Source organism: Schistocerca piceifrons, chromosome 3 (genome assembly GCF_021461385.2).
Source record: "Schistocerca piceifrons isolate TAMUIC-IGC-003096 chromosome 3, iqSchPice1.1, whole genome shotgun sequence".
Lineage (NCBI taxonomy): Eukaryota > Metazoa > Arthropoda > Insecta > Orthoptera > Acrididae > Schistocerca > Schistocerca piceifrons.
The window spans coordinates 220,918,679-220,990,767 of NC_060140.1; the positions used below are offsets into that span (position 1 = coordinate 220,918,679).

The 72,089-nt window shown below is 38.5% G+C and overlaps 1 protein-coding gene across 1 annotated transcript; it reads left to right on the plus strand.

Moving 5' to 3' along the window:
• Window positions 1-22,347: 22,347 nt before the first annotated feature.
• Window positions 22,348-50,946, plus strand: LOC124788128 (RING-box protein 1A). The gene is made up of 5 exons (XM_047255267.1): window positions 22,348-22,556; window positions 22,645-22,672; window positions 22,752-22,873; window positions 36,286-36,371; window positions 50,246-50,946. Exons 1-5 carry the CDS (start codon window positions 22,464-22,466, stop codon window positions 50,256-50,258), a joined length of 342 nt encoding a protein of 113 aa, XP_047111223.1. The 5' UTR covers window positions 22,348-22,463; the 3' UTR covers window positions 50,259-50,946.
• Window positions 50,947-72,089: the final 21,143 nt, after the last annotated feature.

Below are 72,089 nucleotides of genomic sequence, written 5' to 3' on the forward strand. Positions count from 1 at the left end.
ATTGCAAATTTAGGTGTTTCAGGAGGATCTGCATCTCATTGGTGGCGTATGTTAAAAAGAATCAAAATAATGTCTAGTATTTTGACTCACTGAGAGACCTACACCTGCCTGAAGAATTACACCACTAATTCAGTAGCAAACATGTACTCTATAGTGTTTGAGGTTATCATAATTTCAGCACTCACCTGTGTAAACATTTATACCTTACGTTTCTTCCAATAGCTGCAAAGAAGAAGAACGGTATATAACAACAATCATCACACATCAGTTCACCAATTGAGTTTCAGGTGTGATGTCATACATTCTGACTTTGAAAGAATGATTGTCAGTTCTACACATGAATTAATTTCCGCCAATTTATTTAAGGAAAGGAGATTGGAGTATTGAATTGACTGGATTGAAGATGTATAACAGCTTCCTAATAACACCCCATGCTGCAAACTGCCTCTAGGAAGTGGTAGAGTTGTGGAAATACTGTATAGTGCATACGATATTGTTGATTTGAAAAGATATTTACAAGAGTCTGTGCAAGGGTTCCACTTGTGTTCGAATGTCAATACACTTAAAAAAGAAATAATAAGAACCAAAAGGCAACAGACTTTAAACTGGAAAGTTCTACAGTACTTCTATCAGGTTTCCAAAAGGAACAAAGTTTGCAGTCAAGTCCTGATATCGTTGTAAATTACAATATTGCAACAAATATGTATCTCAGATACAAATTAATTCACACATTCTACAGATCAATCCCTGCAGTTGATCCAACATAAAATTGCTGACATCAGTTAACACCATATTGCCTCAAGTGACTTCCAAGACTTTAGGCCATCTCGAGTTGGGTATTGTAGTGTGAGATAGATATCTTATCCACTTTCATGATGAAGAAATCATATTACACTTACATTTTAAACAAGAGCAATATTGGCATGTTATATCAAAGCAATACATACAGTTATCAGTGTATCACCTCACAGAGGAAACACAACATACTAACATGGAAGAACGCCATTTCTTAAATCACTAGTCTTGGAACCATGCAATGATATCATTTGATATAACCACTTCATTCAAGTATGATGAACGAATTATATATTGGGAATACTTCAACAAGCCTTATGGGTCAGCAACATTTAACAACAAAGTATAGGACTGTGATTCAAGAACATGAAGCTTCAACAATTCCAGGCAACAATCTCCTATGTTTGGAGGGAAAATCTTGGGGAAAATGGAGCTGCTGCAACAACATCACATCTTAAACATAATGCCCCCACTTTCCTGTCTCAGCAAATAACATACGAACAGAATGGCTCTGGAACTGTTTGCACAAAGAATTTGGAGATTACGTTCACCCTTAGAAATATGTTACTGAATTGAAATTCGAGTTGAACGGATTTGAAAATGCAGGATGGTTTGTGGAAAAAAAAACAGCATCAACAGTCGAATACAAGCGATTTAGTGTGCATATACCTCTGAGTATGTTAATGGGGAATTTTTCTAGAAATACTAGATAATGGTGATGTCATGAGTACGTTCTCATCCAAGAACTCACCAAACTAGCATCTGACTGTGGAAAATGTCTGCATAAGCGACAAGTTACACATGTTCCTCTACAAATTTACGCTTCTACTAAATGCTTACCTGCTGATTTTTCTTTTTTCCATTAATGTTGGATGATGACCTGCTGCTGGAACTGGCACCCAACCCAGCACTGTTGCCACATCCTTTACATTACACTTCATCAGTTTCATATCCACCTAGGGACTCATGGCTTGTTATAGATGAGTATTTAGGTAAGTAGCATACCTTTATTATATGTACATGTACATACTTTAGAAATTACTCTTACGTGATACTTATCTGTTGCAATTCTTTGTCTGTGTTAGAAACATTTGATAATGAGATGATACTGGTCAGCCACACATGTTTCTTCCATTCCAACTCATAGATATGTTGGCCTGGTGTCCCACAGCTAGTCAGTGTTTGTGTAAGTGGCAGTTCATGTACATCACTCTAAAACATCTTTTATGCATAAACAATATGATTATCTGTTATGTTTTATTTTTTATTAGGAATTTTAAACGATAAGCCCAAGCTTGGACGGTCTTCTGAAGAGTTATTAAGATTCAAGCACCTACACCAGGACCATTGTCATGAACACCCATCCCAGGTCCATTATCACAAGCTCCCAGACTGTCATTGCAAGCATCTACATTGACCTCTAATAATCTGTTAGCCAGCAACTGTTTCTTAGCCTATCCTATTAATCCTATCCAGCTGGATATCAAGATCCTATCCTGTTCCTGAATGCATGCCAAGGTTCATGGTAACTGGAAATTTCCAACATACTCTACGATTCACGACATCCTGATGTAAAACGTAGTTCACTGCTATGCTGAAATTTTAACATAGTTAGAAACTGTGTTGTTGCTACAGTTCTCGTACATTTATGGACGGAAAATTGGCGTGATAAGGTGAGGCACCCCGTTTGCTGAGTGAGAAACAACCATCAAGACGAGAACACAGAACTTACTCTCTGAATTTCAAGAACGTAAACCTGGGGAAGTCTTAATCAGGATTCTGTGACTTTCTTGTGAATGTAATACAAATATACGCTGCAATATTCGATTATTGAGTGTGTGGTTTGGAAAGAACCTAAGACGACAAATTAAAGTACTGTGGATGAAATGAGCAACAAAAAATTCGCATTCGTCTGTGTCAGAAATATTTTACTGTTTATTTCCTAGCCAACAGCACTTCCGGTTGACATATTCCGCCGTTAATAACATGTGGTATCTACTGAACAAGACCAATTTTTGTAAGAAACTTGTTCATGGTATCAGGAGCAGAGAACTTGGCATTTCCATCTTCACTGCTAAACAGCAACAAGAATACGCCATATGTGTTTTTAAGGACAGTGCATTTGTACTAAACTGACTTGTAATGAAACAATTATCACTGAAAACTATTACAAACGTGAAAGAATTCTCAATTACAGGCCATCTCAAGTGAGGAAACTTGTGAAAATGCTTATGGTGTCATTCTCACATCGAAATTGTATGTGTTATGTAAACAATGACTGTGAATCTAGAATCTCTGGACAAGCATCTGTCATGTGTGCCTTGTATTACACAATGTTTTTTAAAAAGAAAAACAAGACACATATAACAGAGTCTTCTTTTGCCCATCAGGATATCAGGAATTTCACATTCTTGTCAGGTAATTGTCATCGGTTACAGTCCCTTATGTCTATGCTTCAAACAAGGACAGAAGAGCAAAATTAAGAAAGAAAAATATCTGGGCAGTATTTGTGGATTAATGAAACAATGAGAGACAAGCACCACTTCAGAAAACAATGCTGAGAAATGTCTACTATCTAACAAAAAACTGAAGAAGCATCCAGCAGACATAGTTGGGTGTCAGTGTCACTTTATGCATACATGTAGACACCACTAGCGAGTATATAAAAGATTAGAGCTGTAATTGATTCTCTTTGAAAAGTGGAACAGGCACCAGATTGTATTAGTGTCACTCATGTTTAGTGGATGAAGATTGTCAGATGTTGAGTTATCATTGTGAAAGACAAGGAGATACCATTTACTCACATGAGACACAGTTTTATCAGTACCTGACTGAGTTTGAAAGAGGCCTCATTGTGGGCTCCTTTTGGCCACCTGGTCAGATCGTGTAGTATTCAAATTTGTGGGGCATTCGGACGTGAATGTGACCCAACGTTGGACTGCTTGGAAGCATAAGGCAGGCATAATGGTCACCAAGGTTCCGGTCGACCACATTTGAATACAAAAATAAAGGTCACTGTATTGTGAACAGGTCTGTTGCACCCCCTCACAACTGCACCAGCAGTCGCGAATTGGGGAGACGAGAGCAGTCTGCATTGTTACAGATTTCTGATATTGTCATCCAACAAAGCCAGTTCCCTCCCCCCCCCCGACCCACTACCCTACAATTCCTCTGATGTCACAACCCAAGATGGCTTCCTTATGCCAATTGTTCTACATTTAAAATGACAGAAATTCAAAATATTGTAGAAAATTCAAAATATTGTAGAAAATTCAAAATATTGTAGAAAATTCAAAATACCCCACAAGTCCAGTTACCTTAATATTAAAACAGAGGGAGGTTCAAAAAAACCCATGTTGCAATCTAGGTCACTTGTCCTACGTGTAAAACATAGGAAAATTAGAAAAAAAAATCACTTGTCCTAAAAATGGCTTACGTCCTTTTGTGATATGCTCATATTTAATATTTGAATAATTAGCCCCTAACAAGTTGCCAGCCTGCTTGCACTGTTTAAACAGTTGTCATCATGGGATAGGATAGGAACTGTTGGATCAGCACTTCATTTGTTTAAACAATCGCGCTAGAATGGCCTTCACAGCACCACCCTCTGTGTAACTGCAGACCATGAACCAAGCTTTAAACAATTCTTCCACCCCATAATTCCATCGCTGCTGTGTGTATGTAGTAGGACAGGACAGGAACATTTATTTGTTCAAGCAAAAATGTTGGCATTCTATGTTCAAGTAGTAGTAAACTGACGAGATGCCACAGTGTCCATAACTGGCTGCACTGCTCTGTGTCCAATCCAGTGACCTACTCCTTGCCACACCTCAAACTGACATGAAGTCCAGTTATGTCAGATGATACTGTGACTGCTGGCTGGCCCTGCCTACTCCTCTGGAAGACACTAAGCAATCTGCGATGACACTTCTACAGCGCTCACTCATGTAATTTGGAATGTTAACACCTAACAGCTATCTCATATCCTAAATATCAGTAGTTTAAACCTCAGAGATTTCACAAACTCACAGATGTGTATAACAACAAGGTGCCTGAGTCAGTCGCACAGTCTCTATGCCACTGAACAAAATATTGACCAACTCTTCAATATTTTGTGCAATGTAATACTTATAGTTCTGGTCTTCTCTTCAGTACTGCTCTGTGTACATTTAGTATTCATATGTTTGCTTCTAAGAGTTGTGTGTCGTATATTGATAATAGTGACATGCTCTACACATTATTTAAGTAACAACAAATGTAATGTGATGGCTTAAACCATTTTAACCCTTATCTGTGAAGATCGTTCAAGACTGAAACTGATTGATACTTGGGTTTAAGATAAAAGCAGCTGATGATCAAACACACATTTTATAAAAAATTCAATACTCCTACAAATATACCACATAGTAAACGCTATACAATGAGTCAGTAACTTTTTACGTGAAATCTGTCTGTGTACCTTGCAAAGTCTCCTTGGGAAACTTTACCTGTAGCAGTATTTCATGATAACATCAGTAGAGCAGTTAAAAAATGCTACTCATGTTCTGTATAATACCCTATATCGCAATTATATACAGAGTGAACTAATAATATCAGTGGCAGTGAAGTACATAGTTTAACTGTAAGTAAATGAAATTGTGACTCTGTGTCGATCAACTACCCTCTAGATATAGGCTTATGCTTTTTCACCTATTATACAGTAGTCGCTATTTCTTTTTGACATTCTTTACCACGTACTGTTCTAATAGATTCATATGCATCCTTTGCACAGTCAACCATCCATTTAAACTTGAGCCATAGTACTTCTACATGTTCACGCCAATAGGTAAATGTTTCTAGCCCCTTCTTGAGGTATGAGTCGACTGCCCCTTTATCTAGATTACTGGGCATGTAAATAATTCAAGATGTTTTAGTAATCGTGGCTGGATATTTTATTCAACATGTTGGAGACTGGATGCAAGGAAGCACAGGTTGCAGAGAGATGGTACTTTACTTTTATTTTTAATTTGAATTAATATAGTGGAATGAATTCTTCCAAAATGGACTGTTGGGAAAACTATATAAAGCTTCACAAAAAATTTCAATAATACACATAAGGTTGTTACTCAGTACAAGCGTCTACACCACACTGGACAGCAGTGCTAGCATATGTTAAATTTCTGAATGTAGATTACTAACAGTTTATGCATTGCATGGTATTCTCTGTATTGTACATTTTCACTGATCTTGGGCAGTCACTGACATATTGTATACTTCTCCAATTGCAATAACACCAGTGATGTTTCAGTGTTGATCATTGCTGTTATTTGTGTTGAATTATTGCATAATTGGTACCATTCACAATTTGATTGCGCTATTTTCACGTCTCTAAATGGCAGATTTTCAAAAATCACCAGTATAATTATATAATGCAGCTGCAATGAATGAGTTCTTGAAGCCTTCAGCTGCAATTTTCTTTATTTCCTGTACTATTTTACAATTTCAGCCTTAGGCCATTTTCAAGTATCTAAAACAGAAGTTTCATACATGGGACACATTAGTGATGTTTGTGATTTTATGTAGGAACAAGTCATATCTGTAGATATACTAGGCGCATTATAACTTACCTCATGCATAATGTTTTGGTAACAGATTATATCATATACACTGTTTCTCCTATGACATCATATCATGCTTCTAAATTAGTTCGAGGTGTTAAAGCTATTTTAGGAGCATGTTACTTCTGAGAAGTTGTTGAAAAGCTCTTATATATAATGTACTTAACACTAGGAAGATTATCATTATTTTACAGAATTTTGCTACTTAACCTGCAATTGCTTTTATTCTCAGTTATATTTAATTATCATTCATCATTGGTGTAAATATGACTGTAAGTCATTTCTTTAAAATAACTTGTAAATATTTGTTCTGTTATTGTAGGAGTACATAATTTTTGAACAAAGATATAACATATCACAGTATTCTAATGAGATAGTACTGAGAACCACGAGAATCTATTAAAAATTGCTTTATGGTTGCTTGATGTTTTGCATTACAGTCATATTTATTGGAGGGTAGCAACCTTTTGCTCATTTAAAACTTTGTCTGACTAATCTTTTAGATGATGTATGTAGATTTCAGTGCCTTCCATTACATGCATGACTTTTCCTTTCTGTATCTTATGTAATATTTGAAGTGATCCATCTGTAACACAAGCGTTCAAGGAGAAATTTGTGAAATAATAGAACTTCTACAATTGAGATCCACGGACGATTCGAGTCTTGAGGCGTGGCAGATTCGTCATTGACTCATCATCCAGTCGTCTTCTCCATATCACCGCCGAGCTCCGCAGCATCGTCAAGGCACAGGGACTGCGCCATGCCAAAGGACAATGGAGCATCGCCAGCAGCAGCCATGGGTTTGACTCTGAGCTGCACTCGCCACCTTCAGCGGTAATTTCCTTGTGGTGGACAGTGCCCCCAGGGCTGCCAGCCAGCTGCTGTCACCTGCTAACACCAGCAGTGAGTTCCAAGGAGGGCTCAATGCCACAACGTCAGCTGCCGTCTGACCCTTGCCATGGTGAACATGCGCAGGACAGACGGGGACCATCCAGGGAGCCACCTTGATCGCGAAAAGAAGCAGTACGTCTCTAACATCACAGCCATGATATAGTAGGCTGCCAGCTGTCCACGGGCCTTGCATCATCACCAATCGCCACTACAGCATTCCGATCACATGCTGCCGCCCATACATCACTGCCAGCCAGTGTCAATGCAGAGAGATGTGTTTGTCTCACTAAGCCACAAAGCAATATGCAGCGAAGCTAATAAATATGTTGTTTGTTGTCAACAGCGTTTGGCAAAGCCAATCACTATTCCACACCCTTCAGTGCCAAGGGTTGGCTTTCTGCAATTACAAACCAAAATATAATGCATTGAAATTTGCATACTATGCCAATTTCAATATTAACAAAAAACTTTTCCGTTGATTTACATCTATAGTGGTACTGTTATATTGTCCACAGAAACCAACAGGATCCAGAAGAAATAGTTGTTGTAATAAAGCAAGCAACCTCATAAAGTTTTTTGACATTCATGTAGACAGCAGGAACATCATGTTCTCCAGATGCTAAAGCGGTTATCATCATCAACAACTGTACAAAGGGTGACTTCCTGTTTTGGTGACTGCAGTATATCAAGATCAGCATATTTCGGATATTTCCATTCGACAGTATATTATAATATAATTCATACACAAAAAGAAACGACGCGCCACAAAGGAATTATCCGAATGGAATGGAAGTTGGTAGATGTGACATACATTTACTGACAAGCAAATGAGTACAGCTTCAGAAAAATTGGATGATTCCTACAACAGAAACGGCTTCACAAACTCAACAAGTCAATGATGTGTTGGTCAACAGCAGGTTCTTATCCATGTAGTTACTTAACTTGGCATTGATTGATTTTGTTGTTCATGTAGACAGTAGGCTGAACTAAGAACATCATGTTCTCCAGATATCGAAATGGCTATCACCACAAACAATTGTACAAAGGGCGACTTACTATTTTAGTGACTGCAGTACATCAAGATCAGTAAATTTTGGATATTTTCATTCGACAGTGTGTTATGATATAACGCACTCTGGGATAAATAGAAATGACGCACCACAAAGGATTTATTTGAATGGGATAGAAGTTGGGAGGTGTGGTGTATATGTACTGACGAACAAATAATTATAATTTCAGAAAAATTGAATGATTTCTTCAAGAGAAACAGCTTGACAATTTTGAGCCAGTCAATAATGTGTTGGTGCACTTCAGGTCCTTATTCAAGCCGTTATTCGGCTTGGCATTGATTGATAGACTTGTTGGCTGCTCTCCAGAGGGATATGGTGCCAAATCCTGCCTAATTGGTGTGATAGATCGTCAAAATCCCGAGCTGGTTGAAGGGCCCTCGCATAATGCTCCAAATGTTCTCAGTTGGGGAGAGATCTGGCGACCTTGATGGCCAAGGCAGGGTCCAGCAAGCACGAAGATGAGCAGCAGAAACTCTAGGCATGTGCGACTAGGAGCTATCTTGCTGAAGTGTAAGACCAGTATGACTTGCCATGAAGTGCAACAAAACAAAGAATAGTATATTGTTGGTGTATTGCTGTGTTGCAAGGGTGCTGTTGATAACAACCAAGCGATCCTTCTATGAAAAGAAATGGCACCCCAGACCATCACTTCTGGTTGTTGGCCCAAATGACAAGTGATAGTGAGAATGGTATCCTACCAATGTCTGGAGCATCTCCAGATACCTCTTTGCTGATCACTGGGACACAGTCAAAAGCGGAACTCATTACTGAACGCATTTATACGCCAGTCAGTCAGATCCCAGCTCCCGATGACAAGTGAAGACATGACTGAAGACGCTCTGGTAAGTGGTGGGATATCAACCTGATATTAACTTGACAATCAGATATGATGATCTGGGGTGCCTTTTCTTTTCATAGCATGACCCCTCTGGTTGTCACTCATGGCACCCTTACCATCATGGAAAGTCATCCTAGGTTTATATTTCAGCAGGGTAGTGCCCTCCCACACACGGCGAGGGTTTTTACTGCATGTCTTTGTGCTTGCCAAATCCTGTCTTGCCCAGTAAGGTCGCTAGATCCCTCCCCAATAGAGAACTTTTGGAGCATAATGGACAGGATGCTCCTACCAGCGCGCGGTTTTGAGTATGTAACATGGCAATTGGGCAGAATTTGGCACAATATCCCCCAGGGAAACCTCCAACAACGCTGTGAATCAATGTCAAGCCGAACAACTGCTTGCATAAGAGCGAGAGGTGGACCAACACTTTACTGACTTGCTCAATTTGTTGCATACTTTCTCTTCGAGAAGTCAATCAGTTTTCCTGAAATTGTAAGCATTTGTTTGTCTGTACATGTAAATAACAACTATCGGTTTCAGTGGTATTCACATAATTTCTTTTTGGTGCGTGTTTTTTTTTGGCTTAGAAGGTACTCTGGGGCAACATGGCAGCATCATAAATCCTCACAATAGAGGAAAGAACAGTTCAGGTCAAATGTGCAGTACCTCTCTAAACTTCATGCCATAATTTTTCAGACAATTCAATATATTGGATTCTCTAAACACACCCTTCTATATATTTATAATCTCTGTATTGACTCCTGTCCCTACAGATCGATATTTGCTTAAGTCTGTGGAGTCTTTGCCAATTAAACTAAGTTATAAGCCACTCTTTGTACATTTCTCTGGTTTTTAACATTTTTGACTAAATTTACATAAGTATTATTTTGAATTGATGGGTATTTTGGTGGAATATATTGTACTAGTGCTAAGTGTTTCAGCACCAGACAGAAAGTTCTGTATATTAAGAGCTGTGTTATCAGTTTACATTTATTATAATGTGTCTGTCTTCCACATATGTATTTATGAGTATATTGTAATAGTTGCAGTTCTTGGTTATAGTATACTTCACAGAAGTATCCATCACTGGCTACTCCTGCAAGTAAATCTATTACATGACTTGTTCCACATCCCTGAAGGCTCTCCTCTATGATGGAATTTATGGAAATCATTGTATGAATGATTGAATAAAATCTAGTGGCCCTCAAAACCCAACAAAGATGCAAAGTCATGAAAAGTACATGACTAGTCGTCTCCTTCTTGTGATGCCCATCATATTACATTTCTGGCAAAATTCAGAAACCTACCTTCTTGCATTTCATACTAGACCTCAGTAAGTTAGACATATTTTTAAAAAATCATTACAATGACTATGGATTCTACATATTTCATTAAAGCTGTGTAAAGTTACTTATATTTTCTCTCTAAGCTCTTGCACAGTGATTTTACATTCGCACCTGGGAAAAAATTTTCCAACACCTTTTTATAGGCATGATGTTGTACCTCTTCTTTCTTGACCATATCACCTAGATTTTAAAATAATGAACTTTTATACATTACAGTTGATGCATTTATCACTTCGTTGATAAAATAACTTTTGTTTATTATTCATAAATAACTTTTGTGTAGTAGCTTCACTAGCAAACACGGAAAAACTCATATAACAAAATACAGAGTTCATAAAACTTCATGTAATAACATGTCTTTAATGTGCAATCACCTACAGCATAATGCATTGTTTCACAACATTTATTCTTTGACATGGAACGTTTATACGCAAGGCACAGCAAATTTTATATTTTATAAAAGCAAAAGTTAAAATTCTTATTTAGTGTTCTTTCTCATTTGGGATACTTTAGAATTCATTAGGATGAAAAGCATCATATACTTAAATGATACATTATAATTTCCTACATCTGGCATAGGGTTATATTTTTTTCTCTTTTCTGTCTCATTCACAGAATTAAAATTAAGGTATTGTCACATGGGACTAATGTTGATGTGGTAATCTACAATTTTTAAGACATCTCTTCCTACCATTTTGTGACATGAAACACAAAATAAATTCTGCGACATTTTGACAATGTACCGCATAAAATGGAAGCAATTAGAACCAAGGACAGTCCCTACATCACAAGCAGAACTTTTGAGACCCCATATTGTATTCGTCATATTCAGCAGAAATGCATTGTAGTGTTCATGATAAATCTTGCCAAGTAGTGATAGGTTTTGCTGAGCTACGCTAGACACATACAAATAGATGTTATAATTTTGTATTATAGATTTTATATGAATTGATGTACTAAAAATGTTTTCATTTGTTTCATGATCCACTACAGAGTTCAGCAGAGTGTTCCAGCGTTGTTCTGATGGCATGGAAGGTGGTGTACAGGGTGGTACTGAAGTCCAACCAATGCCTAGCAGGCAGCAGACGACCTGGAAGATATCTTTGACTCTGAATTTTAATTATCAAAATGTCTTGCTGATGAATGTAATGATGAATACTATTTACTATTGTATCTGACGTCTGTGCACATTAAAAGTTGTGTTCTAGGAGGTATGTGTCTGTTATTGATTAACTGTACGTAAGAAATGCTCAGAAGATATGTTAAGACATCTAATTTGTGAGAATTATTGAGTACAATGTTTTAATTTTGATACTTCCGAGTTCAAGAAAGATTAGCCAAGCAACATTAAGTGGAGATTCTTATAGGTCATAGGAAGTAAACAGAAGTTGAAATTGAAGTTTAAATGGCAGTAAATGTTCTTAATCATTTCATAAGTTTGAAAGTGTAGTAATGTCTTTGACAGTTAATAATGAGAAGACTTTGATTGATTAATCTGCAGCTTGGTAATCAGTGCATATGGAATTATGAGGACACTTTGTAAACTGATAATGATCATTTAATTAGCATAATAGTGATTTGATAGTTAAATGGGAATCAATGAGCTACATTTGTGAATTCAAAACAAATGAATTATGCCGAGTGAACTGAAAAGTACGATTAATGGCTCTGTTAAAGATCTCATATGATCTAATTGTGAGTAAAATTTTACTTTCGGAAGTGGTGGCATATTGTAGTGGTGTAGTGATGAAGCAAATAATTAATGTTGTTCCTGCTCTATGGCTGATACAGTGTTGTTTGTACCTTTGTCAACTTAGTAAATTAATGATGTTCATAAGGCTTGCATTTCATAACATGTTTGCTTAAAATGAACTTCACATAATTCCCAGCATTCATCAGTTGTTGCCAACATAAGCACACTACGTTGCCACTGCTGTAAGTGTAATTTAACTCTTGTTGTGGTGTTCATAGGTTCCTGGTGTCTTGCAGGCCAGTTATAATTAGTATCACAGAGATAGATTGTCATTCATTATTCTGCTTGTCAGTAAGGCTGTTGTCTCTGACTGCAGTTTATAGAAGATGTGAACACTGACATTTAAATTCTGATAACGAAGTGCGGCTAATGATATGACTTGAAGTGAGTTATGCAAAGGCTTACATACTACAAAAAGGATTATGGATAAATATTTTATTATAAAAGTATGTCAAAGAGGACATTGACAACAGAGATTATCGTGTTGTTTGAACGTCGATATATGGAGTCTTCTTTTCTTTCACAATATCACAAAATTTTCTCAACATTATACATTCAAACAATGCAAGTGTCTACTCCTTGATAACGAATATGGTCTGCTGTTGAAGAACTGCATTGAAATAGAAGAACATTTCATTTATATGAATATTACTTCAGATTTGCCTCAGTCCTAGTTACAATTCGATTTGCACCTACAGTGTGGCATCATGCAGTCACACCAGTAACTGTACAAAAGTCCTTATCCATTGACCAGTTTGTTGCAGGCAGTTGTAGTTGGCATCAGGACAGGTGGGACACTGCACCATATTCGTTGGGTTTTATGTTATACTTAACACCCCACAGATATATGCTGTTTCTAAGAACCAGTAAATAGAATATCTAGAAAAAGTGTAGTTATTGGTACGATTTGTTGAAATGAAACAATAGGAAACGTCATATTTTTGCGTTGTAACAGACATGTTACGAAAGTAAGGAGACAAGTTGAAGATTCATGGAAAACGTGTACTTCTTGTTAGAATTTGTTATAATTAAATGTCAGTTAATAACATATCAACGATTAAATCTTTTAGAAGACCATAACATAAAATACTGGAGCTTCAGCATAGTGTAGTTAGTAGGAGTGCCACGTTATGGAAGAGTGGGTAGAAGGTTTGTGTTCTGCTATATGCATTTTTTTTCATCTTCACACTTCCTAAAAGCTTGTGGGAATTTCTTAAGAAATTAACAGAAATAATTTCTGTAATATTTGATGATGTAAATGCAAGTTCATTCTGTCAGGAGTGAGTTTGTACGATTTTATGCACTTTTATAAGCTGTTGTTTTTACTGACTGCACATGTATCTTCCCTTTTCGTCTGGATACATGTTCATGAATATTGAAGTTTCTATTATGTATACCACACACAGAACAACATTACTAGCATATGGACAAGGGATGAAATGTACATATTGTTAGAGCTAATATTCGACTTTTATGAGCATCCATTTCCATGAACAAACTGTATGGTTTGTGAGCCAAATAAAGACAACACCTGCTGCTTTAGAGTGCCGAGAACGCAAAATCACGTTAACCAACTTCTCCTGAGTGCTGACGATTCTGAACCTCGTGATGTTGGCTATCACATCCCAGAGCATGTCAACATTAGTTGCCTTGTCCAACATAGTGATGTAGCAGACAGAAACCTAAAACAGCTGTTTTGAGTCCCACTTTTTAAAAATTTGAAGTTCACCATCATATTTCTAAAACGTTCTGAGACATTCTTATTAATTTTGTAGAAATATGTTCAGTAGTATTCGATGTTATGAACATAAAAGAGAAATCTCTGCCAGGAACATAACAAAACATATAAATGTATGTAAATACCAGTATTCAAAACATGTCAGTCATCTGGCAAAACAAGCTACCACTCTGAATACAATGCAGAGAATAAGCTCACACATTAAAAAAAATAAAATTTAGAAGCTAGCAAATTTAGGAGACGTCTCTTCCAAGGTAGAATGTCTTCAATTAAAGTACATATATAGATGAAATGTGTTCTGTTACTAGTGCATGAATATTCCTGCTTCTGTTTTTCCTTGATGTTCAGCTACTTTCAAGTGCAAAAGAAGTAGGTTGTTTTCCTTGCAATGAATTGTAATTTTCTGCAGAAAGTAGACCATACGTCACACAACCAGCACACTTATACACCACTGGTTGAGCTTATAGTACAGTACTTTTCGTAATGCACTTGTAAATAATGAGCATTAAGGTGGATGAGTCTCACTTTCAAAGAAAGAAAAGGCAGCAGTAGTTTCCAGAATTGCAGTGACTGTATCAACTAAAGACATACTGAACTACTGCTTTAATTTATCTGCTAGAATGGCTACTCATCCTTTCTGATTATAGACTAACCCCTGAAACTAATTTTCAGAGAAAAGAAATGTATGTTGCTTGACACTCCCTGTTGAGCGTGTACACTACTGGATTCGAAACAGTGTGTTTACTTCCAAATCAGCCAAATGTCTCACCTTCAGGACTGGTGAAAGCTTGTTAGGAAAAACAGATCATTCAACATTTTCAGTAAGTTTGTGGATTATTCTTGCAACAGTGTTAATTATCAGTTATCCCCAGTACTGTTTACATGAAGCAGAACTTTAAAAAGTAGTTATGAGGTAGCCTGCATAACCTCCAGTTCACCCAGACAGGGGAACATCAGGTTCACCCCATGTGTTGTGAGCCAAACAACCATGAAAATCGATAGGCAGCTCTTACTGTCTTTTATACAGCTCGTGACGTCAAAATGACTTCACATTTGCCTCAAGTGTTGTGAACTTAGTGTTAAATCATCTTCACTTGGGAGAAGAAAGCTGAAATTGACGTGTACAAGTGCAGGAAATCCAACCACACGAGAGAGAGCGCCAGTGTTACATGGAATGTGCTCATTTAAGTGATTTTCGACTGCAGCATTCTCCAGTGAAGTTGTCAGCTATATTTGGCTCACAAACTACACAGTTTGCTTATGAATATGGACGGACATAGAATTCCTATGTTAGCTTTAATAAAACGCACATTTTCTCCCTTGCTCGTATGCCAGTAGTGTTGTTGTACCTGTAGCATACACAAATAAAAACTTTGAGTATCCATGAATACGTTATAAGATAGATATGAAAGTTTCAGTCTAGTCAGTAAGGATATTATCTTATAAAAGATCACAAAATAGTACGAACTCACTTCTGCTACAGGGCAAACGTGTATTGATGCAACACTAAATACAGCAGAAGATATTTCTATCAAACTAGTAATAAAGTCCCACAGCCTTATAGAAAACGCGAAAGTGAGTAAAAAATATTGGGCACAGCAAAACACAAGTTCAACTACCAGCTATACATTAATTCATAACTAAGTGCTTCTATCCACTACGCTATGTTAGACTTACATTGTTAACTGACATTTATTTATAGCAAATCCTACCAAGAACGTCCTTTTGCTGAATTCAGTCGTTGCCTTAAAATGGCAAACAATATGTAAGCAGCTAAATAAAAAAATTCTTTTAGCACCAATACGGTATTTCCCATCATCTTATTACAACAAATTATACCAATAACAGCACTTTTTCGATAAATCATCAATGTTATGTTACTTAGAAACAATGTATATTTATAGGATGTGAGCTATAATATGAAACACATTGGCTTCAGTGACGAAATCCAGTGTGACATCTCCGAAGATCTGCATGTGATGTAATGAGTTTCCTTCCCTCTTATTGTTTCAACGTATCGCAGCACATTGCCGAAATATTGCAGAACTTATTTTCTGTTCCTTGCACAGCATTGCCTCCTTAATATGAAACAGCAGGAAGCAATGTCACAGAATTCGCATAGCTCCATTTAAACATCAGCTAACTCGTCCTGTATGAGACCAACTTCCCATGGCAATTCTTCCTATACGTGAAATAACAGGAATTTACATAAAGAAACTCATACGGCTTAAAGTCCATATCATTTTTTACGTCCTCCACAAGGAAGACTTTCGTTCAGTACCACATGGTGAAAGTGAGGCTATGAGATAACAAGGAATAAGATAAACAGATTTTATGTATTCCATTATAAATATTGTTTTGATGTATTTGTATGAATATATTTTCGTTAGAAAATAAGAGTGTATGTATTGAAATGTTATTTCACTTCTGGGCAGTTGTAGTGTAACATGACGTTGTGGGTCGAGTCCTATTCCACTATACAAAGAATTGTCGCGTCAGCTAAAGATGTTTGCGATGCTTAAGTATAGTAAGGGGTCAAATATCGATGGACATACTGTGCTTACCTTATCTGTTCCTACAGAGAGGGCATATGAGGAAGATGCAGCCACAGTGCCTGCAAGCTAGGAGATGCTGACCACTTGCTGGGCGCCTGGTATGCAGTCCATGGACCTAGAAGACATGCACAGAATAAACGGAATTATGAAATCTCTTAGGAGAAAAACGAATGGTGTTTTTTGACAGTAATGTCAGAAAGACTTTCATAATACTGATAGATCGGCGGCACCCTTGTTTGAGTTCTCCTAGAGAAAGAATGTATTACCATCATATTAATGGACTGCAGTTATGCAATAAATATCTGGAAATGGATGGTTGAAAATGAAAATACGTGTTCAGTCATCAATTTATAATTTGGTAAAGTCGTTAGACAGAAACTTTCAGCAATTTCCTGCAGCAGAGGAGACGCTTTGCAGAAGTCCACTCATACATGGCATAGCATAGGTGGTCCACAAAATTCTACACTGCGACCTGAATTACATACAAGCCAGATTTGTCAAGAAAAGAAGTAATCCTTTAACAGAAAATTATGGCACATGGTACAGGATACAATTGAAATTGTACAGGGGGATACCGAACTAAGGTGAATCAACTAACATGACCAAAACCCAAATTGATATTTTAATTATTTCGCCCTACAGCTACCCAAACAGATAAAGTATTGTAGAGACGCAACATCACGACCCGAGTGGGGCAAACTGAACCAACATTCGCCAAGTTGCCGGAATTCAAAAGAAAGGGGTGTGGTGTATGATGTGCATTAAGAATTATGAAATTGCAACTATTAGCGTTTAGCAATTGTCTCCAGAAACAATATTACCTCTGAGTATAACGCACTAAGACTTTACATGAATTATCACTTGACAATGACAGTAATTTTCATTTAAATACTGTAACTTCAGGTGGTCAGTGGCAGAACATTTACACATAAAACATATGGTCTGTAAAATTTAGTTTAGTATCCATCGTCATATGTCTTGGAACACCCTTCTCTACAGAAAACATTTCGAAGAGTGGAAAAGATCTCAGAGACTAATGTTCTTAAGAGAAATTACCTCAATTACAGTTGTGTGTACCAGTTAATTCACATTGAAAACAAAAACTCTCTTGCAAGCTACACACAAGTATATTACAATCCAATACACCCAGTAATCGAATCTGCAATAAAGTTTTTGGTTGATCGTAAGTTTATTAAAATAATAACCAATAAACTATCTTGCTTTTTTCATGAATTGGATTACTCTGGTTACAAATAAAGCCAAATTTTGCAAAGTTATCTAGTGGAAAATAGTAAAAGTCGGATTATAGAAGCCTCATACTGAGGAGTTTACAACGATAAAGTTTATTAATGGACAATGCAAGTATTGTACCGTATCTTCCTGATCAGTTTTGTGTTTTAAAGCGCCCAGAAGTGAAGCAACATTTCAAAACATGGATATTTATTTGCTAGCAAAAATATATACCTACAAATGCATCAAACAACATTAGCAATAAATAGATCCTGTTTACTTTACCCATTATATTTTTCATTGCATAACTAATAACGTCATAAACAGCTATATTTTTCTCCTTCATTAGAGCTGACTTTTTCACTTATAATGTTAGTTAATGCAAAGTATTTCATTAGTTTAACTTATTTTCTATGCAGGGTGAAGAAAAAATGCTGCACTTGGGGGGCGGCATGTGATTCCTCCTCTCAGTTTAAAACAAAAGTGCATGTATCAAAACCTAGTCCCACCAATAGGTTTAATAGAAATGCGATTTAAAAAACGAGGCTCTCGCAACGCTGTAACTGCACGCAGCGTGGCAAAGAACAAGTACCATGAACACTGTGCTGAAGCTGTCCCACGTCTGCCCCAAACAAATGCAATGAACAATAACGAAATGGTTCAAATGGCTCTGAGCACTATGCGACTTAACTTTTGAGGTCATCAGTCACCTAGAACTCAGAACTAATTAAACCTAACTAACCAAAGGACATCACACACATCCATGCCCGAGGCAGGATTCGAATCTGCGACCGTAGCGGTCGCTCGGCTCCAGACTGTAGCACCCAGAACCGCACGGCCACTCCGTCCAGCACAATAACGAATAAAATAAGATAAAAAAGTGACACCAGGCAATGTTGTGAGGAATGTTCGACTCACATTCACATCAAACTTTTTTGTAAGTTAAAGCGTCAAATTGTATCCAATTAATGCCTCCACAATGTTGCATCTTATGTATTTCCTTCTCTTACTGTTATCTCCATTTAAACATTAAGACATAACATGAACTTCTCACAGATGTAAACGCTCACTTTGTTTCATCCACGTAGCAAATGAGGCCAATAAAATATGATGGTGGATACAGTAACATCATCTGTATCCAATGAGGTACAAAAAGCACAACAGGTAGGCTACACTAGATTGTACATCATGCTATGCACAATAATTCCATTATGCACGTTTGACATCCAGGCTTATCTTCATAGAGCTGGTATGTACACTTACAAGAAATGTTCACTTTAGAGATCTTCAAAGCGACCATCCAGCATTTGCAGAGACTTCGCCAATCACTGTATCGTACTTTGCTTGACCCTATGCAACACAACTGCATCCACCATTGTTGATACAGCATGCACTTCAGCCACTGTGATGTGTACATGCATGGGTGGAGTACTATATACTTGTTCCTTTATGCGTCCCCACAAATAAAAATCTAGTGGATTAAGGTCTGTGGAATGTGGAGACCAAAATATTGGATCTTCATGATCAGTTAATTTCCCTGGAAATTCTTCATTTAAATAATTCATTCCAAAGTATGACTGTGTACCATCATGCTGAAACCATAACTGTTGCCAGATACCAAGTGGAACGTTTTATAATGAGTCAGGCAAGTATTGCAAAGACACGTATAGGACAGGGACACATTCTGCTTATTCAGCAATAGGTAAGGGTCCATAAGCCCTCCTCTCACGATTCCAGAACACTGGTTTATGCCAAAGTGTTCCTGGAAGCCATATTAAGGGGTAACTTGTGGATTGAATTCAAACCAATAGTGGCTATTGTGGAGGTTGACAATAACTTCACGAATGAAGCTAGATTCATCAGCCCATGCCACGTTATATGTAAAATGTTCATTGTCTTCCAATAGGTGCAAAAACCATTCACAAAACTGTACTCATCGAATTTGGTATTCTGACTGCTGGTGTTAAGTTAATGTGAAATGATGTGGATGCTAATCTTCGTCGTGCAACACTTGAAACTTCTGTTTAATGATTTTACGTGGACTGAAATAACTGAGACGATAAAATTTCTGAGTAAAGATTTTATTTAAACTGGTGAGTGCTTAATACTATTAAACTGCTGAGAGAAATTGACTATACTGTCTGTTTGCTATTTTATCATTTCAACACTGACCTACAGAATTTTCCCTGAGGAACAGAACTCAAACTTTTCCTTTTCATTAATTACCCACAATATTCAAGGATAATGCGACCTGACTGCTTTAAATTTGATAACCTGACTTCCAATAATTAATACGAAAGAATGGCCCTGAAATAGAAGAAATCCTAACAATAACCCATACATATAATAAGTCTCTTACCTCACAAAAATCTTCATCACAAGAACTACAGCAATGGCGCAAGCACAAACACTGCCAGCTAAATAAAAGATTCTAACTACTGAAGGCTCTAACTACTAATAGGCATGTGGTTAGCAAAGGAAAGATTTTGTTGCATAGCAAACAATGTATTTACCTTAATAATGTGACAACCAGTTCAAAAATTATATAATTGTGTGTGACATCCAGTTTTAAAAATTATATAGTTATCGACAAATTACATTTCCATGAAGGACACACGTCCAGATCATCCACTCGCGCTAACACTTCAAACCTCTAACCTCCATCACCGCTTACTATTCACTCCCAACTTCCATCACTGCTGCCTGTTCACCTCCAACTGCTAGTCTGACCAGCCACAGAGTCTGTTACAGAGTGCGCACAGCGCTGTCAGAGTTATTAATACAGAGCGCAACATAGCGCTGCCAACATACAAACGCATAAACAGCCTACTTACACACTTCAACAGGCAGTCTTTGAGATATCTTGAACTGCCTTTCAATCTCATGGGTACTTCACTGAGATGACTGGTGATTGGGTGCAGGCATTACTTCCTCTGTGGAGTATGTCTAGTCCTTGGATGACATTTGTCCTTATGTGTAGACGAAAATTACCTATTTCCCAAAGACATTGTCTCAGGCGACAAAAACATTTTTATTTGGACAGCGCCTTTTACAGTAAACCACAGAATATACATCAGTGGCAGCAGTAGCTTGGTTGTTCCATAAAAACACGGGATAACTGCCGGATGGAACAATCAGTACGCCGGGAAAGCTTTAAACACCACAGTAGCTTGGTTATCAGACACACCCAGCACCAAAAGCACCGCATATCGAGGTATTCATCGTTTGTGTTCTCTGACAGAAAGTCGTTATACATTAACTTGACAGGACCGGTTATGGTTGTGCACTGCACGATTAGTATGCGCTTGTATGCAGTTTAATGGCTCCCACTGCCATGTGATTAGCTATTGTCATGTGACAACATGTTTTCCCACTTATAAATGACGAGACCTATGGAACACACATCTAAAAAATTAATATGGAACCTGATGAGGATTCGAATCATAGCCCCATGGTGAACGTGAGTCTGATGTCTGAGCAGTCAACTGAGTGAACTACAATAGCTGGTATGGTCGTGTGGGATGACACACCTTACTCTGCAGTTCTGATGTGCTGTACAACGTGATAGTGTTTCCAGCTCCTTGTTTTCATATCTGCGTTTTCGAAATGTATCTGATCTGATTTTGCTATATTAATGTTTGTCTTGAATCTGGCTAAGGAGTCGCATGCCAGCCTCCAAGTACGGCATTTTTTTCTTCACTCTGTATACAGTGTGCACATCAACTCTGTCCTATTATTGTAAAACCCAAATAATTTCTCGCTTACAGACATCTTACTTTACTTTCGGAAGAACACTCAATAGAAAAAAGACATCTTACTTTACTTTCGGAAGAACACTCAATAGAAAAAATATCCATGTCGTCACGGAACATTTGCAGTTTGCCACGAAAAGAAAGCGCAATAACAAAAATGAAATCAAGAAGATGCAAAAACAGAAATCCATTACTATCATACATGTGAGGCAAGGAAAATAAGTTAACTTCTATTGTTAGCAGATGACAAGATTGTCAAAACTTTCTGCCAGAGAACTATTGATGCGACATGAGTCGTCGACTATCTATGTGAATCCCACCACTTGAAATGCTTTGTGAAATGTTTAGACTTTGCGTGACTTGACGCAACCCAACGGAACGGTCAGTGTTCCTATTTTCGCAGACTACAACAGCGTTCTGCCCACCAAGTCAGAGCTTTCTAACCGAGAAAGCTGACCTTGTCTTCCTGTCCCATCCCGTTCCGTTCCTTCGATGGCTTGTGTGAATGACGCCATTTACAATACATCGTGGAATATTTTGACGTTTCGTCAATAGTGACTGAATCTTAATACCGACTGCTTGCGAATCAGTACAAAAGGGAAGGGAAAAAAATTATAGAGTGAAAACAAACATTGTGAAAATAATATTCTTGTTATGGGGAATTTGCAATTCATAACATTCAGCAACAAATTAGAACCTGTTTCTGAAAACTGATATGCAATGAAAATCCTTAGCACTCTTTGGGAATCAGAGATACAAACACATGAAGTAATTCACAAAATCATCACCATTAACGTAAGGTCTTTGGCGAAATTCAGTAGAAGGAAAATTTGCTTGCAGGAGTGAATGTTTGTTGCGTATTTGTAAAGCAGCATTTACACGGGTTTTTAAAGTTGGAATGGCTTCAGCTATGGATGTTGACGATGAGGAGGTAGATTTCGCCGCATCCAGCAGCACAAAGGGAGAAAAGAAACGTTTTGAAGTAAAGAAGGTATTTAATTTAGGAATCATTCTAGATCCTATTTTGTCTGGTGTGTGGAATCAATTCCGTATTTTAAAATGCCGTAACTATTTTTCAGTGGAATGCTGTCGCGCTCTGGGCATGGGGTATGTGTAAACGGTGACAATAAAGGTTATAATTGTTTTACACGAAATGGCCTCCTACTAACTGTTACTTTCCTTATAGATATCGTCGTCGATAACTGTGCAATTTGCCGGAACCATATAATGGATTTGTGTATCGAGTGCCAGGCTAATCAGGCGTCAGCCACCAGCGAAGAGTGCACAGTAGCATGGGGAGTCTGTAATGTGAGTACAGGTGTAAACATCGCCCTGTCCATTTGTTGTGGTTTGTGTATCATAATAAATCGCTTGTTGCAGAGTAAACATTATCCTTGTTTATATGGCAAAGAAGCTACCGGCAAGTGCAAATTTAGAAAAGTTTTATTTTTTGCGTTGTTCTTCTAGACTTCTAATGTATGGTGCAGCAATTAGGAAATGAGCATTGATCAGATTCTGCCTCGTGCCGTTGGTTGACAATCATTGTGATTTTTAAGATGATAGAAAAGTTGTGCCCAAATTATGAGCTCTGCTCCCTTTCTATTGTCGTTGTGATGTTGATTTTGAATTTTGTTAGTTATCAGAAATTTAAATATTTGGTGAAGACAGTAAGCTGTATTCGATTTAATACATTCTGTAAGCATCATTGTTTTCGTATAGACAAATACCAGTATTTGTATAGATTGTGGTCACTGTGAATATTTGTTATGAAATATCGTGATGTATGTAGAACGAATTAGATGACAAATAGTTTGATAGAGCTGACCCTCAAAAAATGGGAGTCGTCGCGACATTAAGGTGTAAATAGCTTGAGGTCAAGGTTATACATTACCATTATGCACTCAGCATTTCATATATGGGTAAAATTTTGCCAACAGCAGCGGCTGCATCATGTGATGTTGACAGTGGTTGTGCTTGAAGTAAATAATTAATGCTGTTCCTGCTGTATGTTTGAAGGTTCTTGTATGTATCCTTGTTTACTCTGTACATTAATTATCCTCTTAAAATGAACGTTTCATATCAGAATGTTTCCTTCAGTATGAACGTCACGTAACTCTGAGCATTCAACAGTCGTTTGCAACATCGGCAGACCATGCTGCCACAAGTGAACCAATATAGGCCCCTATGTAATTATGACCACATGTGAGACTTCAATCATTGGTCCAATTATAACTTAGGTATTTAAGTTCAGTCTGTCCTCTTCATTATACACTTCTCTTCATAAAGTCTGAAATTGCTAGGTAAATTCAGAAAAATGATAAATATTACTGCATGATGTGTACACATGCTGTAGGCTACATAATTTTTGAAAATACCAGAAGAGAACCGTACGTACTGCAACTTATGAGAAATGACTTTTTGCCAGTGTTAAATATTAGATAATCATTTCTTTCATTGGATTGAAGGACAATATACCGAGTTGTCAACTCAAGCAAAGTATCATCTTTTAGGCTTACCTAGATTTGGGTGCACTGTAGGTCAGACTGTCACCACAACTTAACATTTCAGAAACTAATTAGAAGTCAGAAGAAATACTTCCTTCTGGCTGCATGTGTATGGCATCAAATGCCACATCATTATTGTTACAGGACTAAGTGAACATCTGGTGTTCGTAGGTTCAGTTGACATGTTGTATTTACAGATCGTAGTCATTAAAAATGGGTTCTGCCATGTGTTGGATTTCCTTTGTGTGATATGCTTTGGTAATGTGATACCTTCTATTTGGGACTGGACATTTGATAGCTTCCTATATAGCGAAGAGCTTTTTTGTAGGGATGACATGGTTTCCACCACACCCTCTCAGATAACAATTAAAAAATGATTGGTTGAATTATTCATTGCACTAAAGTACTGAATTCTTTCTATTTGTACCTGGGGCATTTACCATAATTCAACACACACTGATTCATGTCACCATCATATCCCCATTTAACTGTTGATTTCAAATACGTTTTCTGTATCTCTTAACATTTAGGGAACCAACAAAGTATTTAGGCAGCCTACCCACCAGAAACAGCAACTGCAGCTTTCTGTCGGATAGGCTTAATATCACTCCATAAGACACTGAATAGTGACATTTAGGATTGAGCTTCTCCATGTTCTACCCTTCAGTCACTGGCTCACTAGAGACCTGGTGCTTAAGTGTTACGTCAGTTCATTTATAGTAGAAAGTTACAATGAAGCTTCAGATTCAGATAAAATATAGAAAACTTGTTGAGCCTTTGCGAACTTTTAATTTGGCCACCACAGCAATTTATTAGCTATGTTTGCCGCATTCCTTTGTGTTCTTCAAAACAGAAAATAATGGAGTTGTACCTACAATTCAGTGTGGAGCATAAATGATATTTGTATCTTCAATTCTTCAGAAAACCCGAAACACTGTCTACAGTAAGTTGTATTAACTGCTGTCCTAAGAATATACTTTGGCCAGAATAGCAAAGGTCTTGATGTGTGAGCATAGTTGAGTATGGAAGGGAATGGTTTTACTTGTTATCAATATTCATGTGTAATATGGCTGTGGTAACAAGAGCTGTTTAGTTCCATTAAACACTCATGCCCCTTCTTAACATTTGTTATTGAACACTTTTGCAGGATCAAAGTAGATTTTATTATTTAGCTTTTACACTTTTCTTTCTAGCTTCTGACACTTTGTCAGGAGAGTGATAAGACACAGTTACGTAGGAAAAATGGTATATCCAAGCTCATTGCCTGAACAGTTATGGTAGGACTACTGGTAACTGTCTTGGAAACAGCTAGTGGTAATATTCATCTCTGATTCTTCTTATAAATATTTTGGGTCTAGTGTAGCAGGGGATACAAGCCGTCGGCTTTGGACAATGACGTCACAAGTCGCCAGAGAGCAGTTTACCATTTTCGCTTTTGCTGTTATGTTTCAGTTTCGTTTTTTTACTGATTGCTTAATAAAGTGGATCTGTTTATTCTATCTCGTGAGATTTTTTTTTTAAAAGCCAAAAAACACTTATCAGCCACTGAAGGGGGCTACAACACTAAGAAGAACCGCTTCTCGATTGGCGACTTGTGACGTCATTGTCCAAAGCCGATGGGTTGTATCCCCTGCTACACTAGTCCCAATATTTTATACTCCTAAAGGTATTGTAATTTAAGAACAACATAATTCATGTATACTGGCATTTGCATACTTACAGGCCCAGTTTAACAATGATGGGAGAGGCTGTCCCTAGCTGCCAAAAAGTTTCCCTTTTACGAAGTATAACAGATAATTGCTCTTTGGATCTTTAGATTTATTGCATCTACCGTATGTGTACTGAGACTAACCCAGTAGGTTACTAAGAAATCATTATCCCATAAATAATTTAATATTACTAGAACTTAAGTGTATCCAACACCAATAATTATTAAAGATGTCTTCTATATGCCATGAGCAGCTCTAAAAATGTTTTATTTGCCAAAACTGACTTTCAGATTTACAACTCATTGTCTGTGGCATCTGATACAAAGGAACAAACACTCGTATGTACATATATTGTGTATTTTTATTGCAATGACATATGAGTGAGTTAATGTGATAGGATCTGAAATCTGTTTTTACCAAGAATGGTCACGGACTAAGATTTGACAGCAGTAACATACATGGCAAACCGTGTACAATGTTACAGGTTAGATTTCAGATCTTATTGCATTAACTCGCTTAAATGTCATTGCTATGGAAGTATGTAATGTAAATAGATGTGTATTACTGCTACTATATGTACAGTTACCATTTTTGTATAAATCTGTGTTTATAGTTGTTTGTTCCTTTGTATGGTATGGTATGCTATTGACGATGGGGTATCATCCTGAAAACCGGTTTTGGCAAACAATACATTTCTAGTGCAACTCATGGTGTACAGAAGGTACTGTTTTTTAAATATCTTAAAACTGCAGAACAAGCATTCTTGATTTTTACACCAGTAATCTGTAAAGCTTTCATGTCAAACATTCACCACTCAATTTCCTGCAGGGCATGAAGTTGCAAACACTCGGCAAGAAATAGTGTTGAGTTCTAGCAGGTGGAATTAAAATACTAGTGTAAATTCTTGCAAATCAGAAGGTAGAGTGTATGCATTTTTCCCAGACCCACACTTTTTGTGAGTGCCAATAATGTATCACGATTAGCAATATGTCAAAAAAAATAATGCTACATTTTTATGGTATATTGATGTGACCTAGTATAGCAAATTGGTTGTTTAGAAATTGTTGCTATGATGTTTATTGTGTTTGACTTGCCTGAGGAGTCTTCCCCCACTGAGCTATCATGACACTAGTGTTTTGTGTGTACAGAAATCGTGCAAGTACAGAGTGGTTATAATTCTTTATTTTTAGCTGAGTGCATACAGGCTAACATAGTTTGTTGATACAGTTTCATCATAGTGGCTACCACAGCCATTAGTTTATTAAAAGAAGGTGGCATTTTCCACTTTTGCTGTGATAATTCCATTGCATATAAGTGGAAATGGCACCTTCTTTTAATAGGTGTTGCAGAATAGGGTTGACTCACTTTTCTGGAAAACAAGCACCTTTATTGCTAATTTTCCCTGTTTATCAATTTACACACACACATGAAGAGGGATGGTTCTCTAAATGTCAAGATAATATAATTCCTATGCCTCTTGGCTTACTCAGTCGTCATACTTTAAGGACTCTGAAAGATGAAATCTTCAAATGAACCAAATATTTTGAAGTGTTTTTGTCGTGTTACATGAAGAACTGAATGACTCTTTTATGGAATATTGGAAGTATGTAAAGGGTCACAGATACTTTCAGTATAGGCTGTTAACTAAATGTGGGTAAAACAGCAATTTAAGTGGACTCTGACATGATATATTAAATTTCTACCTTAGCACCTGATTTCTGATAACTTTAACAGGTTGCTAAACAACAATCTTCCTTCCTTTGTTGTTGTACTAGAGTAATCTAAAAGGAGACATCTCTTTTCTTAATTATTGCAAGTGAGATCTGAAGATGTGCCTGTTGCAGTGAGATAAGCACATCTGATTCTGTTGATGCATTCTTTGCCCCCTCTTCTTTTCTGTTGACCAGTTAATCAACAGAGATGATCTTGGTACATTTTGTTAGCAGTTTAGATGAATTCAATCTGTAGGAGGAACTATTTACTGACATCGTTGAGTTTCATTCTTGGTATCTTCATGGTATGGAACCTAGGCTAAGACATTCTGCACTAAATCCTCCAGTCGTTTAACTACTACTTGTGTACATGTTTCACTTAGTCCTCTTTCATCAATCAAAAAAAGTATAACCTCTTCCACAGCACCCATTCTTTCTATACTAAAATACTTATTGTATATATTCTAGCCACTTGAGACTATGCATCTGTAATGTTGTTGTTGTTGTGGTCTTCAGTCCTGAGACTGGTTTGATGCAGCTCTCCATGCTACTCTATCCTGTGCAAGCTTTTTCATCTCCCAGTACCTACTGCAACCTACATCCTTCTGAATCTGCTTAGTGTATTCATCTCTTGGTCTCCCTCTACGATTTTTACCCTCCACGCTGCCCTCCAATACTAAATTGGTGATCCCTTGATGCCTCAGAACATGTCCTACCAACCGATCCCTTCTTCTGGTCAAGTTGTGCCACAAACTTCTCTTCTCCCCAATCCTATTCAATACTTCCTCATTAGTTATGTGATCTACCCATCTAATCTTCAGCATTCTTCTGTAGCACCACATTTCGAAAGCTTCTATTCTCTTCTTGTCCAAACTATTTATCGTCCATGTTTCACTTCCATACATGGCTACACTCCATACGAATACTTTCAGAAATGACTTCCTGACACTTAAATCAATACTGGATGTTAACAAATTTCTCTTCTTCAGAAACGCTTTCCTTGCCATTGCCAGCCTACATTTTATATCCTCTCTACTTCGACCATCATCAGTTATTTTGCTCCCCAAATAGCAAAACTCCTTTACTACTTTAAGTGCCTCATTTCCTAATCTAATTCCCTCAGCATCACCCGACTTAATTAGACTACATTCCATTATCCTTGTTTTGCTTTTGTTGATGTTCATCTTATATCCTCCTTTCAAGACACTGTCCATTCCATTCAACTGCTCTTCCAAGTCCTTTGCTGTCTCTGACAGAATTACAATGTCATCGGCGAACCTCAAAGTTTTTATTTCTTCTCCATGAATTTTAATACCTACTCCGAATATTTCTTTTGTTTCCTTTACTGCTTGCTCAATATACAGATTGAACAACATCGGGGAGAGGCTACAACCCTGTCTTACTCCCTTCCCAACCACTGCTTCCCTTTCATGTCCCTCGACTCTTATAACTGCCATCTGGTTTCTGTACAAATTGTAAATAGCTTTTCGCTCCCTGTATTTTACCCCTGCCACCTTTAGAATTTGAAAGAGAGTATTCCAGTCAACATTGTCAAAAGCTTTCTCTAAGTCTACAAATGCTAGAAACGTAGGTTTGCCTTTCCTTAATCTTTCTTCTAAGATAAGTCGTAATACTAAGAAAAAAATTCAGACTGGCATTACTTCCCTCAGAACCTAGTTCACAAATAGACCTCTTACGCCATGTCCACCTGTGTCCCTCATTCATACCCATATGAATTAGTGCTGCAAAGGAGCATCTCACGTGAAAACATTTGAAATGAAATTTTGTCCCATTCCACAATATTGGCAGCTTTGAGACCAGCCAAAGGGGTTTATGGCTTGGCGGCACCTTTGCGTTTACTTGATCTAGTGCACCACTGTGGCATTCGTCTAGCAATTGGAGCTTTTAGAACAAGTCCGGTGACTCATGTCCTGGAGGAGGCCGAAGTCCCTCCATTGTGGATCCGATGTGCACAGCTGCTTGCCAGTTATGTTGCACATACTCATAGTTCTCCCGAGCATCCAAATTACCGCTCCTTTTTCCCGCCTGCGGCAGTGTATCTCCCACAGGTCTGGGCTAACGATTGCGGTTCGCATGCGTTCCCTTCTCTCCGAACGGGAGTCGTTCACTTCTCTCCGAACGGGAGTCGTTCCCTTTACCATCTCTGCTTGAGGTCCATTCATGTACATCTCCATGATGTACACCTCGGATGAAGCTTTGTCTGAACTTTTTGCGTGGCCCAAAGGACTCCGTTAACCCTGCTCCACTCTGCTGTCACTTCCTGTAGATTGTTGACGTGTTCCAGGGCTCTGAAGTTGTTTACACCGACGGCTCGACGGCTAATGGTAAATGTTGGCTTTGCCTTTGTCCACAGAGGCCACATTGAACAGCATTCCTTGCTCGCTGGCTGCAGTTTATTCACTGCAGAGCTTGTGGCTATATCTCATGCACTTCATTACATCCGTTCCTGTTCAGGTGAGTCGTTTTTTTCTCTGTTCTGACTCCCTGAGCAGCTTACAAGCTATCGACCAGTGCTACCCTTGCCATCCCTTGGTAGCGAACATCCAGGAGTCCATCTCTGCCCTATAACGGTCCAGTCATTCAGTGGCGTTTGTGTAAACCGCAGGACACATTGGACTCTCAGGCAAGGAACTTGCTAAGAGGCTGTGCGGAAATCACTCCTGGAGATGGGCATCTCGGAAACTGACCTGCATTCCGTCTTACGCCGCAAAGTTTTTCGGATTTGGGAGACGGATTGGCATAACAGTATGCACAACAAACTGTGTGTGATTAAGGAGACTGCGAATGTGTGGAAGTCTTCCTTCTAGGCTTCTCGCAGGGAATCAGTTGTCCTTTGTCGACTCCACATGGCTAACACATGGTTGCCTCCTCTGTCGCTAGGACCCACCTCAGTGTCACTGTGGCTCCCAAATGATAATCATCCACCTCTGGCTGGACTGCCCACTTTTAGCTTACTGCAGCAGGCTTTTAACTTTCCCAGCCCCCCACCACTGGTGTTGGGGGACAATGCCTCAACAGTAGTTGACCTATGACAGTGTGTTTTACGTTTTGTGTGTGAGGGTGAGTTTTGTAATTTGATCTGAGTTTAAGAGCATGTCCTGTGTCCCTTTGTGTCCTCCACCCTAGGGCTTTTAGGGCGAAGGTTTCAATGTGTTGCAGAGTGGCTGGCTTCTACCTTTTCATTCTCATGGCAGCCAGCCATGGTAATCTGCTTTCTTGTTTTTAACCTCCTCTACCTGTTTCTTACATCTCTCTGTGGTTTTCTTGTCCTGTTTTGTCCATTGTAGTGTTTGTTGTCTTTATGTTGTTCTTCTTGTTCTTCCTTTCTCCTCTTGTTGTGCTGTACGTCTTCTTTGTTTCCTTCTTTCCCTTGGGTAATTGTTCTAATGGGAACAAGGGACCAATGACCTTCCAGTTTGGTCCCTCCCCCCCTCCATTTAGAACCGAGCGAGGTGGCGCAGTGGCTAGCACACTGGACTCGCATTCGGGAGGACGACGGTTCAATCCCGTCTCCGGCCATCCTGATTTAGGTTTTCCGTGATTTCTCTAAATCGCTTCAGGCAAATGCCGGGATGGTTCCTTTGAAAGGGCACGGCCGATTTCCTTCCCCATCCTTCCCTCACCCGAGCTTGCGCTCCGTCTCTAATGACCTCGTTGTCAACGGGGCGTTAAACACTAATATCCTCCTCCTCTCCCCCCCCCCCCCCCCCCCTCCATTTAAACCAACCAGCCAACCAACCAACCAAAGGCGTGCCTGAGATTAACAGACTAAACTGTGAATCTTCTAACAGGAGACTTTTCCTGGGTCCACTAAGAATAGACAAAGTATTAAATTTGCCTTGATACATGGTCCATTTCTGTGGAATGTTTGCATCTGGCAGGTGGCAGAGCATCTAGAACAACCTCTTAAACTTCAGATTTCATGATCTGAAGGTAGGTATGGGGAAGAGACTGCAATGTGAGGGCTCTAGCTAGAGTCCTATACTGACTGAATGTTTTTCAGTGCCTGAGGCAAAATAATAATACTGATGGCGAGTTGCAGCATGTGTTGTTGTTGGCTGTACTGCTGTCAAATGTTTCCTCCCATCTAAAGTCTTCTCCACAGCTTTTTTTTTCTTTTTCTTTTTTTGGGGGACTTGAAATTTGCTTTAATGTTCAGAGGGGTCTTTCCCAGTTTTGAATATATGTATCTGAATGTTGATAATCATTGAATAGATGAGATGTGGGATCAGGGCAGATACACAGAGAAAGATAAGCAGTTGAGCTTTGTACTGTCTGATCAGTAGCAAAGTATTCATCAGTAGGAGAGAGCATCCTGTGTTAGTCCACATAGACCGAACATTACATAAAGTTTTTCCAAATTCAATCTAGCTTTAACTAAGCTTATTAATGGCCACAGGCCTCACTGTTTGCCTACATTTACAATGAATGGTCACATAAACACTGTTTGCTTTGGCAGTGTCCAGTAAGTAGTTCTGGTTCTTAGTTAATGGGTCTACAATATTTCCTGGTCCCCACTGTTAATTTGGTTCTTAAACCCTCACAAATGTAATTGGCCCCCCTATCACTTACTACTCGCCCCATTTTCCTCCTTACTCGCATCAAAGATTTATTTTCCTCCTCTCTTGTATATGTTTTTATCACCAGCTGCATCCTCTTCTCTTTTTCTGTTAAACAATTTCTTGTGATGTTCACTCTCATTTAACCTAACTTTAGTTTCTGCTCCACTAAAAGCTTTACTTTGATGTTATTCCATACGGAATAATGTTCAGTCTGTATTTGACCTGATTCTCTAAAATGTCATTGAGGTGTACTCAATACTCACACATCAGCCAGATAAATTGTTTGAGGTGATGTAATAGCTTTTCCAGTATTGACTATAAAGAATGTTTCTCAGAATGGGACTGCTATTGTACTTTGTGACTGCAGCAATGCCTGGTCATGTGTGTTCTGCAATTACAGTAGATTTGCATTGAGTGAACAGAGCAGCATCAGTGCTGCTACATGTGGGTGATTCTAGGGGTACAAAGAACTGTGTGATGTGGAAGAAAGTAATTCCAAGCAGTAATTAAGGGATCAAAATTGTCCATGTAATAGTGACAATAGCATTCGGAATTAGGTATTGTGAAGCTGCAGGTGAAGCACTGCTGTGGTGGTGGGTTCCCACTTTTCAATTTCTTTTTGCCTCTGCACACTATGCGACTAAAAAATGTGGCTGAAGTGTGCATGGGTGAAGGATGACAATAATAATAATAATAATAATAATAATAATATAAATAATAATAGAGAATAGGGTTGTAATGAAAATAATAATTCCTAATCACCAGAAGTCTACTGATACCTCTGTGTGAATTTACAATTTATGAGATACGTATTTTCCCAGAATAAGTCTAGGTTAATACAGGGGTACTTCATTTAGCAAAGCTGTGATGATTAAATCCCCCACATCCTTGTTAAGACTGAGCTTTTGATCTGTCTCAAATGACTTCCTTACAGGATTTTGAGTGCTGGCAATAAATAAGTTCAGATGCTGACTGTGACTTCATGGTGTAACACAAAAACACCCATAGTCAAATGACACTTTATCCTGGGGGAGCTGCCGCCTTGTCTGATGACCAGTAGGACTGCCAATGTAGTTCGACATGCTAGTAACTTTGACACACACACACACACACACACACACACACACACACACACACACAGAACTGGGATAGGTCATTTTCTTGAGCATTTGTGAGGTTAAATGTACACTGCTCCAAGGATATTTTTTAAAATTTTTTAAAATATCCTTTAAATATGTAACCTCCTAAATTAATGTTGCCATACTTTCAGAAATATATATGTGGGCTAGCAAGTGATCAGGTTGTCTGAGAATACAGACTGGGAAAACAAATTTTTGTGAAAGGGAGTATATTTATTAGAGAACAATCAACCCCCCTCCCCACCCACCCTCCAAAACCCCCAAAAAGAAAGATAAATAAATCAGGTGATTGGGTAATCATCTTGTGAGTGTTGCAGTTCTTACTTCTGTGCTTGATAAGAAAAATTTGAGAGGAATTCTGCCTTATGCAAGACACTGTTTTGAAGTTTTGTTTTTGCTGAGACAGGATTAAGCACTTTTGTGGTATCCTCAGTGGGTTTATTTGTGGAAATTGTTACATGTCAATGTCTCATGTGGATTGTATGAACGTTTGGCACAAAGTACTTACATTTGTATACAACTGCAATAACTACTGACTCTTCTCCAGCATAAGTGTGGTTTCTAACCAGTGATGTTGGTCTGCCAATGGTAGCCACAAGAGTTTTGGCCAATAACCCTCCTCCTAAAAGATTAGTGTGGGAATACTTATCTTACCCTTCAATGACGATAGTTCGCCAGTGATAGCCACAAGGTTTTTTAACCGATAATCCCACTACTCCAGCACAAGCACGGGAATGCTCCCCATTATAAGGGAAGCCAACACTGGTCTCTGATAATGCTCAGTCAATAGGGACCCAACAAGATCCTGAAGAAGATCCCAGCATAGTCGATAGTTCGAAGAAATGTGGTTCAGTCTAACAACTCATGGGATTTTAACTTCATACCCACTGAAAAAAGCATAAAAAGTGCTGAAACATGTCTGGGTCAAAAGAAAACTGCAAAACGGTGTCTTGCACGTGGCAGAATCCCTCTCCAGGTGACTGGAGTGTCAAAGAAAAGTTGTTGGGCTAGTCATGGACAAAACATAAAGCCTTGCCGAACATATTGGCTTCAAAAAATGGTGCTACATAATGGCCAACAGGCGTATCTTTGTAAATGCCTTAAATTGTGTTGAGGCTGTGAAGGATGTAAATAGAATGTGTTCTTTGCCTGGTTGAAAATGGGAGGTGTTGAGGAGTTTTAATGTGAGGATAATGTTGATGTTTTAAGCACTATGACTTTGTTTGATGAATTACCTGTTGTACTGCTATTATTGTAACATATCAAAGAAAATGCTAAGCAAAAAAGAAAAAAGAAGTGCATGCAAACTAACTTCTTAAAATTATTAACATAGGTTTTTATGTCTAAGATTATGTTGTAAATGAACATAGCTTATTCACTACTGCTCTACATACCTTCAATCCAGTGCTAATTTCACTGAAACTCAACTGAGTTGACAATTACGGGCATAATTTATTAGGATAGATTGCTTGTATGTTACATTGTTTTTATGTAGGAAGTTGGATAATATTGCTGGGTTTGCATAATGTACTTATTTAAGCAAAAGAACATTTTTGACTCGGAAGAGAATTTCTTAACTCATTAAGTAAATCATTAATCACATTCTACATTTATTTCTGACCCCTGCTGTTGCTGTAAGGAAATAGCTGGCAGCTTGCTGATAAAACTACTTTAGGGGAAAAAAATAATTGCTTGATGTAGTACACATAGGATGAACACTGCATGTCCTTGGTTGTGTTCTGTTGCTAATTTTGCATGTTACATTTTTATCTGTGTATCAGTTATTTTCCTCGGTTGTTGTGTTTTTTATTTAAAATGAGTAAGAGGCACTAACAATTCGTGCAAGGAAGAGGAGATACCAGGATAAGATGTTGGCCTAAACTTGTTTGTGCTTGATTGCAGAAGTTACCCAGGATGGATGCCCATACATATTTTCACAGTTAAATGTAATATTATAAAATTCACTTAAAGTGCACTGTTAGACATTGCTCACTACTATGTTTGGTTGCCATAATGTAATCTACATGTTTTTAAATTCACTGTAGTCTTACAAATTATGTTTCACTTTAATATAGTGCAAAAGCAGTGCACAGAAAGTCCTTAATATGTCATTTACCTGTAATTTAACGTAACCTCTGTAGCTTTGATACTGAAATATGTAATTCAGTAATAGGGTATGTTGCATTTTAAATGTTATGATTGCAGCTCTGTTAAAACATATGATGAGTTCATCGTTCCATAATATTTTTTTATAGGACCAGTTTTATTAAATATCATTTGATAGAGTTCGTTTGAGACAAGACAATTAAGTCTCATTGATCCTGTTATATTCATTGAACTGTGTGTGCAAAGAAGGCATCGGGTACCAGCACTATTTCACTATTTAGACACTTTGGTATTTGCTAATCTGTGACATGCAAACGTGGGTTTTTGACTTGCTCAGAGTGTCACTTTTTAGTTCTTAAGTGCCCGTTGTGGTTTCCTTCAAGGTTATATGGGAAAGTTTGACTCTCCCTCCATTAATGATTTGAGAAGGTGTAGTGAAATGGTCTGCTCTCTAATCATATTTATAGTTTAAATTTCTCAGAAATATTAGTTTTTTACAGTTCAGATGCTCTTAATAAAAGAAAAACATTTACAGTGACAGTCTTAATTTTTTTGCATGATCGCTTATCCCAGAAATTTAGTGAAATTTAATAGTTCTAGTGGTTTGACATTTGTCTTAACTCATTACAAAAATTTGTATTGTGGAAGGTATACTGTATATTTTGGGTGATCCATGTGATAGATATTATGCGAAAGTGTCTCTCTCAGCTCTGCCTGCAACTTACATAGCAGCTGGAATATTTTCATTAAGTTCATTCAGTTTGTTTTGTATTAAGAGGAAATTCTCTTTAATTTAAAATGATTTCACAGTTTGTATACATTCTGGTTTTATATTTCAAGAAAAGTTTTTATGCTTCTTATTTATGTGTATATTTAATTGTATTATGTGTTGTATTTTTTTAGATTTTTTTTTAGTTTGTGATGCACTGCAGATCGATACAATTTAAAGCTATTAATCTGTCTGCAGCATGCATTCCATTTCCACTGTATCTCACGCTGGCTCAAGACAAGGCAGGTCTGCCCACTGGATAACAGAGAGTGGGAATTCCAGAAGTAAGTAGGCTCACACACTGTATTACACTGTTAGGAGATTTTTTATGATTTTTGCTGGACGTCTTTGATACAGGCACATCCTTTTATTTTTAAGATAGTGTTTGTTCAGCACTGAAAACAGCGAGGCATATTTCTGTTACAGAAGGGAGAAAATCGGTAATTTATTGTGACAAAGATATAACTCCTACTAATAGTTCATTCGCTTGAGACAGGGTTAAGCATATCATCTGTTTGTTGTTTGCCTGGTTGGTGTACAACATTAGCACTTGGCTTTCATGTACATTGCTTATCAAGGATATTTCAGCACATTTGTTAATTACTGTGTTGGCAGTTGTAGAAAACTGTAAAAGCATTTTTGCATGATTGCACTTTGTACAGCACTTCACATTTGTTTGAAATTGCAAGGGAAAATTTTGTACATTCTGGTGGTAAAGACAGAATTTTATAAGATTGTGGAAAGTGGGAAAGGAAGAGTTACAAAGACTTTGGGTATTCTGGTTGGATGATTAGCATAAAAATAAAATAATGCAGACAATTGCAAGAGTGTCAGTTGCAAATGAATAGAATACCGTAGAATGGCTTTTTAGTTGCTATATGTGTTTCCATGAACACTTAGAGAATATTCGGAAGCTGACAGCTTGAATTAATGGAAATTTATGGAAAGGAGATTAAAAACAGTATGAGCAAAGACAGCTACTTACTCGAAAATTACAGTGGATAGGCTAAAACAGTACACCAGTAACTTTAGATCAGCCATCAAACTTGCTTTTGCTCCCCCACCCTGTCACAAAGACCTCACCCCCACCCTCTCTGACATTGACATATCCAGTTACTGTCTCCTAACCCTGTGCTTCAGCAGGATTGAGTGTAGTCTCAGTTTGGGGAGAGATTTGTGAGTGCTAAGTGAGACTACTTGCCTCATTTAGGCCGTAGCACTACTTCTATATAGTGAGTGTTGTTCTTCACTCACGGTGTTAGTTATATAATTTTGATCAGACAGGTATACATTAGGCAATTTCAACATCTTTAACAGTAGTTTCAGTACATCCGTTGCATATATCCAAACATTTTTTTCCGTGCAATTCATACATTTAATGCATCATGAGGAAAGAAAATTTAAGTAAATTCCAAATATTATTAATTTCAGTAGAATTTGTATACATATGAAGCCTGCTAGTATGAAACATAACATAACATAACATAACAATAAAATTGATCTAATCAAACATGAACCATTTAAAATTGGAAAAATTTGCTAACTCTTCTATACCAATTCATGAATAAACTGGTTACTGAATAACAACTTTCATAAGCATACTACTGCACACAATTAATGTTGGAGTAAACAGGAATGTAATTAGGAGGAAAGTGTTGTGTATTTGAAATGTTTGACTGCAGAACTAATGCTACAAAAAAATCGGTAGGTTGTAGATTTTAGTTTTAAGACATTATTGGCTCAATTTAGAAAAATGTTTTCATTTGAAACAGTCTGCTCAGAGAAGTAATATAAGTAATTCGTGGAAGCTTAAATGCTGAGACTTAAGATGAACTGCATCAGGTTGCTTGTGACAATATTGGGTGTTTTAGCTCTTCTTTATATTGCAAGTCTTCAGAAGCAAAAGTCCAGTATGGCACAGGAATAAGGTATGCACTCATTATGGACGTGTCACAGTAAAAGTTTTGCTGCTCAAAGCATGCTTTAAAGGGAAGCTTGTCAGTTGAAGAATATTAGCAAGTCACATACGTCATTGACATGTGAACGCTGTGGATGACTTGAATGAAATTACTCACACTGGTTTGGGCTTAACAAAATGGGCATTCTATGGGTACATTTGGTTCTCATTGACTTTCAGTCACATTGTGTTTATTGGTAATATTTAGTGCCATCTGAAGGCATACCTTCCATAAACTGTTTTGTTCCAAAGGTTATTTTATCTTTTCTAGGTGACAGCAGTGTTTTAGTAAATTTCTCACAGATTTTCCCAGTGGGGTCTTGGTCGATAAATGAATGTCGGCCTGTAGTTCATGGTGGAAATTTGTGAGAAACTCGGTGAAATTCATTTACCAGCCAGAAGTATGTGAGAAATTCACTAAAATGCTAGTCTCTAGAAAATATAAAATAACCCTTTGGAACAAAATGTTTATGGAAGGTGTGTCTTCAGATGACAGTTCCCTTCCAAACATTATTCAGTTGATATCTCCTGGATCATCAGTCACAGCTGCTACCTGAGTACTTCATTCTTAAAGAATTTTTACAACCTGAAAAGCTTGCCTCTATTCAATTTTCTGCAACAAAATTCATGTATTAATTTTCATTGCCTTTGCAAGTTGAAATAACCATCTGCGGGGAGATTTTCAGCAAGGTGGAAGATTTCAGAAAGACTACTAAACCAACTGTGTACACATTTTGAGTTCAGTACAGACTATTAATTAAAAAGGGAAGAAAAATGTGACTAGTGGTATGTTGCTTGCCAGGAGAAAATGTAACATCTGGTTTGAAATATAATTTGTAAGAATTTTTGCATTGAAGACTTACATGACATTTATTTTAGAACATAAGAAAATAAAGTTCATAACAGTCCACCCTAACAAACAACTGGTTCGTGCAAGTTTAAAAACTGTACTGTCAGGGGGTCATAATTGCGTACTATCAGAATTATGACCCAATTCTTCGCATAGGATCCAATGTGGGGGTTGATCTCTTGGATGTGAGTTTTTCCCTTTTCTCCTTAAAGCAAAAGGTCAAGTTGATGTTTACTTGTAAGATGCGACAGGAGTTGCCTGAAATGGTGTTAACATGGTTGATTTTGTTACCACACTAGTTCACTTCCTGGAAAACACTCTGTCTGAAGTCATTTGCTGCATATTGATGTCAAGTTATCAAAGGAATGTTGCCTTCAGCTGACAGTGACCTATTACTGGTTATTTTTGTCAGATAAGAACATTAGCAAAATTTTCAAAAATAAAACATGTAGTGAATGGATTGTAGAGTTGTTTGGGTGCCTACCGTTAAATTCATTGATCAATATTAGCTTTTCTTACTTCCTTCAGCAACTGGTACCTGATCAATAGTTTTCTTCTTCTCTTGTACTCAGTTTAAACTTCCACTTGAGTTTTAAATTTCCTTCATCTCTTATTATGTGGTTTTTTCCCTATGTGACTCGTCTAATGTAGTCATTTAAATGTACTAGATTCTTTTGAGGGTCCACATAAGGTGGAACAGAAGTAAGATATTAGACTTGACTTGGGAGAATGGTGCTTCATATGCTTATATGGTCTTCCAGATTTATACACTAAGAGAAATCTGAACGTATTTCACCATGAAGCATCAGTCCAATATTTATCAAACATTGTGGAGATGTCCAGAACATAAAGGGTATTAAATGATAAAACTACTGTTCCATTAGGAATCTATGATCACTATCTCATTGGTATGAGCTATGACCTTAAGGGCACAAAAACACACTTCTGTTCATTGTGACATGGAAGCAGACAGCCTCTGAATGTCATCTTAAGGAATAACCTGCACTGCCTGAAATATATGCAGTGTAACTTCAAGAGAATTGCTGGCTGGGTGCTTGTGTGAAAGTATACTTCTGCCCATCACATCCCAGAGTGGGCGAGCCAGTCAAGGATCCATAAATTCCTCAAGGCTTTTGTAGTGTGAACTACATTATCGTGCTGGAATAATGTGTATGTAATCCAGTTATAAAGGACACGACAATATGGTTTACCATACTTAAAACATACTACCAAGGATTCACCCTCTCCTCAACAATTAACATATCAGTACTGAAATAACAATATGGGAATTATGGGTTCGCCTTGATGCAAAACACTTTTGTTATTTATTTATCCCCAAACTAGTTTCAGTGACAAATATCTTGATCATCAGTAGGTTCTTTGATTCTAAAACATGCAGAAATATCATAGTTATAAAACGTTGTAAAACATTATACAAATATACTGTTTGATTTTAAATATTGTTTTCTGTGAATACTTTCACGATACCATATTTACGATGCATCACAACATGGTTTTATTATTGTTGCTGCTGTTTCTGGCATATTTTCTGGATTTGCTCTGTTGACTTTTTTCTCAGTATAAGTCACGCCATCTGCAACTGTATGTGCTGTTAGTAAACAAATACAAAAATGTAAGCTTACATATGTAAGCGTCATATGGTTGGGAATGTGGTAGTGTTGTGGATACAGTTCGGATGGGTACTGGTTGTTACATAGTTTATGTACTCACATTCATTGGACAGCTTGCAGCTACTTTTATGCTCAGAAAAACATAACTTTTGCACCTCTTAATAAACCGAAACACAACACTTCGCTGCAATATTCTTTACCACTGTAAGACAACTGACAGGGGAGAAAATACTCTCACACAAAAGAACCACTCAGCTATCGCACACAGAGACATAAATAAGGAACATAAGTAGTCAGAACTCCCGCTACAATTTTCATAACCTTCTCACAACATCGATACATTTCTTGTGACAAAAGTGAACAGCAAGATGGCGTAATTTTTTGGATTATAAATGAGGTGCGAAAGTTAAGTTTTTCTGTGTACAAAAGTAGCCGCAAGCCACCCAATGAATGTGAGTAACCTGTAGATAATAAACGAACTGAGACATTGCATAACAGCAGCTGTGGAAACTATAACTGAAGACATGCTCACTGCAATTTCGGAACAATTTAAATACCTCATTGACATGCCGTGCATCTCGAGGACATTTTGAACACCTATGGAATGATATTGGGGGGGGGGGGGGGAATTGAGTTTCTCGTTCATCAAAAACCAAAATTCATTGTATATGTGTATCAGTTTCAGAAATATAGATGTGCCAAATAGGATGATTATCTTTGATACTCCCTGTATGAAACTGACATACATAAGTTCACATTCTTGTGTTTGTTTATTAACAGCCTCTCATACAGTTGCAGATGACATGATATATGCTGAGAAAAAGGCAACAGATAAAAAGTGCTTGACTCATGGAGTTGGGAGAGGTATGGGTCCTCAGACTCCATGTTTGATTTGATCTTTCACCAGATCATGTACAACACACAGTCTCGCCCCCAAAAACAATAGTGAGAATCATTGACGACCCACACTCAATGTCCCAGTTGACTAAGGCTCTACACCGTGAAAGTTTTTGTTGTGTATGATACTGTGTCAGTAGTAAGGGCACATGGCTACTATAGTCAGACTTAAATTACTTGATAGTTGACGCTTCTTGTGTTAGAGCTGGTTTCCTCCAATTGAAGTGCTCAGCGTCTTACCCAAACCATTCACCATTGCCAAACTGCCACAACAATTGGTCAGTCCACTTCCCATTGAATGTCCTGCTTTCTTGCTTTGTAAAAGCATTCTAAAGCCAAGATCGCATAAATATTTCTGTATCCAAAAGAACCGGTTTTGATAGACTCTGGTGTCATCTTCAGGTCTTAAAAAATCTTTCTCTTATAAAATGTGTTCATTTTAAGGTGGATCTCAAACAAAGTTGTCATGTGGGTAAAAACCAGCACATGAGGAAAGGTTTGTCACAACAAAAATATTTAAATTATATATATGAGAGATCCTTATGTCACAAAAACACAGTAACACGTATGTTTACATACAAGTTATGTTCAAAAAATTCCAGAACTTTGTCCACAAAATTTTTCTGTGCATAGACTCCTTCAAAATTCTCTACTCCACATTTGGTACACTGCTTCCAGTGCCATTTCCACTTCCGTAAGCAGTCGTGGTACCCTTCTTGCTGGATTGCTCGAAGCACCGTCTTTGAATTTTATCTCATCCAACGTTGCAAATCTTTATCCTTTCAAAGGGGTTTTCAACTTTGAAAATAAAGTCCACAGGGGCCAGGTCTGGAGAGTACAGAGGATGACACAGCACAGTGATTTTGTTTTTTGTGCAGTAGTCACGCACCAACAGGGACGAATGTGCAGGTGTGTTATTATGATGCAAAAGCCATGAATTGTCTTGCCACATTTTAGACCGTTCTTTCTCTCACTTTCTCGCAGGCATTGCTGCACATCCCAATAGTAACATCGGTTAGCAGTTTGTCCCTGTGGCACAAATTCATGAACTATTTGTTCGAAGTCAAAGAAAACCATCAGCACAGCTTTGACATTTGACGTGACCTGAAAGCTTTTTCTGGTCTTGGAGAACCTTTCCTGACACATGATTGAACCTTTGTCTCAACATGATAACCTTAGACCCCTATCTCGTCACCAGTTATGGTTCTCATAAGGAACATCTCATTTTCATTTGCGCAATCCAAAAGTGCTTCGATTGCGAAGCAAAGGTCTTTATGGGCTTGATTTGTGAGCTTTGGGATGAACTTGGCAGCAACATGATGCATTCAAAGATGCTTCGACATGAGCGAACTGATACATTACGTTCTTCTGCAATCTCTCAGGCAGTCTATCTTTGTTTGGGACACTCAGCTATGGTGATGTTCCTGACATGAGCATCATCAGTAGATGTTGACGGGCGTCATGAAAAGGGTCATTTTTAACTTCTGTCTGGCCATTTTTAAAACATGTGAACAACTTACAACACAGTGTGCGGCTTAAGCACTCATCACCATAGGCTTCCTGTATTATTTGGTGTGTCTCTGTAAAGGTTTTCTTGAGTTTCACCCAAAATTTAATGCAGATTGATTGCTCCCCTAACTCTTACCATGTCGAAATTCGCAAACTGTGCGACACGATGTTATATTCAGTACAGCACTGAACAATAACTAAGACATAAAACAGTGAAACTTCTGGCAGTTGCGCATTAAATGTGCAGGGAAGCCAACCACATTTCGCTCCAAAATGCCATTGATGCAAAATTATGAATGACACGGAATGTTTTGAACAGTCCTCGTAAGCTAGACAGCTTTGTAAGCAGTTATGCTACTTCGTACTGTGACGTAACACTACTTCGTACTGTGACGTAATAATCATCTGTGAGCAGTGTCAATATGGATATGGCCATTTGCAAGACGTATTTTTTTATACTTTAACTATGACAAACCTCCTATAATGTGCTGGTTTTTTATCTACGACAACTTGGCGTGAGGTCCAATTTAAAATGATCATGTTTCATAACAAAAAGATTTTTTTAAAACATGAAGATACAATAAGTCTGTCATAGCTGGTTGTTTTAAATAAAGAAATACTTACATGATCTTGGCTTTAGAATGCTCTTAGCAAATTAAACAGATCTCTCACTCCTGGTGCCTTCTCAAAATGAGAAAATCATTCTTTCTTACTTGATGTGTTTCGATCCCAAATTCTGAATCTGGCCCTTTTTGTCACACGCACAACTGCGCATGAGATGCTCACACACACATTTCATACACAGCACTAACCAAACACTACTGGATCCTTCTGCATAAGACGCAAGTCAGTGTCACATACATCTACATCTACATCTACATTTATACTCCGCAAGCCACCCAAAGGTGTGTGGCGGAGGCCACTTTACGTGCCACTGTCATTACCTCCCTTTTCTGTTCCAGTTGCGTATGGTTCGCGGGAAGAACGACTGTCGGAAAGCCTCCATGCACACTCGAATCTCTCTGATTTTACATTAGTGATCTCCTCGGGAGGTATAAGTAGGGGGAAGCAATATATTCGATACCTCATCCAGAAACGCACCCTCTCGAAACCTTGTGAGCAAGCTACACCGCGATGCAGAGCGCCCCTCTTGCAGAGTCTGCCACTTGAGTTTGCTAAACATCTCCATAAAGCTATCACAGTTACCAAATAATCCTGTGACGAAATGCGCCGCTCTTCTTTGGATCTTCTCTATCTCCTCCGTCAACCCTATCTGGTACGGATCTCACACTCATGAGCAATACTCAAGTATAGGTTGAACGAGTGTTTTGTAAGCCACCTCCTTTGTTGATGGACTACATTTTCTAAGGACTCTCCCAGTGAATCTCAACCTGGTACCCACCTTACCCACAATTAATTTTATATTATCATTCCACTTCAAATCGTTCTGTACGCATACTCCCACATGTTTTACAGAAGTAGCTGCTACCAGTGTTTGTTCCACTATCATATAATCATACAGTAAAGGATCCTTCTTTCTGTGTATTCGCAATACATTACATTTGTCTATGTTAAGGGTCAGTTGCCACTCCCTGCACCAAGTGCATATCTGCTGCAGATCTTCCTGCATTTCGCTGCAATTTTCTAATGCTGCAACTTCTCTGTATACTACAGCATCATCCGTGAAAAGCCGCATGGAACTTCCGACACTATTTACTAGGTCATTTATATATATTGTGAAAAAGCAATGGTCCCATAACACTCCCCTGTGGCACGCCAGAGGTTACTTTAACGTCTGTAGACGTCTCTCCATTGATAACAACATGCTGTGTTCTGTTTGCTAAAAACTCTTCAATCCAGCCACACAGCTGGTCTGATATTCCGTAGGCTCTTACTTTATCAGGCGACAGTGCGGAACCGTATCAAACACCTTCCGGAAGTCAAGGAAAATAGCATCCATCTGGGAGCCTGTATCTAATATTTTCTGGGTCTCATGAACAAATAATGCGAGTTGGGTCTCACACGATCGCTGTTTCCGGAATCCATGTTGACTCCTACAGAGTACATTCTGGGTTTCAAAAACGACATGATACGCGAGCAAAGAACATGTTCTAAAATTCTACAACAAATCGATGTCAGAGATATAGACCTATAGTTTTGCGCATCTGCTCGACGACCCTTCTTGAAGACTGGGACTACCTGTGCTCTTTTCCAATCATTTGGAACCTTCCATTCCTCTAGAGACATGTGGTACACGGCTGTTAGAAGGGGGGCAAGTTCTTTCGCGTACTCTGTGTAGAATCGAATTGATATCCCGTCAGGTCCAGTGGACTTTCCTCTGTCGAGTGATTCCAGTTGCTTTTCTATTCCTTGGACGCTTGTTTCGATGTCAGCCATTTTTTCGTTTGTGTGAGGATTTAGAGAAGGAACTGCAGTGCAGTCTTCCTCTGTGAAACAGCTTTGGAAAAAGGTGTTTAGTACTTCAGCTTTATGCGTGTCATCCTCTGTTTCAATGCCATCATCATCCCGGAGTGTCTGGATATGCTGTTTCGAGCCACTTACTGATTTAACGTAAGACCAGAACTTCCTAGGATTTCCTGTCAAGTCGGTACATAGAATTTTACTTTCGAATTCACTGAACGCTTCACGCATAGCCCTCCTTACACTAACTTTGACATCGTTTAGCTTCTGTTTGTCTGGAGAGGTTTTGGCTGCGTTTAAACTTGGAGTGAAGCTCTCTTTGCTTTCGCAGCAGTTTCCTAACTTTGTTGTTGAACCACGGTGGCTTTTTCCCGTCCCTCACAGTTTTTCTCAGCACGTACCTGTCTAAAACGCATTTTACGATTGCCTTGAACTTTTTCCATAAACGCTCAACATTGTCAGTGTCGGAACAGAAATTTTCATTTTGATCTGTTAGGTAGTCTGAAATCTGTCGTCTATTACTCTTGCTAAACAGATACACCTTCCTCCCTTTTTTTATATTCCTATTAACTTCCACATTCAGGGATGCTGCAACGGCCTTATGAACACTGATTCCCTGTTCTGCGCTTACAGAGTCGAAAAGTTCGGGTCTGTTTGTTATCAGTAGGTCCAAGATGTTATCTCCAAGAGTCAGTTCTCTGTTTAATTGCTCGAGGTAATTTTCGGATAGTGCACTCAGTATAATGTCACTCGATGCTCTGTCCCTACCACCCGTCCTGAACATCTGAGTGTCCCAGTCTATATCTGGTAAATTGAAATCTCCACCTAAGACTATAACATGTTTAGAAAATTTATGTGAAATGTATTCCAAGTTTTCTCTCAGTTGTTCAGCCACTAATGCTGCTGAGTTGGGAGGTCGGTAAAAGGAGCCAATTATTAACCTAGCTCGGTTGTTGAGTGTAACCTCCACCCATAATAATTCACAGGAACTATCCACTTCTACGTCACTACAGGATAAACTACAACTAACAGCGACAAACACGCCACCAGCGGTTGCATGCAATCTATCCTTTCTAAACACCGTCTGTGCCTTTGTAAAAATTTCGGCAGAATTTGTCTGGCTTCAGCCAGCTTTCTGTACTTATAACGATTTCAGCTTCGGTGCTTTCTATCAGCGCTTGAAGTTCCATTACTTTACCAATGCAGCTTCGACAGTTTACAATTACAATACCGATTGCTGCTTGGTCCCCGCATGTCCTGACTTTGCCCCGCACCCTTTGAGGCTGCTGCTCTTTCTGTACTTGTCCGATGCCATCTAACCTAAAAAACCGCCCAGTCCATGCCACACAACCCCTGCTACCCGTGTAGCCGCTTGCTGCGTGTAGTGGACTCCTGACCTATCCAGCGGAACCCGAAACCCCATCACCCTATAGCGCAAGTCGAGGAATCTGCAGCCCACATGGTCGCAGGACCGTCTCAGCCTCTCATTCAGACCCTCCACTCGGCTCTGTGCCAAAGGTCCACAGTCAGTCCTGTTGGCGATGCTGCAGATGGTGAGCTCTGATTCCATCCCGCTAGCGAGACTGGCAGTCTTCACCAAATCAGATAGCCGCCGGAAGCCAGAGAGAATTTCCTCTGATCCATAGCTACACACATCATTGGTGCCGACATGAGCGACCACCTGCAGATGGGTGCACCCTGTACCCTTCATGGCATCCAGAAGGACCCTTTCCACATCTGGAATGACCCCCCCCCCCCCCCCCAGTATGCACACGGAGTGCACATTGGTTTTCTTCCCCTCTCTTACTGCCATATCCCTAAGGGGCCCCATTACGCGCCTGACGTTGGAGCTCCCAACTACCAGTAAGCCCACCCTCTGTGACCGCCCGGATCTTGCAGACTGAGGGGCAACCTCTGGAACAGGACAAGCAGCCATGTCCGGCCGAAGATCAGTATCAGCCTGAGACAGAGCCTGAAACCGGTTCGTCAGACAAACTGGAGAGGCCTTCCGTTCAGCCCTCCGGAATGTCTTTTGCCCCCTGCCACACCTCGAGACGACCTCCCACTCTACCACAGGTGAGGGGTCAGCCTCAATGTGGGCAGTATCCCGGGCAGCCACAGTCGTAGTCCGATGCGTGGGACAAGCTGGCCGTCCCCGACAAACTCCCATCCGGACCCCCACAGTGATGCCCATTGGCAACAGCCTCAAGCTGTGTGACCGAAGCCAACACTGCCTGAAGCTGGGAGCCAAGGGATGCCAATTCAGCCTGCATCCGAACACAGCAGTTGCAGTCCCTATCCATGCTAAAAACTGTTGTGCAAAGAACGTCTGAACTAACCTACGGAGAGCACAAACAATTCGACACAAAAGTTAAACGGTTATTAAAATACAAGATTGCCTAGTAAATGCAGTAATGCTGCTACTTGCGCACTGCTGACACACTGTTCGGCGGCGGAAGGAGACTACGCGATTTTACACTATTCAGGTACTAAAACGCAATGCTACAACTCTCAAATACTATAATACGTCCGAAATGTATGAATTAAACAATGCAAGTACCAAAAACACGCAAAGAAATTAAGAATTAAACTATGTAACAAATAAGTGAGCTAATAATATACGACATGCTGCGGCAGCTGCTAATCAAACGGCGGCAGGGAGCAGACATACGCGGATATTACTATCGCAGAAATTGGCTTACATTAGATAAGCTTCACATGACATTGCATTAAGCCAATTTCTTTAAGGTTGTAGCTCATCATTGCAAGCGGGGCATCAGATTGATAAATATAACAACCTAATACGTACTGTAGGGCGTAGCACAGTGGGTAGCTTATAAACCTGAAGTTCAGAATTTTATATGTTTGGATCTCTTCAAGAATTTGATTACTATTTTTATTCATTTCATTGGTGTAAATGTAATTATTTTTTTATTTGTAATACTTTGCTATGTTATTTTTGTTCTCATATTGACGTCATTTGCTCTTATTTTTCTTCTTAAATCTTTTTTCATTTTGAATCTGCCTGTGTTGCCTATAATGTGCTACAAAGTGTCAATGAGGACTGCTCATATTTGGTAATGCAGCAGCTTGTGTAGCCAGTGTGGGGTTGTTTCAGGTAACCAGTGATAGTGAGAAATTACAATTTGCTTTTAACACTAGGATTTGAATTCTTGTGTCTTCAGTTCAATCATAGAGGTTAGCTTTAATCACTGACAACAAAACAATAGTGATTTTAGTTCTGCCACAGATTTTTGACCACCACTTTCTCAAATACATTGCGCATCACGAGATTGTGGTTAGGTTTTGACAAGAGTTTAAATTCAGAGCTGTAAAATGTTTTCTACAACAGTTCAGTCATTGGTCACTTAGTCACTATAGACAGAGCATCTCTTGTTCCCATCATACCTCACGGGGGCTGCTTCCAACATTGCTCTGTGTTACATGTAACAGCACTTCTGAAGTGACCTGCCATATTCGTGTGCCACCTGTAATCAAGTGGTAGCCAGCAGCTGCATGTGACAGATGTCAACTGGAAAGTAATTTATATCGGATTATAGAGGTCTCAACTTATCTTTCAGTAACCTGTTGCCAACAGACATGGTGACTCTGACGTTAACACCTGCCCTGATTTCAACTGTTGTCTGTTCGTTAGAAAAAGTTCTTGTCGTTTAGCCCTTCTGGAAGGGCCCTGCATACTCTTCTTGCCATACTGTTGTCCTTATTCCATCTCATCCCCACTCATTGTAGAGTCGTCACACTACTGCCAGCTGCCTGTGTGCTCCATCAGTATTGTTCTCCCATGTCTCTCACTTTTGGCAAGTACTAGGATGGTCTTCACTTATGTATGACTTCAATGAAGAGCATGCAGAGATTTAATGCAGCCATTTATTAGTTAAAATGCAATGTTTTAATAATGATGAATTGAATTTTCAGAAATCTCACCTCTGGTTTCTCAATGTATTTCATCATTCCTCCTGCTAGCACAAAAAATGAACTTTTAAGATGGCTTTGCCCATTTTTTTGTGTGTATGTTCTGTGAGAGTTGTTTTTGGAATGATTTAGTATATAATTTACTTTATTCAGTTAATGCAACTTCTATCTGTATTAAACAATAGAAATACCATTACGTGCAATTTGTGGGCCCCTGCGTTCAGCAATGTTTAACACAACCAAACCATCACTTAAAGGAATGTTAGATGTATTTTACATTTCATCCCACCTCTCAGTTACGAAGTACAGGAGCTAAAAGTTGAACAAATTTCCACATTTATCAGCATGTGAGTTCTTTGTGATAGCTCCTTTTCCAGGAAGTATCTCTATGCAGCCCCTGCAAAATGGTTTGTTCAAAAATAGGCAGTGTTACAGTATTACGGAAAGTATAGTTGCTACACAATGTATAGTGGAGAAGCTGTCACTGATAAGCAGATCAAAAAGACTGTCAGAAAAAGCCGTAAAATCCTTCAACCAACAAGGGCTTCATTGGAGGTAGCACGCACGGGCTTGCACACACACACACACACACACACACACACACACACACACACACACACACACACACACACACACTTGTGTATGACAACTCACATACACATGACGGCAGTCTCCTGGATTTTCCATTGTTGAATAGGCAATGTTACCTGATTCTTGATCCTACTTTTCTCGTGGACTGTTGTTAACAACTTCTCAGTATGTCGATTAATTGTGGATGATGAGTATGGTACTTGTAGAAGTTACCACCTGTTGAAATATAACTTGAACAGGATTATTTAAAGATAAGTTTGTGTTTCTAGGGTTTTGTTTCCCAATATTATACTAATTTTTGAGTTGATTAATAGTAAACAATTTTACAGTGTGAGTACAGAGTTTTGAATAAGGGATTTTGTTTTTTAGGTATGGCCACTGATGACTGACAAAGTTGTATGCACATCAGTTCATCGAAGCACTGACAACGCCTGGATTACATCAGCTGCCAGTGTTTCCAGTGGGAAAAAAGCAGATGTTGTCTAATACATTTTTAAATTTCTGAAATATATCTTTCTCCTTAATTGTTATTAATTAGTACTGAATGTAAACAAAATTTATATGATTGTCATGATGTATCTTGAACTATTGATTGTTATTTAGATGGTGATGTTAAGCTTTCAAATTTATTTCTAGTTTTACTGGCCATTAAAACTTTATAAGAAGTTGCCAACCAATTTCATAGTAGTACTAAGAAAGGTATTTAAATGTAGTACGCATAGCTATTGGTCAGTGCTTCTTTGGGACTGCTACGTGACATACCTGCCTATTATGCTGATCCTCCAGTCATCATCATCATCATCATCATCATCATCATCATCATCATATCCATCTCCATGATCATGATCACCACCACAACCACCTACATTACCACACTCTCATTGTCACCACCACCACCACCACTACTACTACTATTTGGTATTGTTTATCATAATTGTTTAATGTACAGTTTTGCATAGTGAATGAAATTCCTAAGTTTTGATAGTCAATAATGTTATTATTATTTGCAATAACAGCACATTTTTCATTATGGAAGTTTTGTATTGGAATTAAAAAAGATCTGCCTACAGTTTCTGTGTTTTTATACTTGTCAGCTACTTCTGATTCATGTTAAGACGGCAGTTTCATGAGCAACCTTTATCTTTTATGATAGTTCCCGTTCATGTTTCTCTGTATTACTTCGTGAATACTTTGCCTTCACACAGCCATAATGTTAAAGCTGCGGTGGTATGTTTTTTTTACAGAGTAATAGTAGGTGAGCATAATGAAGGAAAGTTTGGTGTGTTTCTTTTAATTTGTTAGCAAAATAGTTGCAGATATTGTATCAACGGATGGTGGAAATTACAAGAACAGAGTTATTTTGTCTTTGCAGTTAATGAAAGCCAACAGTTTTTAAAGAGAGCAACATTGCTGAATTTTTAGATGTTACTACATTCCATACCTTTTTATTAATTTTTTAAATTGGTATGTTTTTATATCATTGAGATGAATCTAGTTACATGGGTGCTATTGTCAGTTAGAATGAATATTATAAAATTGCAGGATCACAAATATATCGTGAATGGTAGTAATATCTTGCGTCATGGTGTCTATAAATGTGAATGTTTAATACGAGACTATTAAGCCCCATTTAACAGTTAGTATCACATGAAACTGATGTTAATGATAATTCATAAATGCTAAACTATTATGTTGTGTGCTCTCATAATACGAAACAGTGTAAACTACACAGGTAACCAGAATAAGTTGTTTTCACTAATTTGTGCTTTAGATAAATATTTCAAATTATGACCCATTGTATTACTCTTCTTGATGCAATGTAAGTAACTTTTTAAAATGTTTTATCTAGGTTTGACAGTCTGTTCAGATATAAAGCACAACTGTATGTGTTGTTTTCTGTTACAGAGATTTAAATGTATTTTGTGCTCACTTTTTGTTAGTCAAACACTGATACATGATGTGCCTCAATCAGTTGGAGTAGGTGCTTCATAACTGTTTTTTTTTTTTCTGATATCTTGATCTCACAGAGACTGATAGTTCATCCACTTATTCATTCCTTTGATACTGGTAATAAAATGTGGCTGAATTACAATTAGCCCAAAAATGTTTTTAAATCAAACATAAAATAAACTATCGTATTTAATGAAGAGAACTGCCTCACCAGGTGCTAGAAATAGTTACTGTAGACATTGATTTAGGCCTGTCTGTCACATTTTTTATGGATGTCTTCATTATTTAAATTGTGTAATTGCGGAAGTTGAACACTTTATGGGATAGTGTCATTTTGGTCAGTGTGTATTGTATGTGAGGGTGGTAACCAAACATAAAAACAGTGCTAATCAAAGACAGCACCAAGTTTGCATCTTCATTTTGTTCTTGGGAATTCTACAGAAGATAAACAATACTTATAATGTTACAGGAAAGAATGAAAATTTGTGCATATCCTACAGTGCTTGTTATGAATTTCAAGCTTGGCGGTTGTAGCGTTGATGGGGTAGTATTTGCCAGTTGTACTTACACAGTTTTACGGAGCAAGGTGGCGCAGTGGTTAGACACTGGACTCGCATTCGGGAGGATGACGGTTCAATCCCGTGTCCGGCCATCCTGATTTAGGTTTTCCGTGATTTCCCTAAATCGCTCAAGGCAAATGCCGGGATGGTTCCTTTGAAAGGGCACGGCCGACTTCCTTCCCCATCCTTCCCTAATCCGATGAGACTGATGACCTCGCTGTCTGGTCTCTTTCCCCAGTTTTCCTTTATTTGCTTTCTGGATCCTGTTTTTGAGAATTCACAGTAGTAGAGGGAGACCTTGCTATCTTACCACAGTGACTGCTTCACACACAAAACTGGATCATGTTAAGATGTCTAGTCCTCCACTGTCACTGGTTTAGGAATTTCAGTGCATACGAGAGTAGATCATAGCTAAGTCATTAGAAACCACACTGTGGTTATTTAATAAAGTGTATTTTCAGGAGTTTCACTAACGACGTGTAATTTACCATTTTTTGGGAGTTGCTATACACAAATTGCAAATTTATGCAATCATTCAAAGTATGAGAGAAATATTTGGAAAATCATTAAGTAGTTCGTGTACCATATTTGCTTGCCCTATGGTCTTCAAACAAGCTTTGCAACATGATTGTGTAATACAAATGTAAATTGATCTTGGGATGCAATAGTATTTCTAACTTATTACCACAAGGCTGCTGGTGGCCCCCTCAAAGCCTTAGGCCCAACTTCATGTGCTCACGATTGGCCACAGCAGAGCCTCATGTCTGATGCTGTGGCCTGGCCTGGCAGTCAAACATCCATCACTCTGCTTGTTGCAGTAGGTGTGTTAACTGTACTGCTGCCAATGTGTTGCCTGTTAGAGTAATTGGTAGTCCCTCCTGGCAAGTCACAATCTTAAATTTGACCGGTAGTGGTGTATTAGTGTTCTGTTACTTATGCGATATGCAGGTATGTGCATTTGTCATAGTTAAAAACAATCATAGAATAGCTGTATGTGGAATCTGTCTCTTAAGAAAAGAAATGGCCACAGAGATGAAGACCAAAGATGGGTTTGTTGGTACTCAGAATGTATGAATCTACACATTTCTTTTAAACTGTCATTGTTGTTGTGTCACATTAAAAATCTTAAAAGAAAAAGTAGTAGTAAGGAACATACTGTATAAATTGTAAAACCAATCATGCTCATGCTATTGAAATAGTTGGAATAACTTATGTGCTTGGAAGTAATAGTTGAACACAAAAAAGTTGTGTGAAAAAAATGCTATCCCTTGAATGTTCTCAACAAATGTTTTACGGTACATGGACTGTTAATAGTTACTAAAAGCTACATGTGGGCTAAAACTACCTGTTATTTGGTATTTCTCAAGACCTGATTGTATAGCTTAATACACGGTGTGGTAACTTAAGAGGTAGGGAGGAGAGCCAAACCTAGATTGAATTTGTGCGGTAGATTGTTGACTGCCAGTATGCAGGGTGTATATTCTGTGGGAAATCTAGGGGGAATATGGGAATTTTTTCATCTGGGAAGAACCTGGGGAATCCTTTGAATTCCAGGAAGTTTTAATTGTTTGTTTTCAGTGTAATTGTCATTTTGGCTGGTAAGAACTGATATTCTAGCAAAAGAATTTTACTTTAACTTGGTACTGCAGAATAATAATGCAGCAATAACAAGTAAATGAGAGAATAAAACTTCAATTGCAAATAAAATGCACTATTTACGACAAGGCACAGTGCACACACAAGTGTTTGCCGAGAGCAAAATGCGTCAAAGTCTTTGAGATTGACTCTGCAATACTTAATAACTACAAACTGCTTTAAATGAATGTGATGTCACAACCATTTACGTTTCTAACAGGTCCGGGGAAAATATTGCGAATGGTAATTTGAGAAGTGTTACTTCCAAAGTAATTTTCTTTTTATGCAAAATGAATTATGCTAACTGTGGGAATGTGCAATGACTTTCTTAAATCATAGTTTTGACTCTCATTGCATTGAGGCTGTCACTTGGAAAAATTTTAGGCCCAGAAGACCAGTTTTTTACACTATTATTTAAAATTTTACTGGCGCATTTGTGTTTCGTATATCCTAAATGCTAACGCACGCTAAAGAAGATCAAGCTTCAGGGTTTGTTTTACATATTTATTTTAGTTATTTCATACATTACAAATAATGCAGTAACAGAAGCAAAAAGTTTAATTAATCTTCAAAAGTATGCAGTTTTCATGTTTGTCACTTAACATCGAAAAAATTCTTTGACCTCAGGTAAGCCAATAGTGTATTTTTAATGTTTCCCATGTTCCTTTAACCAAAATGAGATTGAATTTAAATACCTTAATAGTTGCTGGGATTCACATTTTAATACATATCAGTTAGTATTATAAAGATCATATAATTGGATAAATAAGAAATCTCACAAAGTGGCGGCAGGAGAGGACACAAATGAATCGGAAATACACAAGCTTCCAGAGCCAGTGGTTCTTCTGGCAGGACTGTTGAAGGAAAAGGAATAGGGTTGAACAAAAAGATTGGCATGGTTTAGGAAATGGGGAGACTTACGGAAAAGTTTCCCAGAACAGCGAGTCGGGGGAGACTTACTGAGTGAGATGAGAAAGGGAGAGTCTTTCCTTCTCATTCCATCTGGTAAATCTCCCATGAACCAGGGTTCTAGGCAACTTTTCCAAACTCTCCCCACTTCCTACATCAGTAAATTAAGACTATTCAGCACAACCTGTGTACACACAAGCTTCACATCACAATTATGTTTTTAATATAAACTGGTTTATTTATGCAGTTTTAATTCATAAATAATGATTTGGCACAATTATTGACACTCGTATTTAAATCTATTGCTGCTGTTAGCAAAACATGGTGCACGGTGCATTTCAAAGGACTTCTCTTGAAGTTAGTCTCAGATTGAACAGTTTGATGCAATGGATTTAAATCTCAATTGCTGTATTGTAAATGTAATTAAAATGTGACAGAATTCATTGTTGTGGTAAAATGTTAAATCTGTTTTACATAGTAGATTGTATCCTGTGTTATCAACTAAAATAAGTCATTATTAAAGTTCTGTGTGTTACATTTAGTTGACTAATCAGTTCATTGATATATTTCTTTCATTGTTCTTTATTTTGATGACCTGCTACTATTTGAATGAACAGAGGTTGCACACTGATTAATGTCTATTTTCAATCAGAACTAATGTTATAAATCACTTACATTGTCCCAAATGATAAATTAAGCCACTCAACGAATTACAGTTCAGTTTGTCTTTTCTAAAATGAGGAAACTTATAGCAGATAATTGTATTGCCTCAAAAACCTGTTCGTCAGATTGAAATTTTATCCATTTCTGCTACAATGAGGGACTTCCTTCTGCTGCAGTAAAATGGCAGCAGATTTGTTTCCTCAACAGTCCTTGTGTCAACGTGTCTATGGCACCAGACACATTGGTGTTTACTTATTACTGTCAGCTCATACTCAATGAATTTTCCCAATAGTACAATGCAGTTTTTTAGGTTCCTTCTGCAGGGCACTGGCTCAACCTCACATAATGCACTTCTTAGCAAAACAACTGGGATAAGCAGATGTGCTGGCTGCCATTGACGTTCTCCAATCCTAGAAATCTGGCTAAAATATCCTTACAATAGGAATGACAGTTCCAAAAATTCTACATGACACAATTATATCTTCAATGTACAGTTGCACTTAATTAAAGCACACAACACAGTTACATGAATTGCAAGATATTTTACTTAGATGTAGTGTTTATATATTCATATAATTATTAGGTAGAATTGATGTAAAACTTGATGTATTGTGTATGTGCTTTGAATGACTTCTCCCCTCAGGTCTGATAGACCAGAGTTGTGGCAAGTTTTGGGTAGCAGCGCTAGACAGATTTTGAGAGCCATACAAAAATATATTTCTGCTGCTGAAAAAGCTGAGACTTGGAAATATCACCAAATTTGTTGGCAAGTCTTGACCATCTACTTACCTTCAGGACTGGAGCTGAATTATCCTTCCAAATTCAATAGACATTTTCTTGTAATTCTTATGAAATACTCTACAATTCTTGCATAATAAGTGACAATGAGAAAATTTAATTTTTTGACTGGAAGTTCATTTTACCAATAAATTACAGTAATTTCATTTTGTGCATGATGTGGAACTCTTTCTGCCTTAGCTGCTACTGCAGCATTGAGAGAATGTTTCCAGCTTCAATGTTTCATTAGCTCCGTGATATGCTCGTTTGCCCATGTGAATTCCACTTATGCCATAGGGCCAAATATTACTCTTGAAGCGGTATATGTAAAGTCAGTTGTTCTCCCTATTCTCTAATGCAACTGAAAAGGACCAGAACGAAATTCAGTAATGCAGTCTTGAGGAAATCTGTTGAGTTACTATTGTGGTTCTTGTGTGGGCTGAACAGCCAACTTTTTATAATTTCAGCCAAATGATGAAATGTACAGCACTTAATTAATTTTTACCATATTTTTATTATTGGTGTTGTTATTCTCAAGACTTTTATGTTGTTTACTTTTATTAGTTTTCGAATGGTAAGTTGGGGGCATTGGATGTTTGCCACATGCTATATTCTCCTTTACTTTGCTTCCAGTCAGAAAAAAAACTAACAGGAAGCTGGTACTGTTGGTATAAATGTACACCCTTTTCTGGTGATTTGTTACTGTGTCGACAAACTAGTTTGTTGTAGCATGTTGCTGAACTGAAGATCAGTAAATGTGCTAAAACAACCAGAAAGCAGTGAATGCATGGTCTTGAGTAGTGCAGAATAGTTTTCCATTGTTTCATCTGTTGACTCCATTGACTTGACTGAAAATGGCAGAAAATGTTTTGACACTGGACTCTGTTGTATTTGTAACTAACTGTGAGAAGTTTGAAACACTGAATAACTTACATCTTGGGTTTGGGACAAAATCCCAGTGTTAAGTGCTAATAGTTCCTTGTGTGATGTATGATATTGAATTCATTAGTCCCTTGTGAACCATGATTCAAATTATTGTGTAAGTAGCTACAGTTGCTGCTTTGAGAATACTGAGCTAGTTTCTAAAATTTCAACTTCAAGGATATAGGAATGAATTGGAGGAATTCTTTTTGATTAGTTTATTATTTGTAATCGAAAAGTGATTCATCTGTATATAGCCATAGTAAAGTGCTACTTTCATCACCTGACCGTGAGTTTATATGAGCATTTGTAGTGACAACAAGTGAACTATTTTAATATTAATGACAAGTGAGTTGAGCTTTGTATAGTAGTGCTTTTAGGGGCAAGGGCTTACAGGTTGTACAAGATGCCTATAAAACTGTACCTACACTGCCAGTTGTCAAACATCTGTAGACCACAAAAAATTTCCGGGACCCCGTTGAATTCGTGGAACCAAGGAGTCGTGGTTATACCCAGTCAAGGGTTGAAGAGAGATCCTAGTGGGCAGAAGGATGCAGAACATGGTAATTATTTTCGGTTGTATACCAGTTTTATAACACACTCATTTGAGATCTATAGGAATTGCGAAGCTGATTTTGAGTGCAGAAAGACGAGAAGATTTTAGGTTATGTTTATGTGCGTAGGATCCTAATTTTTTAATCTACTATTGATGCATGCGCTGGCCAGAGTAGTGAGAGTGTATGGTGGTAGTTTATCGCCTGCAAAATTTGGCGACTGCAGCAAAGAAATCGTCAACAAAAGGTGGAAGTAAATACCCTGTTGCTGTGATACACTGGAATCTGATGAGGTAAAGTTGTGTGTGGGATACAAAGGGGTTGATGCTTCCCGCATACTTTTGAGCAAATGTTTCAACGGCAGAAATTGAGTGACAACGGTGCTGTGCAATTGACGTTGTGGTATGGCTTAATGAATCAGCATCATATGAATAGTCTCCACACATTGCAATACCGTCCGCCAATCTACGCTGTCGCAGTCTTACCCACATGCGTTGCTGTGTGTAAAGGCCATTCCAGCCTGCTTTTTCAAGGCGCATATACCCTGAAAAAAAAAAAAAACGAATATTTTTTCTCCGGAAAACTGTTTAGAATCCCGGAAATTTTTGTTTTCGTTTTCAGTTACATTTTTGTTGCTTGGATAGGTACGAACTGATAGGCTAAGGTAACAAAAAAAAATTATTTTCGCCTACTACTGCAGAGTAAAACTGCAGCAAAAAACACAAACCAGAGAATAACGCCAGAGAATAAAAATTAAGTTGCAAGTAAAATGCGCCATTTACAACAAAACACATTGCACACATTAGCGTCTGCTGATAGCAAAATGTGACAAAGGCTTTAGGACGAAGACTACATATGTCAAAAAATAACTCAGCTGATAGAAATAAACGGTTACTGAGAAGTAGCAGTTACTGCAACAAGGTCAATTCACACTGGCGGTCGCGCCACAGTCACGTCAAGGTGTATTCACACTGCCCGTCATGTCATGGCACATCAAGTCACTTGACCTCAACTCAATTGTTTGTTTGCTAAAATTGTGATCTTAACAAAATGATTTTCAACTGTCTTTAAGCGCGAAGTGCACATACATTGAACGAAAATGACATTTATTGGACTTAATTGGTTTACAGCTTGCAAGGATAGCTTGTATGTCAGAGAAACAAGACAGAACTGCAAAACAACACAAAAAATGGTGTAGATCGGGAAAAGACATTACTTGCTACCGAAGAGGAATTTCACACACTATACAAGAATGTCAAGAGAGGGGAATCTGCATTTATATTTTAAACAGTAGAAGCATCAGTTTTTTTCATTTGTTACGTCAAATTGCGCGCAGAATTGCTAAAAGGAACACAGTGTTGCGAGCTGCTCACACATCCCGCGCAAAATTAGTTAGTCCAGCGCCAGTTTTTGTGCAATAGTCATATCTCCCTCAGTACCCTTCTATTCAAGATTTATAGGTTTTCTATACATATTGTATTTGGCTTTTAATATGTCGAGTGCCATATTCGTACTGGGGCTAGCCACTGAAACCACATAAACATTGACCAGTCCTGAGAGCTACGTAACAATAAATAAGCCTGCCACAAACACATATTTAAACAAACAACTTGCAGGGTCTGAAAGTTTCAGTCCATTTCTTTATGAAACACTACAAATGTCTGACAACATACAAATAAATTTCACCTGCTAATCAACCTGGCTCTACCCACAGTACTTTAACTTCAAGTTGCAGCCATATTGCAATCCATTCCATTGTAAAATACTACGTAATACTATGTATAAAAATCCACTTCATAAATGTAGTAGAAGACAAGTAATGTAGTACACTCAGGTCATACAATTGAGGCTGTTGCCTCTCTGCTTCATACTGAAATTCCATCTTGGTCAGGATCTACTGATAAAAGCTACCCAAAAATTGATTCAAACAGTATTTGGACTCTAGGAATATACTACAATCCCCTACATTTCGCTCACATAGGGTTTGTGAGGATATGATTAGAATAACTACTGTGTGCACAGAGGCATTTAAACAATCATTTTTCCCATGATCCATTTGTGAATGCAATGGGAAGAAACCCTAATAATTGGTACACTGGAACTTACCCTCTGTCAACCTCACGGTTGTGTGCAGTATGTGGGTGTAGAAGTATGGAGATGTGCACATGGCCATGTATTGGGAGGAAATGAACTTGGGGGTTCACGTGATCAACAACAGAGGAATGACATGCATTACAGAATGTTTCGACATGATGTGTTTTAAGTTGTTTTGAAGCCAGAGTGGGTGGGACCTGCCGCCATATTAAATAGCCCAAAACAATAGTAGACTACTGTTTGCAATTGCTTCTTGTTCATTATTTCTGTTGTGTGCACGTGACAGCTGTTTTCAATACTACAAATTATAATGCTTACATGAATAACATAGTGTATGGAATTCAATTTCGAATGTTTTTCTGTTCCTAAATGTGTATTTGTTCTAGTTATACGAAACATTGGGCCCTGTTAGTGTAACTTCTTTTGTTTGATATTACTGAAACGCCAAAGAAATAGAACTGTGTAGAGGTATACCTCCATGCAGAGTAGAGGTCTTCTTTTATTAGATTATCAGTGCATTTGTATCACTGTAGTTTACCCATCTTTTCACTTTGAAATCTTACCTATGATGCATCATTGAGTGTATGGCCAATAACAACAATTTATGAGGCAAAATAAACGTTATAATTTCTTCTTCCAGCATTGTGGAATGTTACAAATGTGATTAAGCCAATGGTGTCAACCGCTTAAGACCATATAAAATGGATATTTGGCTTTAACGTATTTGCAAGTAATTTTCTTTTGTAATGATAGGCTAACTGCTTAAGATGTAGGTCTACCTTTCCTATTTGCTTCTTTTCCTGGATTACTTCTTTCCAATAACTGTTTCAGTTTCAGGAATAGCCAAACATGCATAACTGGAAAGTACTCCTACTTTGATCATCTGCTTGCTTTTACTTTTGAAATTCATTTTGAGGTTTTCAAAGTATAAAAGCTTATACCATGCTTTCTGATATACGACTAGTTAGTTACTTACTTAGTTAGTTTCATATTCCACTACGGTTTTCGCCATAATTCGTAATGATGTGAAGTTAATCATTATATACTTACATCATTTTTCTGTAAATATGCCCCAATCATCATCATCATCTTGGACAGTTTCCAGCCACTGGCTGGGTCTGTCGGGAACACAAGCCTCTCCATCGTGTTCTGTCTTTCCACCATTCGCCATCTTCCACCTTCGTCCAGTTCTCTCCTCTTCTCGTCACACATTCCTTCACTCCCTTCACCCATCTATCTCTTGGTCTTCCCCTGGGCCTCTTCCCCTCCAGTTGCAGATCAAACATCCTCTTTGGAATTCTTCCCTCATCCATTCTCTTCATGTGTCCATACCACTGCAGTCTTGATTTTTCTATCCTGTCCTGTACTGGTTCTTCCTTTAGTCTTTCCCTCACATACACATTTCGCAATCTGTCTCGTCTTGTTACACTCAACCTGCTCCTCTGGAACTTCATTTCACTAGCTTGTATTCTACTTTTGTCGCTTTTGTGCATTACCCATGTCTCACTTCTGTATGCCAATATGGGGACAAAGTAGGTTTGGTATATAATTCCCTTGGATTTCTGTGGCACCTCCTTGCTCCAAATAAGCCCCCTAATGCATTTGAAGAACTGCCCTGCTTTTCTGCACCTTTCATTTATTTCCATTGCGTTTCCCCCCTTACTTTCAATCATGCTTCATCAATCAAATATGCCCCAATGTCATCATTTATTAGTTTTTTCGTTTTTTAATTAAAGACAGTTGTTTGTCAGAAAGTCCTACCCATCACCATTTACATATTACTGTAATAGATAATCTTCTGTGGAATAGAGGGAGTTGTCAAAGAGAAATGTTTTCAGGTTAGTTTCAAGTTTTACTTTGCTGTCTGTCAGGCATTTTATGTCAATAGGTAAGTGATAAACATTTTGGTTGCAGGATTGTGTACCTCTGATTGTGCTTTGGACAACCTCAGTGTGGAGAAATGAATGTAATTTTTCCTTCTGATATTGTAAATATGTATGTCATTGTTTCTGTTGAAATGGAGTGGATTATTTACAACAAACTTCATGAGACAATAACAGTACTGTGAAAAGGATATGTTGCTACACACATGCTGAGCAACTGGCAGGCGCAACAAAAAGAATGTTCACGTAAGTTTTCAGCCAAAATCTTCTTCAGAAGGAAACAAAGCATGCATACATGTTCATACACTCAAAATGCACACATGTATGACCACTATTTCCAGCTGTTCCAGTCAAAATCTTTTTTAAAGGGGGAAGAAATGTGAACATTAAATAATTATTGGTAGGAAGAATTTAGGACATGAGATGCTGCCCTGCCAATCAGTGTGGTTACGTTGTCATGTGTTGTCCAGGGAAGAGACTGTCGATAAAGTGTGGCTCGGCCTCAAACTTTCAACACAGGGTAGATGCAGATGACAATGCAATATTAATTCACTTTCTTTTCTCGTGTGCCGGAGGGTACTTTGCTTTTCTGTCTGTCTGATGTTCAGTACCCATTGATTTTAAACTAACTTCCAGGTGAGCTAGAGACCTAAAGAGTTCAACATGGTTTTGAAGCGAATGATAATGCAATATTAATTCTTTCTCTTGTATTGTGTGTGGCAGAGGGTAATTCGTTTTTCCATCTCTGATTTTTAGTACAAATTGATTTTAAATTAAGTTGCTGATGGGCTAGAAACTTGAAACTTTCAACATACTGAGAAGCAGATGACAATCCAATATTAACTCTCTTACTTGTCTATATGTCGTGGAAAAGTATTTTGTTTTTCAGTCACTACATTTATGTGTGACACATGTTCTGAAAGACAGAAACCGAATTCCAAAAATAGTTTTTCTCTGTCGTGTTTGCATGTTAATGTCTGAAGCAGATTTGCTAGCCCAATTAAAAATGATGCATGGATAACAGCTATTACAGTCTCTGATTTAGTCTGCACAACCACAATTTCCCTTCAATTAGAGGAGATGTAAACAGCTTCAGTCTAATATTTCCAGTTATCCTCCACTGTACAAAAAACATTCCATTCATATTAGTCGAAATTTTTTTAAATAGCTGGAACCTTACAGCCCAAGCACATTTCAAAACTGGTTGCGTTTACACAGGAGCGAAAATCGGTTGTGGAATTGGAAAACCAGCAACTGGAAGTGGATTTCAAGACGCAATATTGGGAAATCGATTTACGAAATCCAGTTTTGGGAGACCATGTAAATGGGTTCATGATGTCCATTACACACTCATGTTAAACTAACTTCCAGAGGAGCTGGAGAATTGAAACTTTTGACATGGATTGGATGACACTGCAATATTAATTCGCTTTCTTGTATGGTGTGTAGCAGAGGGTAGTTTGCATACCAGTTCTATTCCCCCTCTTCATTTTCCAGTCGAGAACATTTCACATCAGTAACGATTGCTGGTAAGCCTCTGTGTGGCCTCAAACCTCTCTAATTTTTACCTTCATGGTATTTTTGTGATATGATATATATGTATTAGGTAGCAATATACTGGATGACTCAGTTGAAGAGAAACTGAATAAATTAGAAACATGCCAAAGATCTCTGTCATAATGTCATCAAAATGTTCGAAATCGCCTGAAAAATGTCACACACACAAGACTAGAAAGCAGAAAATAATTATTTAAATGAAACACTTGTTAATATGACACGTTTGTCCAATGGATTAAAAAGTATAAAATAATTTCCCCTAGCCCCATACAGATTATTGACCTCATACTGATAGCCCTGAAAATCTTCGTTCATGAATTCTTAAGAGATATGACAATACTTGCAAAATTTAAAACGAAAAATATAGGTCACATGCAATAGATGACAGTAAGGAGCATAGAGAGTAGCTGTTATTGAGAAAAATCACACAACAGCTGACATCATTTACTGTGCAATAAAATTGTTACTCACTTAAATCAATTATTCTTGCATCAAATATCTATTACATGTACCACACATTTTTATTTTTATAGATATTGTCAAATCTATTAACAATCCACAAAAATAAATTTTCAGGACTGTCTCTGTGGTGTTAGGAATCTGTATGAGACTAGGAGAAATTTAATACTTTTTAGTCCATTTTAAAGATGTGTTATAAATAATACTAAATCTAAGAAATACACAGCACTCTGAAGGTTTTGGGAAATGTAATTAGCTATTCTCACACTAAAAAATTAAGACCCTGTTGGTAGCTGAAGAAATTTTACATAAATCAAGCAGTTTTTCGTATATCACATAAAACTTTATTACTGTGCTGTCAGTTTTCATATGGAATATCTCACACTAGAGTAAATGAAACTATCAAGATAAGTTTATTTTTGTGTTGTATTTCATGGCCCTACACTTATTGCACTAATTGAACAGCAACAGAAATAAAGTTTCAGCTTGCATGTAAGTTCATACTTGCAAAAGCACATCTTTAACACTTCAGCTTTAATAGTCTATGGCAATATTTCAGATGATTTCTGTACCAGAATCGAGAATTAGTTTCTAATAGTGTCCAATAATCTATAGTTCTATGCATATCACATGAAACACCGATCATCCTTCAGATCAAGTGAAGTGTAATGGACAGTCAATTAGCTAAGGTCATGGGACAATTTAGACAATGTTCCTGCCAGTTCACAATACTCGCAGTTTTAATTATATTGATAAACTAAACTGATGGATTCCACCTACTTAAAGTAGTTATTTAACTGTACCCCCGTCTAGCGAATATTGGCGTAACAAAAACTAACAGCTATAACTTTTAAAGTAACTGGTATAAAAAATAACTATAATCATACTAACAATTATTTCGAAATAATAATTTGGCTCACCTGTAACGAAGACTGCCGCCTTGTTTACATGGAGCTCCCAAAACTGGATTTCATAAGCTGATTCCCACTACCACTTCTGGATGGACATATAACTGCTTCAAAATCAATTCTGGAAATCCGTTTCTCTTTGCTGGTTTTCCAATTCCGCTCTCGGTTTTCGCTCCCGTGCAAACACAAGCGGTTTTGAAACGTGCTTTAGCTGTCAGGTTTAATTTGTTTTTAACAATTCTTGACTAACGTGCACGGAGTGGCTTTTGTACAGTGAAGAATAGGTAGAAATACTAGACTGAAGCTGTTTACACCTCGTCTGGTTGGAGAGAAATAGCAATTGTGCTGACTAAGTCATAAACTGTAACAGCTGTTTTTCAGGCGCCATGTTTAACTGGGCTAGCAAATCCACTTCAGACCTTAACATGTAAACTCGACAGCGAAAAACTGTTTCTGAAATTCGGTTTTCGTCTTTTGGAAGATGTGTCCAATGTAAACGTAGTGTGTGAAATACTTTGGAACAACAAATTGCTTTCGATGCGCATGATATCACAACTTTTTACATTTCTAACAGCTCACAGGAAAATATTGTGAATGGTGGTTTGAGAAGCAAATTTCCTGTTTTGCAATATGAATTATATTAAGTGTGAGAATGTGCGACAAATTTCCTGAATGACTGAGCATAGACTCTTGTTCAAAATTTAACACTTTGAGGACGAGCCACTTAGAAAAATTGTGGGCCTAGAAAACCAGCCATTTATGGAATTATTTAAAATGTTACTGGCGCATTTATGATTTATGTGTTTTAAAGGGTAATACACGCTAAAAAAGACCGAGCCTCAGGCTTAGTTTTTCATATTTATTTTAGGTCTTTCATAGATTACAGTTTATGCAATAACAATGGAAAAAGTATAATTATGTTTCACACAGGTGTGCCGCGAGTTCTTGAGCAATGTCACTCGTAATTGGCGTTTCTAAGGAAAAGTTGAAGTGCTCAATGGAACACCCATTCAGCCAGTAACCTATGAAATGTTCAGTGCTTGTCAGAAACATTCAGCTGCTGCAGTTCAAACTGTGCGCTTACACTCCTGCTGAACCACATCCTTGGAGAAAAACAGCAAAAAATTTTGACGAGCAGTATTATACATGATAGCTTAGTCTTTCTTTTAACTGTGCTGTATGTATATTAATTTGAATCATTAACTTTTCCTATTTGTGTGTTTGCACTTCTTAACAATGAGGTTGCTACTGACTGACTACATCATGTGACCTTCACCTGAATATCTGCTGTTATTGGCTGGAGAGATCACGTGACATGCGCTATAATTCGCTGACGCAAGTGCATCCTGCAGTGCAGTCTCGATTTCAGTGCTTCGGAAACTACTGTGCTGTATAGAGTGTTTATCCTTTTGTAATACAAACAAAAGCAGTGCACATGTCGCCATATATCAAAGATCTTTCCAAAACACTTTGTTTGCTGCTGGGTTTCGTTTCCTACAGTGCCAGGAAGTTCTATGCCAGTACCTAAAATCTTCACCATTCAAAGAACTTATACATATTACAGTATGTAATTGTATATTGCTACTTAACATGGAAAAAAATGTACTTTCATCTGGGACAGAGTATATTTTGCTCCCAGGAAAATGTATATTTTCACCCCAAGAAACGATATTTTTAACCAGGAAATCTGGAGAAAATCCAGATTTTTTTTCTTGTTGGCATATACAACTTGTTTTCTTAAATTTCTTTTTACTTGAGAATGCACTTCCACTGGGCCCTTGTTCAGAATTAGCACTAAGTTATTTTCACTTCACATGGCAATGTACTTTAACAGTTACTCTTCGATAATTCTGATATGGATATTCTGAATACCTAGAATAAAATAATGATAGCTGTGATGAGGAGAGCTATAGAATTAATTTTTAATGTTTTTGGTGAATTACAAACATTGGTCTATACCTGTCAACTTCGAACATCTGTTCATTTGGCAAGAGTTTCCGTTTCGTGAAGTGCAAGATTTACTCTTGGGTTGCTAACCTGCTAAATAAACACATCGGCTGTGGAAACGGATTCGTCCTGCAGCAAGGGTGGTTGGGACTTGGCGACGTCCTAGAGTAAGAGTGGCAGCCCTCTGTGTTCCTGGAGCGACACAGAATTGTCCTGCCAGTTTCCCTTGATATTTTATTGGTATTTCAATTAAATATTCTGAATGATTTTCACTTACTATTTGTCACCAAATTATGAAATGTATGTTTTCAATCCAGGAAGGTCACTGTCCAGTCATATTAATGTGACCAGTTGTCAAAAGCCTGAATAACCACCTTTTGCAGCGCCGACTGCTGTGAGAAGAGGAAAAGAGTCAATGACGTTCTGAAAGGTACCAAGACAGATGTGAAACCATGCTGACTCCAGTGATATGGCCAGTTGCACTAGGTTTCTCTATTGAGGAGCCATGGTGCAAACAGCCCGATCAAGGTGGGCCCATAGTTTCTCGATTGGGTAATCTGAGGAGTCTGGCGCCCAGAGGATTGCGGTAAACTCATCTTGGTCCACTTCGAAAGATAGGAAAAAAACTGCATGTAGGGGTGGACATGGTCCCCAAGGATAGATGAATACTTGTGTTGATTCATTGTGCTGTCCAGAATGACGAGATCACCCAGCCAGCGCCATGAAAACATTCCCCAGACCATAACGCCCTCACCTCCAGTCTGGACCATACTGAAGATTGTTGCAAGGTGTTTGCTTTCACAAGTTTCACTCCAACAGAGCATAAAATGTGATTTATCTGAAAGGCCACCTGTCATCACTCAGAGGATGTTCAGTTTCTGTATTGGCGTGCAAATTCCAGCCTACATGGCTTATGAACAGCAGACAACATGAGGCTGTGAACCAGCCGCGGAGGCCCATACGTAACGATGTTCGCTAAATGGTCATTAAGGAGACACTTTTGTAGCACCTTGGTTCATCTTGGCTGTAAGTTGCCCAACAGTTATTCCCCTATGTTTCAGTACGCATTTCCACAACTGTCATTCACTGATGTCATCTATGGCCCAGGGTGCACCAAAATTGCCTCAGCGCTGGTTTGGATAGCGCCATTTTACTACACATGGTATACTTAGACCATGGCAGCATGTGAAGAGTTTACAAACTTAGCTGTTTCTGAAATGCATCCACCCTTGGCCCAAAAGCCAATGATCATGCCATCTTGGACGTCAAATAAGTCGCGCCAAATCATGCATTAGAACGACAACTACACAAACAAGCTTTATATACCCTCCACTGCTAGGGCTGCTATTTGCCGTCTGTGAGTGGTTATTGCATGTTGACAACGAACATAGGCGGTGGTCTCATTAATGTGATCGCACCATATAATTTTGTCTTTTTCATTGCAAATTATCTTTCTTACAAGGGAATCAGTGGTTATTACAGAGAATAAAATAAAACTATGTTTGTTTTATTACTGACTACAAAGAAAAACTCTTCGCAAATATTAGCCGCCACGCTGCAGCGGTATTGACTGGAGAGGGAGGAATATGTGGATCAATAATAGGATTCCCCTCTTTGCTAAAGCCCTCCATTTATGTATCACTCTGCAGGCAGGGCAGTGCTCACTGTACGTGAGTAGGGGGACAACCTATGTGCCACCCCACTCTCCATTGTTGCCTAATTTATTCAAGATGGCGGTGATGACATCATCCAAGATGGCGGCATGTAGACTTGGCAACATCGCATGATGTCATCCGAGATGGCGGCTTTTGGCGGGAAAATAGGCCAATTGTGCAATGTCCACTAACCTGACCTCAAGAAAAAATGGCGGGAATTTTGAATTTTGGCGGGAAAAGAGGCCAATTGCGCTACGTCCACTAACCTAAGCCTCCAGAAGGAAAAATGGCGGGAAGTTTGAATTCCAACAGGATAATGCATGCAAAGACTGTACTTGTCTTTATTATAATTATTGATTATCATTCATTAACATTCATTATCATTTATTATTATTTAGTATCATTTTCATTATTTTTTATCATTTGTTATTAATTATTATTATTGACCTGCCTCCACTAGAAAATTCCCTCCAAATTCAAATTCCAGCACGATAATGGCTGCGAAACCTTACTTTTGTTTATTATTATTCATTATTACTTATTATCATTCATTATCATTCATTGTCATTTATTATCATTCATTATCATTTATTATCATTCATTATCATTTATTATTATTATTATTATTATAGGCCTACCTCCACTACAAAATTGCGCCAAATTCAAATTCCAACACGATATTGTCTCGAAAACTGTACTATTTATTATTATCATTTATTATTTATTCAAGATGTCCGATTTTCTCGGTGAGAAAGCCATTTTCCTTACATCCATAACAAAAATCTATCACAAGTTCAAATCCCAATACCATAATCGATCACATGTACGAGCTTTCTCCGTCACTTATGTTTTTTCACTGGTAGCCTATCATAATCGCATCAAATAATAAACTGCACTTATAATAACTTAATTCACGTCCTTTGATTTTGCAGGGGGGAAGGGACTGAAGACTTTATTTCAAGCAGTACGGTCATCACTTGTTCTCCAAAACAGTCAGCACACATATCTTTGATATCGCAGTGCAGTCGCCATGACGTCTGCGCTCCAACTGAATTAGTTCAAATCCTCACCACCCCCTGGCCAGTGCGTGGAGACACTGCCAACGCCTGTCACGTGAGGCGGCTGGCCACTCGCGCTTGGACTGCCGGTACGCTGGGGGCGAGCCCAGTGATCGCCCCCATGTCGTAAACATGTTTTCGCTGGACACCATGGAACTCGCTGAGTTTGATGTCACAGCGGCCCCTTGCCCACTCACCGCATGTATTCGTCACCTCCGCACGTTTCCTGCCAAAATTGTTTGCCTCGGAGCTCAATCACACAACGGTCGACTGTTCACTGCCACACTTCTGGCGCCAAATTTGTTTTCCTGGGCATTTTCAAATCTGTCGATACCGACCGCTCACCGTCCACCACGTGTCCCTGTGCGGGCGAGAACGCAGTGCTACACTTTTGGAGGCAAAGTTTGCTAGACAGTGGATTCCGCCATGACTATATAACAGCACGTTTGGACCACACTAGAACGCCCGCTAATTGACTCGCTCTCACGCGCGAGTAATAACTGTACAATCGCTGCGCGGCCGTCCCGCTTACGTCACACACCCTCCATACACGCGATGGAAAATGACTCTTTATTTCAGACATTACGGTCATGGAGGTGTGTCCCAACTGACTTCTCCATGCTCACACAGCGAAACTCCAGAGTGCAGCTGACGTACGCGCAGCCGGCTGAGCCCTGGCCGGATGACGTCAAGCGACTAGCAGTGCCTGCACATCCCCATGGCCGGCGCGCGAGGTAGGCGGCGAGCGGCGCCTCAGGGTCCATCCACAAATGGTCAGCCGCGCTCGCCTCAGAGTCCGACTACGTAAACATATTTCCGCGCCCACAAACACTTAACGCTGGACAGGATGGAACCTGTCGACCGCGTGCCGGACAAAGGATACGTTTGGCGCCAGAGTTTGACCGACAGTGGAATCCCCCATGACCATATAACAGCGCGTTTGCTCATCGCGAGAATGCTCGCTAATTCACTCTCACCACCTCGCTATATTAAATAATTCAATTTACAATTTCATGTACATATGCAGACCGCCACCTTCTCCTCCTAGGAACCAGCGCCAAGTTTGAAATCTGCCAGTAAACAAAGCTCACTTGCGCTTCTGCCAACAACCCAAGAAAATTGTTTCAAAGTAAGCCACCAGCACTCAACCTATTCCTACACGTTTCTGGTAAACGGACTCACCCTGCACTAGGTCCATGGATGGAGGAACGAATTTACTTTATATAGGAATGGAGTATATGTATCACACCGACATGTCCCACATCATACAGACCTGCAAAACACTCTTACATAACTCATTTACATAACACAGGATCGTGAAATCACCCATCCGTCTGATTTCAGACTTCGCACAGCACCTGCTTGGCTTCCGCAAGCATGAGTTGGCGGGGTCAACGCGCTCGTCAGTGGTCAAAGCACACACATACGTCCGTCCAGGACCATGATCCTGAGCCGCGACCACCGAATGCGGGTGAAAGTCAACTTTATATCAATGTAGCATAATTTCAAAGTACTGCCTCCATACGCTAGACACATCATAGCAGCACATGTCTTTACCTCCTATGACACTGTAGCACACTGTGCATTGCTCCTCACATGACATTACACGGCCCTTTAACTAAACATAACTACACATCCCTGCTCTCACCTTGTCGTGTGACCAGCCATCTAGGAACCTTCTCAATATTATTCTTACTTTACAACATTTTTTTTGAAAAATATGATCTAATTTACACCTCCCACCGCACCTAACCTCACACCTGTCCCACCATCAATATATGCAAACGTCCTCAACCCTACTTGACACTCATATATCACCCCACAAACCATGCCCATCAATCGATTTACCATTCTCATCCCCTCTTTTCGAATTGCAAATGTAGCTTCTATCTAAACACCAATCAACTCATCTTTCTCGCACTTTCAACAGTAAAATTAATTTTACACATACCCAGAAATACCAAACGCAATTAAAGAGTCAATCTTTTATATGGAGCATCAAGCACATACGACACTCACACCAATATTCAAAGCCTAGTCCATATTTATCACCTCCACCTTCAATTAAATATTATTACCATTGCTGCAACATTCTGCCAGCGCTCTATTTGAACCTATTTTTCCGCTCTTAACTGTTGTCACTAGTGGTCGAATATCACTATCTATAGATTGCATAAATTTCCACATAAGAAAAAATCTCATCCCGCCGTTTAGAGACTCCTATATCTGAACACATAGCATCATTCAACTATCACTTACTCTTATCTAATAACTCATCCATCTGGTCTGGGGGCAAGGTCATCCCTTCCTTTCTTTCTTTCTTTCTTTCCTTCAGCAGCAGACAGCTTTTTTTTTGACAATGGTAGCTAAACTGCGCCATCAACTTAACATCACCATTCGCGAAACATGTCTTGAAATACGTAAACACACTTACTCAATTACACAGCGGTCCCACTGAGGACATGACCAATATTACAGTTCTTAATCCAATAACCACCGAAACAAGTACTAAATGCTCAAACTAATCCCATAGCGCCTTACAAAGCGAGTGTCCAAGCGCCGCTGGCGGCATGTCAAAGCCACATAGCTGTCCATCTAAACAGCCGCCCACTCAGCCCCAGGACCAGAATGCTGAAGTGGGCTCTCCCTATACCTGCTCTCCAGCTATTGTCTAACGACATAC

What these genes read in the sequence shown, in the direction of transcription:
- LOC124788128 (XM_047255267.1), top strand. Translation starts at nt 22,464, where the DNA reads ATGGCTTCAGCTATGGATGTTGACGATGAGGAGGTAGATTTCGCCGCA. An exon ending in AACGTTTTGAAGTAAAGAAG is followed by an intron (nt 22,557 to 22,644) that starts GTATTTAATTTA and finishes ACTATTTTTCAG; the next exon opens with TGGAATGCTGTCGCGCTCTG. An exon ending in TGTCGCGCTCTGGGCATGGG is followed by an intron (nt 22,673 to 22,751) that starts GTATGTGTAAAC and finishes CTTTCCTTATAG; the next exon opens with ATATCGTCGTCGATAACTGT.